The following is a 60,948-nucleotide window of genomic DNA, read 5'->3' on the forward strand; positions in this document are numbered from 1 at the left end:
AAAATCAGCTGATAGCCTTGTGGGGTTTCCCCTTTATGTAACCATTTCTTTTTCTTTCGAGGCTTTTAAAATTGTCTCTTTATCACTACTATTTTACCATTGTAGTTACTATGTATCTTAGTGCTGACCTCCTTGGGTTCCTTTTTTTTAGTGGCACACCATGCCTCCTAAATCTGGATTTCTGTTTCTTTCCCTAGATTCAAGAAGTGTTCGACTACCATTTCTTTAAATACATTTTCTGCCACCTTTTCTATCTCTTCTCCTTCTAGAATCCCCGTGATGTGAATGTTATCATGTTTGATGGTGTCTCTGAGTTCTGTAAAATCTATTTTCAGTTTGTATTATTTTTTTTCTCATGCCTGTTCAGCTTGATTGCTTCCTATTACCCTGTTCTTAGGCCACTGGTCCATTCTTCTGCTTCCTCTAGTCTATTCTTTATTCCATCTTATACATTGTTAATATAAGTTATTGAGTTCTTCATCTCTGATCGGTCTTTTTTAATGTTTCCTGTCTCTTTGTTAAGGGTCTCACTGAGGCCTTCCACTCTCTTCTTAAGTCCAGGGAGTATCTTTAGGACCATTACTTTAAATTCTCTATCAGGCATATTACATATCTCCTTTTTGTTTAACTCTCTTGCTGTGCTTTTTGTCCTGGCCTTTCATTTGGGACATATTCCTCCATCTCTTCATTTTGTCTAACTCTCTGTGTCTATTTCTATATGTTTGGAAAGTCGCCTATATTTCCTGCTCTTGAAAGTAGTGACCTTAAAAAAAAAAAAAAAAGAAAAGAAAAGAAAACAAAAGAAAAGAAAACAAAAGAAGAGAAAACAAAAGAAAAGAAAAGAAAAGAAAAGAAAACAAAAGAAAAGAAAAGAAAAGAAAAGAAAAGAAAAGAAAAGAAAGTAGTGACCTTATGAGGAAGAGGTCCTGTGGTACCCTCTGATCGTTTCTGTTCACCAGGACTTGCACTTCAGGAGTGTCTCCTATGTGTGTTTCATGCACCCTGCCGCTGTGGCTGAACTACTTTTGCCTTCAGCCCATTCATCTGCACTGGCTCTCATTGCCTGTTGTAGGCAAACTTTGGTCCCTGTGTTGTTAGTGGCCAGTCTGGGGCCACCTGGGGCTTCAGTTGAGTCAGACCAGGTGTTTACCAGAGATACGGTATCACTGAACTGCAGTGCATTTTCCTGGTGTTGTACCTTGAAAACCTTTCACTGACCTGCAGTCACACCAGATGTCTGCCCCCAGTCCACTGCTGCAGTCAGACTGGTGTGTGTGTGTGTGTGTATGTGTGTGTGTGCGTGTGTGTGTGGTTATCTTCCCCTTTCCCCAGGGTAGGAGTCACTTTGGGGTGATGCTGGCCCCTGTTTGGGCTGCTTGCACACTGCCAGGCTTATGGCACTGCTTTGGATGGGCTCCAGCCAATGGCCTATTAGAAGGGAACAGGGACTCTGGAGCCAGACCACCTTGATCCAGATCCCAGATGTGTGAATGTAGCAAGTTCCTTAACCTGTCTGAGCCTCTGTCTACTCACCTATAAAGAAGAAAATAATAGCATTTTCCTTTTGGAGGTAGAGTAAAATAGTACATAAAGATCTGGGAACAGTGCCAGGCTCACTGCAGGCACTGTGATTATTCTTATTAAACAGCACACACCAATGGCAGGCCAGTTGAGTGGTACCACCTACGAACTACCACCACTGTGTGACCTACTTAATTCAGGATCGAACCATCCCCTCCAATTCCAACTCCAAAACCCACTTCTTAAAACTCAATTAAATGAACAGGTGTAGATTTGGACTTCCTTCCTCTACTCCTTTGTTAGAAAGCTGATTAGAAGCGCCATGTTCATGGGCAGAGACAAGTGTGACAAAGGAGATGTGTTTCACTGGTTATTATTGGGTTCAAAGCCAACTTCTTCATCGGGTACCACCAAAACATCATTATTTGCAAATCATTTTTCCTGAGATCATTCAGTTTCTCCAGGGAAGGATCTCCCAGGCTCCTCTTTGGGGAATATAAGCCAGACTGCTTGTGTCTGGAAGAGCCAGTCAGGTGAGAGGTGCTGAGGGTCTCAGCATTCACCAAGCAGACTTCACTCAATCCTCCGGCTCTCTGTCTGGATCCACGGCCCCACCTTCTGCCCTGCCTGATATCTGAGTCTGCACCCTGTCTAGTTCAGTATCTCCAGAAAAGAAACCCCCTATGGGTTTGGAGGATGGGTAATCGCTTGACTAATTGCTCTGATGCCCCTGGTCTGGAGTGTGGCTTGACTGGAAGGACTCCCCGGTTGATTCTAATGCTCAGCCAAAGTTAGGAACCACTACCTTAAAGGATTTGCCTACCATCTTGCTGAACAATTATTTACTTACAATTTTCTTTAAATAAAATCAGATTTTAACTTAAGTTTTATTTTAAAAGGAGATGTCATTTCATTAGTGGAAACGGAAAGCAAGTCTACCCCTTGCCAAGGCAAGCCTTGACCTTATAAAAGAACAAAACAACCCTCTCCTCACTCCCTTCAGCCTCCTTAGTTTTCCTTTGTAACACTTGTCACCACCTGAAATATTGCATGTTTTATTCTGTCTTGGAATGCATCCTCCATGGGTGCATGGGCTCCATCGGCTTTGTCCGGTGTGGTAGTCTCACCTGTCACGTGGTAAATTCTCAATAACTACCGTCAAATACATGAGCAAGTAAAGGAATCCACAAATAAATAGAGGAACATAAAACAATGTTATTAAATTCTAACCAGATAGGACTACTTGCTGGATGCCTCTAAGCTTGAAGCCCGATTTCTCCTTTAATAAATTAGAAAGGTGCTAAAGACTTTTCCACTCCTAACAGACTTTCTCACTGACTATTCAAAAGACTAAAAAAGAATTAGACATACGTGTGTTTATTGCTGATCTCACTCTCTGGGAGATAGTGCCTCAAATCGTGCTGGCACGGCCCTAATACCCAAGAAGTACACCCTCCTACTTTTGCAAGCAACACAATATCTAGGAATGACACGTCTCTCACTCCTCTCAAGTGTATACAGATTGAGGGGAGCCAAACCATTTTCCATCCTTCCCAGTGGCAAACCTCTCTCCATTAAGGTTTAAAACCCCATTCACTCAGTCCACTCACCCCAACGTAGAAGTCACCAAGTGTTGGTTCAAGGTTTAGCCATCCATGCATGGCACGGTTTTGAAAGGTAGCTCTCTTGCCCTTATCTGGCCACATTGGTCCCTTCAGAGTTATCCACATGAGGAATTGGGGACCAACATATGGCTTGGGTAGGTAGGCATTTTTATTTAACACCCCTCCTTCATATACCACCTGAGTAGCTCATCCTATGGGGGAAGAGAGGACCATGGTAAAGCACTTAAAGATCTCTGGGGAATATTCTTCTCTACAAATGTCCCACTCCACTTGGACAAGCTGCCCTCCCAGTGCCCGGTAGCAGGGATCCTCTACTGAGGCAGATGAGTCGATCCACTCCATTTTGTTCCAGGCACCCCAGGTAGGTTCACCTTCCATAGTCCAAATGCACTGAACTAGAGCAGAACAGAGTCGCCGGAGCCAAACGCAGACGAGAGGCCCACGGAAGAGGGTAGGAAAGGCGGCGAGGCGGTGCGCGCTCCACGGACTGGCGGGAGGGAGCCGGGGCGGAGGGGTGGCTCGCCGGCCAAGCAGAGCCCCCGAGTCTGGCTTGCAAAAGCGGAGGGGCAGGGCGGACTGTGTTCCGACAGCAAGCGCGACTTAGCGTCTGGGAGGTCATAAGTTAACAGCTCTGCTCGGAAAGCGGGAAGGCTGGAGGACAAAGGGAGGGAGAGCTGCTGAGCCCCCTGACAACAGAGCTCAGTTTGGTGGGGAACAAAGGCGCTCGCCAGCGCCATCTCCCCCGCCCATCCCCCAGCCGAAATCCCAAAGGGAACCGGTTCCTGCCAGGGAACTTGCTCGCTCCGCGCAAACACCCAACTCTGCGCTTCGGCGGAGCCAAACCTCCGGCAGCGTATCTGACTCCCTCCCGCTGCCACAGGGCCCCTCCTGAAGTGGATCACCTAAGGAGAAGCGATCTAAGCCTGCCCCTCCTGCCCCCGAGCACCTTGCCTACCCACCCCAGCTAATAGGCCAGATCCCCAGCATCACAAGCCTGGCAGGGTGCAAGTAGCCCAGACGAGCCACACCACCCCACAGTGAATCCCACCCCTAGGAGAGGGGAAGAGAAGGCACACACCAGTCTGACTGTGGCCCCAGCGGTGGGCTGGGGGCAGACATCAGGTCTGACTGCGGCCCCGCCCACCAACTCCAGTTATACACCACAGCACAGGGGAAGTGCCCTGCAGGTCCTCACCACGCCAGGGACTATCCAAAATGACCAAGCGGAAGAACTCCCCTCAGAAGAATCTCCAGGAAATAACAACAGCTAATGAGCTGATCAAAAAGGATTTAAATAATATAACAGAAAGTGAATTTAGAATAATAGTCATAAAATTAATCGCTGGGCTTGAAAACAGTATACAGGACAGCAGAGAATCTCTTGCTACAGAGATCAAGGGACTAAGGAACAGTCACGAGGAGCTGAAAAACGCTTTAAACGAAATGCATAACAAAATGGAAACCACCACAGCTCGGCTTGAAGAGGCAGAGGAGAGAATAGGTGAACTAGAAGATAAAGTTATGGAAAAAGAGGAAGCTGAGAAAAAGAGAGATAAAAAAATCCAGGAGTATGAGGGGAAAATTAGAGAACTAAGTGATACACTAAAAAGAAATAATATACGCATAATTGGTATCCCAGAGGAGGAAGAGAGAGGGAAAGGTGCTGAAGGGGTACTTGAAGAAATAATAGCTGAGAACTTCCCTCAACTAGGGAAGGAAAAAGGCATTGAAATCCAAGAGGCACAGAGAACTCCCTTCAGACGTAACTTGAATCGATCTTCTGCACGACATATCATAGTGAAACTGGCAAAATACAAGGATAAAGAGAAAATTCTGAAAGCAGCAAGGGGCAAACGTGCCCTCACATATAAAGGGAGACCTATAAGACTCGTGACTGATCTCTCTTTTAAAACTTGGCAGGCCAGAAAGAATTGGCACGAGATTTTCAGGGTGCTAGACAGAAAAAATATGCAGCCGAGAATCCTTTATCCAGCAAGTCTGTCATTTAGAATAGAAGGAGAGATAAAGGTCTTCCCAAACAAACAAAAACTGAAGGAATTTGTCACCACTAAACCAGCCCTACAAGAGATCCTAAGGGGGACCCTGTGAGACAAAGTCCCAGAGACATCACTATAAGCATAAAACATACAGACATCACAATGACTCTAAACCCGTATCTTTCTATAATAACACTGAATGTAAATGGATTAAATGCACCAACCAAAAGACATAGAGTATCAGAATGGATAAAAAAACAAGACCCATCTATTTGCTGTCTACAAGAGACTCATTTTAGACCTGAGGACACCTTTAGATTGAGAGTGAGGGGATGGAGAACTATTTATCATGCGACTGGAAGCCAAAAGAAAGCTGGAGTAGCCATACTTATATCAGACAAACTAGACTTTAAATTAAAGGCTGTAACAAGAGATGAAGAAGGACATTATATAATAGTTACAGGGTCTGTCCATCAGGAAGAGCTAACAATTATAAATGTCTATGCGCCGAATACCGGAGCCCCCAAATATATAAAACAATTACTCATAAACATAAGCAACCTTATTGATAAGAATGTGGTAATTGCAGGGGACTTTAACACCCCACTTACAGAAATGGATAGATCATCTAGACACACGGTCAATAAAGAAACAAGGGCCCTGAATGAGACATTGGATCAGATGGACTTGACAGATATATTTAGAACTCTGCATCCCAAAGCAACAGAATACACTTTCTTCTCGAGTGCACATGGAACATTCTCCAAGATAGATCATATACTGGGTCACAAAACAGCCCTTCATAAGTTTACAAGAATTGAAATTATACCATGCTTACTTTCAGACCACAATGCTATGAAGCTTGAAATCAACCACAGAAAAAAGTCTGGAAAACCTCCAAAAGCATGGAGGTTAAAGAACACCCTACTAACGAATGAGTGGGTCAACCAGGCAATTAGAGAAGAAATTAAAAAATATATGGAAACAAACGAAAATGAAAATACAACAATCCAAACGCTTTGGGACGCAGTGAAGGCAGTCCTGAGAGGAAAATACATTGCAATCCAGGCCTATCTCAAGAAACAAGAAAAATCCCAAATACAAAATCTAACAGCACACCTAAAGGAACTAGAAGCAGAACAGCAAAGGCAGCCTAAACCCAGCAGAAGAAGAGAAATAATAAAGATCAGAGCAGAAATAAACAATATAGAATCTAAAAAAACTGTAGAGCAGATCAACGAAACCAAGAGTTGGTTTTTTGAAAAAATAAACAAAATTGACAAACCTCTAGCCAGGCTTCTCAAAAAGAAAAGGGAGATGACCCAAATAGATAAAATCATGAATGAAAATGGAATTATTACAACCAATCCCTCAGAGATACAAACAATTATCAGGGAATACTATGAAAAATTATATGCCAACAAATTGGACAACCTGGAAGAAATGGACAAATTCCTGAACACCCACACTCTTCCAAAACTCAATCAGGAGGAAATAGAAAGCTTGAACAGACCCATAACCAGCGAAGAAATTGAATCGGTTATCAAAAATCTCCCAACAAATAAGAGTCCAGGACCAGATGGCTTCCCAGGGGAGTTCTACCAGACGTTTAAAGCAGAGATAATACCTATCCTTCTCAAGCTATTCCAAGAAATAGAAAGGGAAGGAAAACTTCCAGACTCATTCTATGAAGCCAGTATTACTTTGATTCCTAAACCAGACAGAGACCCAGTAAAAAAAGAGAACTACAGGCCAATATCCCTGATGAATATGGATGCAAAAATTCTCAATAAGATACTAGCAAATCGAATTCAACGGCATATAAAAAGAATTATTCACCATGATCAAGTGGGATTCATTCCTGGGATGCAGGGCTGGTTCAACATTCGCAAATCAATCAACGTGATACATCACATTAACAAAAAAAGAGAGAAGAACCATATGATCCTGTCAATCGATGCAGAAAAGGCCTTCGACAAAATCCAGCACCCTTTCTTAATAAAAACCCTTGAGAAAGTCGGGATAGAAGGAACATACTTAAAGATCATAAAAGCCATTTATGAAAAGCCCACAGCTAACATCATCCTCAACGGGGAAAAACTGAGAGCTTTTTCCCTGAGATCAGGAACACGACAAGGATGCCCACTCTCACCGCTGCTGTTTAACATAGTGCTGGAAGTTCTAGCATCAGCAATCAGACAACAAAAGGAAATCAAAGGCATCAAAATTGGCAAAGATGAAGTCAAGCTTTCACTTTTTGCAGATGACATGATATTATACATGGAAAATCCGATAGACTCCACCAAAAGTCTGCTAGAACTGATACAGGAATTCAGCAAAGTTGCAGGATACAAAATCAATGTACAGAAATCAGTTGCATTCTTATACACTAACAATGAAGCAACAGAAAGACAAATAAAGAAACTGATCCCATTCACAATTGCACCAAGAAGCATAAAATACCTAGGAATAAATCTAACCAAAGATGTAAAGGATCTGTATGCTGAAAACTATAGAAAGCTTCTGAAGGAAATTGAAGAAGATTTAAAGAAATGGAAAGACATTCCCTGCTCATGGATTGGAAAAATAAATATTGTCAAAATGTCAATACTACCCAAAGCTATCTACACATTCAATGCAATCCCAATCAAAATTGCACCAGCATTCTTCTCGAAACTAGAACAAGCAATCCTAAAATTCATATGGAACCACAAAAGGCCCCGAATAGCCAAAGGAATTTTGAAGAAGACCAAAGCAGGAGGCATCACAATCCCAGACTTTAGCCTCTACTACAAAGCTATCATCATCAAGACAGCATGGTACTGGCACCAAAACAGACACATAGACCAATGGAATAGAATAGAAACCCCAGAACTAGACCCACAAACGTATGGCCAACTCATCTTTGACAAAGCAGGAAAGAACATCCAATGGAAAAAAGACAGTCTCTTTAACAAATGGTGCTGGGAGAACTGGACAGCAGCATGCAGAAGGTTGAAACTAGACTACTTTCTCACACCATTCACAAAAATAAACTCAAAATGGATAAAGGACCTAAATGTGAGACAGGAAACCATCAAAACCTTAGAGGAGAAAGCAGGAAAAGACCTCTCTGACCTCAGCCGTAGCAATCTCTTACTCGACACATCCCCAAAGGCAAGGGAATTAAAAGCAAAAGTGAATTACTGGGACCTTATGAAGATAAAAAGCTTCTGCACAGCAAAGGAAACAACCAACAAAACTAAAAGGCAACCAACGGAATGGGAAGAGATATTCGCAAATGACATATCGGACAAAGGGCTAGTATCCAAAATCTATAAAGAGCTCACCAAACTCCACACCCGAAAAACAAATAACCCAGTGAAGAAATGGGCAGAAAACATGAATAGACACTTCTCTAAAGAAGACATCCGGATGGCCAACAGGCACATGAAAAGATGTTCAGCGTCGCTCCTTATCAGGGAAATACAAATCAAAACCACACTCAGGTATCACCTCACGCCAGTCAGAGTGGCCAAAATGAACAAATCAGGAGACTATAGATGCTGGAGAGGATGTGGAGAAACGGGAACCCTCTTGCACTGTTGGTGGGAATGCAAATTGGTGCAGCCGCTCTGGAAAACAGTGTGGAGGTTCCTCAAAAAATTAAAAATAGACCTACCCTATGACCCAGCAATAGCACTGCTAGGAATTTATCCAAGGGATACAGGAGCACTGATGCATAGGGCCACTTGTACCCCAATGTTCATAGCAGCACTCTCAACAATAGCCAAATTATGGAAAGAGCCTAAATGTCCATCAACTGATGAATGGATAAAGAAATTGTGGTTTATATACACAATGGAATATTACGTGGCAATGAGAAAAAATGAAATATGGCCTTTTGTAGCAACGTGGATGGAACTGGAGAGTGTGATGCTAAGTGAAATAAGCCATACAGAGAAAGACAGATACCATATGGTTTCACTCTTATGTGGATCCTGAGAAACTTAACAGGAACCCATGGGGGAGGGGAAGGAAAAAAAAAAAAAGAGGTTAGAATGGGAGAGAGCCAAAGCATAAGAGACTGTTAAAAACTGAGAACAAACTGAGGGTTGATGGGGGGTGGGAGGGAGGGGAGGGTGGGTGATGGGTATTGAGGAGGGCACCTTTTGGGATGAGCACTGGGTGTTGTATGGAAACCAATTTGTCAATAAATTTCAGAAAAAATAAATAAATAAATAAAAAGTCCAACAATAGGGCAAAAACAAAAAAACAAAAAAACAAAAAAACAAACAAAAAAAAAACAAATGCACTGAACTGAACTAAAAGAGGCATGGAGAGAGATAGAGAGGGCAGGAGGAACCAAGAGGAATGGAGAAATGTTAAGTCCGCAAAGAAAACTCATTGTAGCTTTCCTATATTTTCTGAGACTGCATAAGATCCAAAATCAAAGGCTGAGAAACAGGAAAAGTAAAAGCAGCAAGATTAGCCAGTTTCCTACAACATTGTTAGTGAAGGCCACAATGGCACTGTTGGACGCTAAGTGGATTTTGGCACCGGAAAAAATTCAGTTAGCAAATAACTAGAAGTTCAGTTAGCAAAGAACAGGGGACACTCCTGTCCTGCTAAGTGCCAGGCATTGTTCCAAGGACTTCCCATATTTTTAAAATTCTTCTTCACTCCCAGATACTTCAGGGAGCGTTTCCTAAAAACGAGGGCATTCTCTCACATAACCAAAGGACAACTTCCAAAATCAAAAATTTAACGACATCATAATACTATAACCTAATCTCCAGATGTAAGTCTGATCTAGCTCGACAATTGTGTAGAGCAATCCAGGATCCCACATTGTATTTCGTTGTCATGTCTCTCTCGGCTCCTTTCATCTGGACTGTTCCGGAATCTTTCTCTTTCCTGACACTCCCCTTCTTGAAGAGTACAGGGAAGTTATGCTTTGGAAAAGCCCTAATTCGGGCTTGTCTGATGTTTCCTCATGATGAGACTTAGCTTATCTATTTTCTGTCAAGAGTCTCACGGAAGGGGGCCGCCTGGGTGGCTCAGTCGGTTAAGCGTCAGACTCCGGCTCAGGTCATGATCTCACACTCTGGGAGTTCGAGCCCCGCGTCGGGCTCTGTGCTGACAGCTCGGAGCCTGGAGCCTGCTTCGGATTCTGTGTCTCCCGCCCTCTCTGCCTCTCCCCTGCTCATGCTGTCACTCTTTCTTTCAAAAATAAATAAACATTAAAAAATTTTAAAAAAAAAAGAGTCTCACAGAAGGAATGCTCCCTCTTTCTCAGTGCCTCACATTGGGAGGCAGATGTCACTTGACTTTCTATGCTCTAAATCATTTACACCTCACAACAACCCAAGAAAGAGACCACCTTCTTCTCCTCCTCCTCCAACTCTTTCTTCTTCCTCCTTCTTCCCCTTCCTGTTCTTTCCTTCCCCTTCTTCTTCTTCTTCTTCTTCTTCTTCTTCTTCTTTTTCTTCTTCCCTTTCTGTTCCTTCTCCTCCTTCTTCTTTCCATTTTACAGAAGATGACACTGAGCTATATATAAATAAGTTAAGTAACCTCATTAAGAGGTTAAAAAAATAAAAGTGAATGTTGGGATTTGGATCCAGGCAATAAGGTTCCAGAGGTTATGGATTTTTTTTTTTGGATGTTTATTTATTTATTTTGAGAGAGAACAAGAGAGCCAGAATCCCAAGCAGGCTCCACAATCAGCCCAGAACCCAATGTGGGGCTCGATCCCACAAACCGCGAGCTCATGACCTGAGCTGAGGTCAGGAGTCAGACACTTAACCAACTGAGCCACCCAGGCGGCCCTGTAGGGTTTATGCTCTTAACCACTATTTTATGTTGCCTCTCAAAAGTGCCGCTATAAGGCCATTTTCTCTCTGAAATGGAATGGATCTAGACGACACCATTTTCACTATGTTAAAATGAAGTCCCCTACTTACATGCGAAGTACGTGCTTTGCACGCGTTATCCTACTTAACCCTCACAATAACCCTTCGATGAGGCCCTGTCATCACGTCTACTTTAGGGCCAATGACCAGGCCACATAAACACCGAAGGGAAGAACAGGGTCCAGCTCAGGTCTGGCTGACCTCACAACCTAGATACCTAAGCACTGTGTGCTCTTGGCTTCTAGCACACATTTCTACTGCCTTGCATCCAGGAAGAGGATAGCTCTTTGCTTTTCATAATCACTCGTTACACAGTCCTAGGAGTTTCCTAATGCTGGCCTCTGGCCTTCACAATATATTGAAATCAACTGATCTTCTCTCACAGAGGAGCCTATGTAGGCCCAGCTGGGGGACTGGCCTGCTGAGCCAGGTTACAGAAACCATCTGGGGCTGGAAGATCCACTGGTGTCCCAGAGAGAGAGCACTGGAGGTCCAGTTTGCCATCAAGGTGACAAGGAAAACCGGAAACCTCAGACAGAAGGTCAAGTCAACATGAGCAGGAGTCAGGCAGAAAAGAGAGTAGAGAAAAGCCCAATGGCAGGACAGAACGAAGAGGTCCACAAACTGCCACAACGGGCTGAAGAGGTGCAGCCTAACCTGACCTCTCGCTAATTGGTTTCCTAGGTTTGTCTGTCCAGCTGGAAGGTACAGGGGTAGAAGCAAAAGAAATCCACCGAAAGTGATCATAAAAAACAGAGTCAAAGGGGGTGCCCGTGGCTCAGTCGGTTAAGCGTCTGACCTCGACGCAAGTCATGATCTCACAGTTTGTGGGTTCAAGCCCCGTGCCGGGCTCTGTGCTGACAGCTCAGAGCCTGGAGCCCGCTTCAGATTCTGTGTCTCCCTCACCCCCTGCCCCTTTCCCGCTCACACTCTATCTCTCAAAAATAAAGGGATGTTAAAAACAACAACAACAGAAAACAGAATTGTAGAACAAAGAACCATCTTCCTCCTATGCAAAGTAAAAGAACCTGCTTCTGATTCTCCCTTAAAAGACACATTGTCCTCCAGCGGTTTGTATCACTTCCCGGAGAACACACTTGTCCCACAAGTAGGGAATGTCAAGTCCTCCCATCCAAACTCTTTTCCTCTTAGGATCACAGCATCCATCTCATCACTTCACCCGGTTTCATCGGAAACATTTGCTCCTGCAAATAAAGACTGAGGTCATGACTGACAAGAGAAAATGCTAGGTCTTTCTCATCTGGGTTCCTGGAGTCCCAGATTCAGTCCTATTCATTAGTGACCTTCTCAAAGGAATGTGATGCGGAGTTGACTTTTGAGCACAGAGCATGAATGTTTAATGACAATGATCCGTTTTTAAACACTGAGAATATTTTAAAAATAGTAGAAGTTACAAGTATACTCTGCTTTAAGGGAAATAATAAAGTTTAAATCTGAACCTATAAAACAATGAAGTCGGTACGTAAATACATCAGCATATGAGTGTTCTTCTAACCTCAGAAGGATTCATTGGGCATTTCCATTAGTGAACGCCCTGAGAGCATTTAAAATAAGATTTGATCTACAAGCAACTATTCAGGACAATGGATATTGAATAAAAGAAGAAAAACTATAGCTGCAAGAAAAATGTTTAATGATGTGCTTACTAACATCACTGATTTCACAGAAGTCTTTAAAACTCGGGTAATGATATTAACCAACAAAACTATCATACAATGCCCACGAACTGAGCATTACTTCTTTTAAGACACATGCGTGAAAAAGTGTTTCGTTTCCAAGTTAGCGGCAGCACTGGCATTTTTAGAGCTTCTACTCTTACGAAATCCCATGCTATTTCACAAGGATATTATTTTTATCAGAAAGGAAAATGCAAAAAAATTGGACGACTAATGTAAAGACAAAAACATGTTGCTGATTTTGCTACATTTCACTCTGATCTGTTCTTGAACTTGAATTCATGGTAAAGGTAAGCTTGAAACTACCTGGGGCACAGGCCGTGGTGGTGCTTTGGGATCAAGTGTCCGAGGAGGTCCTACATCAGGAAGAAAATTCCGCCCTGAGTGCTTGGGATTGCTCTCACGCCCTTGCTTATAACACCCTCTTGGAAAAGCAAATGGCCTTCTGGCTCGTGAACCAGACCTTCTTCAGGCAAACACTGGGCTCTGCCTGTCATATCAGACAGGTATGTGCGGACAGTGAGAGCAAAGGGGGGTGTTGCAGGAACCACAGAGCAAGACACAGGCTGACGAGCTTTAAAATAATTAGGCTTTTAGGGGCGCCTGGGTCGCTCAGTCGGTTAAGCGTCCAACTCTTGGTTTCGGCTCAGGACACGGTCTCACGGTTTTGTGAGTTCAAGCCCCGCGCTGGGCTCTGTGCCGACATGAACGAAGCTTGCTTGGGATTCTCTGTCTCTCTCCCTCTCTCTGCCCCTCCCCCATTCATACGCTCTCTGTCTCTTCTCGGGATAAAGCTTAAAAAAATTTTGTTTTAATTTAAATCAGTAGGCTTTTCTACTGATACGCATTAGGCAAGTATATTACTAGGACGTCACGACCATGATTCCATGGATATTGCTGCTGAAGATGAGGTTAAAGAAGGTACTTAAAGAACAGAGTTATTTAATTAATTGTATCTTGGACTTTAGGTACATAGACCGCCAAATCGTAGACGTTTATATGGAGGCTTTAACTGGGTTCAGTCACGTATACTGTGCAGGCGTTGTCAACACCACCTACTGTCGGAAGGCTGTGTCCTCAGAGCAGCCTCTGGGAGTGGGAAAAACCAGCAGAACCCACATTTCAAGGCCAGGGGAGGGGATGAGGGGTCTCCGAGTGCCCAGGTCCAGCTCACGGATCGACGGGTCGTCTCATCTCCTCGATGACCTCCCCAACTCTCCACCCCTTGTCGTGAGCAGCTCTTACAATTCATACGCGCCCCTCTTCTGCAGTGGCACTGAGCGGTCAGCCAGGTGGCTGACCTTGGCTCATTTGTCGTCCGCCTGGCTGCAGGAGGCACATCCCACAGCAACGATACAGGCGCGTGTGAGGGAAAACCCAGATCAAGGCAAGGATTCCCAAAATCGGTGACAACTTTTTCGACTAAGAGCCCCAGGGTCCGAACCACTGATTTATCAAGTCTCCTAAGCTTGGCGCTCACTTGAGTCCCCATGTGATTTAATAAAGACGATACGGTAGCCGACTCATCAGGTACGAACACACAACTTTCTGTCTGGATAATGACACCAGTGCCTCCTTGTAGTAATGGCTAAGGCCATTCTACTTTGGAGGACAGCTTTCTCATCAGGGACATTTCAGTGTTCAGTAAGGACAGGCTTTGTTGAGTCTTGCCAGGTAAACTTAATAAGGACTTTGATATAAGCTGTGACATTTTCCAAGCCAGTGGAGGGAACAGAGACACTGTCAAACGATCATACCAGTGAAAGACAGAATATGCCCATCTGCCCTTGAGGAGAGGGAGGTTGGCCGATTTGGAAAGGTGCCCTGGCTGCACATACTAGACGTGTTGGCCAGGGGAGACAGCGCACGAGGCGATGCCCTGGGGACAGGACGCCCCCTTCCTCCCCTCTCTTGATGGCGGGTGCTCCATTTTGCGCACGGTGCATTTTCACAGGTCCGGCTCCCTTCAGGACAACGGGATCCCAATGGAGATTGAGTACTCCACCCCACCACCACCCAGGGGTGCAAACTCATTCACCATCCCTAACTCACCGTCCCAGTAGCACATCCCAATGCAAATTTCAGTAGATGACTCCTTTCCAGGTGCGCTGGGCTTGGTGTTCTCAGCATCAGAGCGGCTCGATCTCGGGGAGAGTCAGGCAATGGCTGTCTGACTTCCCCGCCTCCACCGTGTCGGACGCCTTTCTTGTGTCAGATGCCTCGGCAGAGGTCCCTAGCCTGGCATGTGGGACAATAGGCCCTATTGGTTGGTCATGTGAATGTATTTCAGCCCGGGACAATACTTTAGTCCACTCGGCCAAGGTGGTTTTACCTGATAACAGTTTCATCTGCTACTCTAATATTCCATTTGTTCTTTCTACCTCCTCTGCTGTTTGTGGGTTAGGGGGAGAGTTAGAATCTCCATTCAGCGTCACGTTTTATTGCCCAGTCTGCCCACCATAACCCTTAACAGGTGCTCCCTGACCACCATCTATTCAACGAGGGTACTTGTACAGAGTACTCAATTTCTCTGGTCCCCTGACAGTGGCAGCTTGGTTTGCATGGCAACAGGGAAAGTTGGAGGCAGGCCAGATGTAGTTGTCCCTACAAACCAAGGCATATTTAGAACCCTCATTCAGAGGGAAGGGACCACCATAATCAATTTGCCAATCCCTCCCTGGCTGGGAACTCCGGCGCGTGGCCCCAGATTCTTTTGGTATTTGCCCTGGGCGTTATTCAGAACATACGGAACATGCTGTTCCTGCATTAACCAAGTCACTATCCTTCAAAAGCAATCCGGCATCCTTGGCCAAACGCCACTTTACTTGGGCACTGTGGTGGCCATTCTTTTCTCTGCACCCAATCTGCTGCACCGACTAGGGCTCCGACGCTTGCCAGGTCATCAGCTTCCTAATTGCCCTGAGTGTCAGTGCCTCATGAGCTGGGACATGAAAAACAGCGAGGGCTGCCTTAGGCTCTTACAGATGTACCAAACGTCTTTCCAGGGCTCATGAGTAATCACCAGGCTGACATGCTCTGAGCTCAGCCTACTGGCTGCTGTGAGAGAGGCTTCACCCGGAGGAACACCGCATCCACTGCTCTGCGGGAGGACATTGGGCTTCTGCCTCCTTCCAGAGCTGGAACCAAAATCCTAGGGCCCCCCCCCACCACTTTGTTGTCTCTGCCACAGTGTCTGACCATCCCTCCTGGGGTCACTAACACATCTAACTCTAACTTGAGGGATGCCCAGAGCGTCAATGTGTTTCATCAGGCTTTTTTGCTGTTTCTGTTTGTTTTTGCCTTCTCAAAGGTGGCTTATAGGTCTGATCCCCAGTCCCATATATGTCCTTTCTTTGCCAGGTGGCAGGAGGGACGGAGGCACTGTGCCAGGTGGGGAATGAGAGTTCTCTGACACCCCAAATTCCTACAAAAGCATGTACCTCTTTCACATTCTCAGGGGCTGGATAAGCTTGCACCTGATCAATCACAGCTTTGGGGACAAGGGGGGGTCTTCCCCGACCAGATGACTCTCAGCACCTTACGGTGGTACCCAGGCCTGGATTTGTCTGTGGGTTCCCTGCTCATTCTCTGCCTCACAGGCGCTCCAGTAAAGCCTCTGTCCTGCAACACAGGCAAGTCTTTATATGTTAACATTGTGTCAGCAATGTAATGAGCCCATTTCACTGACGTGGGGAAAGAGAACAGGGACAGGTGTCCAGCTACCATCCCATGACATATCTGGGGGCCAGGCAGGTAGCCTTCAGGAAGCACTTGAAAGGCTCACTGTTGTCGCTCCCACGTGAAGGCACATTATCTTAGTTATCAGAAACTGTCAAAGCCTTTTCCATGAATTTCCTTGAAGACGAAGCACTTTTGCAAGAACGCTTTTTGCCAAAGCATCAGAGTAAAACAATCGTCTGCAATGCAAAAGACTTCAAAATGGCCATGGTGAAAGGTCTGATGAGAGTCGGTTCAGTCGGCTAAGCGTCTGACTTCAGCTCAGGTCATGATCTGTGGGTTCGACTCCACGTCGGGCTCTGTGCTGACAGCTCGGAGCCTGGAGCCTGCTTTGGATTCTGTCTCTTTCTGTCTGCCCTTCCCCCACTCACGCTCTGTTTCTCTCCCTCTCTCAGAAATAAACAAACATTAAAAAAAATTTTTTTTTTAATTTTCCTTTGTTTTAGGGGTCAGAAGGCACAGGGGATTTCCTCTGTTTTCCTGTCACTCACCATGACATCCTCTTCCTCATTTCCATCACTTTCTCAGAGATTCCAACCCTCAGTGTCCTCACCCGGCTCTGTCATAAGCGCCCGGACCTGAACCCGTGACACCTTGCGCCCTCCTAGCTTTGAAGAAAGGCACACCGGGGTGTCTAATTTAGGATCCTGCTTTCCCACCCCAAAACCAACAGAGTTGCAGGCACTTGTACATCCTTCTCTAACCGGAGCCCTTCTTCTAACTTCCTGACTCGAGCTTCAGCCGCTAGCCAGGGGCCGGTTGAACTGCCCGCAGTAGAGACCAGCCCACCGCACAGCCACGCGTTTCTCTTCCTCGTCCCAGTGTGCTCTGCGCAGTGCCTCCGACAAGTGCATTAGACCAGCTGGGGTTTTCGGGGCACCCCTGTACTCATTTGGCAGTCCACAAGCACCTGACACACAGGCCACTCCTCCCCACACAGAGGTCCCTGGCCAACTCCGGATTCCCCCCTAAGAGCCTTTTCCCAAGGCCCGTTTCTCTGGTCTCCTTGGCTGGCTCTCCAATTGGTTCATAGCCCTTCTGGGAGTTTCCCTGGTAAAACCTGAAACCAGCCCCCCACCCCCACCCCCTGCCCTCAGAGAGCAGGGAGAGACCAAAGAAAGAGGCAGGCCACTCCAGGTTGTAGATGGCGGCTTTAAGGAGCAAGGGAACTTACATATGAGGCTTGTCCTGGGCACCAGAAAGGCAAGTGGATCCCTGTACCACCCACCACAACTTAAAAGTTTAGATAGAGACCTTAACTAGGTTGGGTCACATTTCCCAGGCAGGTGTTCTCAACACCACATCGCCATCTCAAGGTTTTGTCCTTGGAGCACCTCTGGGAATGGGAAAGGCAAGTGGACCCCACATTCCAAGGACAGGTGCAGGGGTGAGGAGCCTCTGAGCGTCCAGGTCCCAGTCACGGGTCAAGTCACAGTCACATCTTTTCCATGACCTTCCCCAACACTGGTTTATATACGGCCCACTCTAGTCAGTTTGGGAGAGGGGGATTTTTTTTTTTTTACTGGTTTTGGGTTTTGTTTTTACGATTCAACAGTTTTTAGTTTTATACACAGTCTTGCACAACCATCACCAAAATCACTTTTAGAATGGTTTCATCCCTCCCTGCCCCCACAAGGAGCACTGTCCCCATCAGCAGACGCTCTCTATTTCCTCCTCCCCAACATCTCCAGCCCGAGGCAACCACTAACCCACTTTCTCTCTCTGCAGTGGTGCCCATTCTGGACATTCCCTATAAATGGAACCAGAAAACATGTAATCTTTTGTGACTTGCCTCTTCCGCTTAACATTTTCAAGATGCGTCCGTGTGGTGACAGGTGTTAGTACTTCTTTTTATTACTGAATGACGTTCCATTTGACAGATTTAACCCATTTCGTGTAGCCATTCATCAGCTGATAGTCATTTGGGTTGTTTCCACCTCTGTTATGAATAATGCTGCTGTGAACATCCAAGCCCAAGTTTGCATGTGGACATATGTTCTCCTTACTCTGGGGTTTATACGGAGGCGTGGACCGCGGAGCCATTTGGTGATTCCTTGCTTAAACGTTGGAGGGACGGCCACACTCTTCCACGGCAGCTACGCTATGTTACATTCCCACCAACAGATGCGAGGGTTCTGACGTCTCCACGCCCTCACCAGCACTTGTTGGTCAGGCTGACACAAAATGAACCATCAGAGTCTCCTCGCGGTAAACCTGGAGGGGTGTGGGTAGGGCTGCCTTCCACCCCGAGGGATGGACGGAACAACGTCCCCGGGGCCAACGATGTAGTTTCCGCGTCGTCTTCACATCTGGGCTGCCTTCACAGCGGTTTTGCTCAAATGAGGCAGTCGAGGCAACACGTTTAGGGCATTCCTCAAAAACCTTCAATATTTTGTGCTAGTGACTTCCCCAAAAGCTGATTTTTTTTCCCCAATCTATGAGTAATTCACACCATTAAGCCACCAAAATTAAGGCACAGAATGTCCAAGTGCTTATTTCCACCCCAACTCCAATGTGGAGTTATGAAATCAGTTGAATGTATGATTAAAACCAAGAGAGGGGAGCCTGGGTGGCTCAGTCGGTTAAGCGTCCGACTCTTGGTTTTGGCTCAGGTCCTGACCTCTGGCTTTGTGAGTTCGAGCCCCGCCTTGGGCCTGCTGCTTGGGATTCTCTCTCTCCCCCTCTCTCTCTTCCCCTCACCACAGAGGAAAAGGTAACTATGTGAAGGAATGGATGCGTTCATTAACTTGATTGAGGCAACCATTTCACAATGTACATGGTGTATAGATCATCACATTGTACACTTACAACACACACACTTTTATTCGTCAATTATACGTCAGTAAGGCTGGAAACAGAAAGAAAAGCAAAACCTTCTTTGGGCATTGCAGATGTGAACGACACATGGTCCAGAGTAGAAGCTCCTCGGAAAACAGATGACAGGTTGCCTGGGCTGTGGGGACAGGGTGAGGCCTGGATTACCAAGGGCACAAGGAAAATCCTGGAGTTATTAGAGTGAGATGATATGGTTCCCCAGACTTAGGCTAAAACTCATCAAATTGCACATTTAAATACGTACGGCTCATACTGCATCACTTAGACCTCAATAAACGTATACGGTCTCAGAGGGGAAAAAAACCAGACTTAAAAATCTCACAGATCTCTTTTCAAACAAGACGGGTCACCTGCCCTTGAGGTACTTCCCCAATCTTGACACGCTGGCGACAGCCTGCTTGAAGTGAGTGCTATCTGAGGACAGCCCAAAGTACCACACAAACCATCCGGTTGGCTCATGTTCTGATCAGCAATTTAAAACATTTGGAACGCATAAGCCTAGTGCCTCATCAAAACGTCCTCGGTTAGCCATAATTTCTCACAGTGTTCTCAATTATTTTCTAGTCAAGATTCGATATAAGAAATGGCGATGTGAAATACATGTGAATATTCTTTTTTGCAACCATAAGAAAATGAAACAAGAGACAAAGGAAAGAAGAAGGAAACCTGTGGTAGACAGAATAATGGTCCCGCAAAGACGTCTCCGCGTCCTAAACCCTAGAACCAGTGAATACGGCACCTGACATAGCAGAAGAGGAAATTAAGATTGCAAGTGGCATTAAGATTGTTAATCAGCTGACCTTAAAACAGGGAGACGATTTGGATTATCCAGTAATCCAATTACCACCGGGGAAACCCAATGTAATCCCAAGAGCCCTTAAAAGCCGAGGAGGGGGGACAGAGGGTGATGTGACAGCATGATGCATTGCTCTTGCCTTTGAAGACAGAACGTGGCCGCGAGCCAAGGAATGTGGCACCCTCTGAACCTCCCGGCTCTTCCCTAGGGCTGCCAGAAGGAACAGAACTGGGTCGACACCTTGATTTTGCCCGGGGTAAGACCCACTCAGACTTCTGACCTCCAGAACTGGAAGATCACAGGCTTGTGTTTTCAGCCACTAAAGTTGTGGTAATTTATTACAACAGCAATAGAAAACGCCTACAAAGTCCTCCGGGGGAGGGTAAAATAGCACTGGCTTCATTGATTCACATTCTCTTAACAAATACTGCAAACTTCCGACCGGCGAAGAATTGTGTTGGCAACAGGGTGCACACACACGTGAAATGAAATGTGTGCCTGGTGCCCTTGAACGTGTAGCAGACAAAAAGGGCAGATCCTGGAGAGAGAGCGGTGAGGGAGGGACCCGCAATGGGACAAAGAATTAGGGATTTTCAGTCCTCTTTGGCCAAGAACCCTGCAAGACCTGCTCGACTCTTCCATCCACAAACTGCCATATTTTGCGGCCCAGACTTGGGCGAGGGCTTTGTTCCTCGCTTCTCCGCTCTCTCGGTGAAAGGGAAGGTACTTCTCTCACGGGCGTGTTGGGTCAGGCTTCCAACCCTTTCCTCCGGTTATAAATGTGCAGAGCATTCGCGAGCCTCAGCCAAAGCTATAAACTTCAACCGGCCACAAGAGTGTGCACGTGAGGTGAACTGCAATTTCTTCCTGCCAAACCAGAATTAGCCGGTATAGGAATGAACGAGCGTGGAGATTTGAAATTGCACCGATTGGAAGAAAGCCCGGGTTAGGTTCGGGCACCTCCAAACGTACCCTTTTTAAAGCCACACGGACTGAGGCCTGGAGCTCGGAGCTCCGCGACACGCGCACCTGGCCTGGCAGCAAGCGGCGGAGGAGCCCGGGCGCCGGGCGCCGAGCGCACGGAGCCGGCCGGAGAGCCGAGCCGCAGCCCCCGGCATCTCCATCCAGGATGCTGGGCGACATTGCAACAAATCTCTACGCCCAGCCGCTCAGGGGGCTCCGAGGAAAACTGCAAGTTCGGGGATCCGGGCCGGGAGCCGAGTGAGGCCGCAGCCCCGCGGGCTGCGGGCGGTGAGTGTCCCGAGGCCGCGCCGCACCGGGGGCACCCTGGACTGCGGGGGACCGCTGCACCCCGGGGACCTCGGCGAGGCGCGGCGCAGGCCCGGGGCCGGGCCGGGAAGGCTGCCGGGGGGGTCGCGGGCAGGGCTGCTCCGAGGCGCGGGGTCGCGAGCTGCGGGCGAGGCCACCGCGGGGCGGGCGGGGGGCCGCGGACCCCGGCGGAGCGCGGGGACGCGCGCCCCGCTCCCCACGGCGGCCAGGGCCCCGCGCGCGTCCGGCAGGGCGCACGGGGCCCCCTGCACTCCGGCCCGGCCCCTCTCCCGCCTCCTCGAGGCCACCGTGGGACTCGAACCGGGCAGTGGCGGAGCGGAGAGGGGGACCGGGGGCTGCGGCCGGGGGACGTTCGGGGTTGCCTCCCCGCGCGGGCGGCCGGGACTGCGCTCGGCCCGCTTCCCCGCGGAGCTGGCGGGTTCCGAGCCCGCCGCTGGACGCGGCTGCGCGGGATGGGGGTCTCGGGGCGCGGGGGGCGCGGGGCGAACGAGGAGCCCCGAGCGGGGCGCGCAGGTGCTAGTCCCCCTCCGTGGGGAGGAAAGGGGGCTGGGGGAGACGGGGCGAGGGGCCCGGCGGGTCATCACCGGGCCAAACGCCACCGAGGCCATTGGCGATGTTGAAGGAGCTGAACCCTGCTTACCAATTAACCCTTTTTCTTTCCGCGGAAAAGTTGATTCGGGTTAATTAGCAAGGGTGAGCGAGGATTATTGTCAAGGATTAGAGAGATTCCTTTTCGCCTTGTCTGACGTGTGTGTGTGTGTGTGTGTGTGTGTGTGTGTGTGTGGCAGAGAGAGACAGAGACAGATGGTGGGGTGGATAAAACAGGTTTTGGAAACCCGCAGTCCTGGCTCCACAACCTGCTAGTTTGATCTCTAAGCTTCATACTCCCCGCCCCGCCCCCCCCCCCCCCCCCCCCCGCCATCGACAAATAGGCTCAGTTTCCTCATCTGTGAAATGGGGACATTGATGCCAACCGGACAGGATCGGTGTGGAGAAGCCACCCAGCACATCCCCTGGCCCATAAAAGGCATTTATATGTTTGGTTCTCCCCAGGACAGCGCGAACCCACGCTGAAAGTTTCCATTTCTTCTGCGCCGCCCTCTCTGCACTCGCCCAGCTCCCCAACCGTCTCAGCCCCAAACCTCTTCAGCCTGTTGGGCTCAAGTGCGCCCCCTAAAGGCCCAAGAGTTACTGTGCACACCAGGTCTAGAGGGCGAAGAATCCCTAGAGCCCAATTGGAGGGGCACGCACCATCATGCTCTGTCCACCTTTCTGGAAGGTTGTAATTCCGTTTTAACGGGGCGCTGTCCCCTTTGCTTGTCGCTTATACAGAACTCACTGAATGCTAACATCATCAAAGAAGCCAAATTAAAAGCGAAAGACTTGCTTATAAAACTTACTCCCATAACAGAGCTGTAGAAAATTGAATTGTTTTAATCTCTGATACAGTCCAGCTGGCTGTAAATTGTTTTCACCTCAACTTGTGAACACACGTATATGTAGCTGGCCTCCATTTTCATAGCCTTCCCTACGTTTATGATTAATTCTTCACCATTTGTGAACTCACATTGGGGGCAAATGGAAGGTTGACTATTGGTCCCATAATCTTCCCACTGCCTTCCTTCACCTTCTTGGGTTCAAGGCCCTCATGTTGTATGCTGACCTTCCAACAGGCCAGCCTAGAATGGGTTCCATCTTTCATGTTGATCCTTAGAGGAAGCCCCACACTCTATGCCTCCGTTTACCCCAGTGTGCCCCATGCATGTTGTTTTATGCATGTGTCAGGATGTGGACAAGGTGGGAGAGCTTGAAGGCCATGTGGTGTAGAAAGACGGGGAGCCTGGGAGACAGGGTGGTCCAGAACCTTCCCCAGTTCATTCTCTCTCTCTCTCTCTCTCTCTCTCTCTCTCACTGGCTGTAGACTAGGATTATAATACTCAAATGGTTATTTTGTATCTTATAATGATATAAACGCTTAAAGCAAACTTGGGGGTGGAGGGAAATAGAAATATGTTTTTCTGTTGTCTTTTGTTTTAGTTAACGTGGTCCGACAGTAGGTTAACTGTGATTAGTCAAAGCAGGAATTACTAACCAAGAGATCAGGATATGAAACTCAGATGACTCTGTTGCCTGGTAATATCCTTAGGGCCCTCCTGAGGACTGAATAGGACTTCGTTTTAGCCCCTCACCCCCCACCAGTGCTCTCCGTTTGACACTAACACCACATGCACCCTTACGCCTCTTGAATAAAACTTGGCAATTAAATGCTACTCAGTGTCATTTATTTATGAACAAATAAACTGGAAATGTTGAGAGCAGCTCAATGGCAAATGCATCTCTTAACCCATAAAATTAATAATTCAGTAAGACTCTAAAGTTCTTACCGTTGCTTAGGAAAATGCTTGCTGTTTCAAGTCATGGGGTGAAAAACTACAACTCTTGTTGTATCATTATTTCAAGCTTTTTCGTAGATGTAAACGGACTTTCGGGAAATGCCAGCTTGTTTTGTCTTCCTGGACAGGGCTGAGCACTATCCCCCAGATTGAAAACGAGGGTGTCAGTCCTCATCTAGGCCAGTCGCACCCCTTGTCAGGCCACCTGATTCTTCTCTTTCTGGCCCCCTGAGATCCTGCATACAGGTAGCGGGGACAGAGGGAAGACAGCCACCCAACACCCCTTCTGATACCTTTGTAGGTTTATCCGCTGGGCCTTCTGCCAGGGCGGCTCTCTTCTGGTCCCTGAGCTTTGGGAAGCAAGGACTGCCTCATCACTTACCATCCTCTCGCTGCAGGGAGAGGAGGGTAGTGGCAGACTAGGCTCCCCAGGGGAAGTGGCTCCTGAATCATCTGCTTCTCTTTTACAGTCAGCCACTAATCTACAGCTGATCCCAGATAATGTCTATCATGGTTAGAAGATAGAGAGAGGGACTTTTATTTTGTTACCATAAAGTTAATATGTGTTTATTGTGATTTTTTTTTTAACCAACGAGATAAACTAAAAGGAGGAAAATTACTTTAAGACCATCAGCCAAAGAGCAACCTCCCTCCACATTTTTCTCTCACCATATCAAGGTTTGGCTCTTATAATTTAGTTGAATCTTGGAGGAACAGTGGAGGAACAGGAGGTTCGAAGGAGAGAAGTGGGTCCTTAAAAGTCAGATGAAGAGAAGGTCATGTCCTGAAGGTGGAGAGACTGTGCCAAGGTCAGGGCGGTGCTTTCTCAGGGCTGGAGCGCACAGGTCAAAGGTGAGGAGAGGGGAGCAGGGACCAGGGGACCGGGTGGCAGAAATCACATAGCAAGATAGCATTTTATCCCTCCCAGCTGTCTGCAAAACGGGGAGAAGGAAAAGGACCCAGGCAGAGAGGAATAATGTGGGCAGGAAGTGTTGTGGTTGAGAATTGGATGGGTGAGACCTGGGATCACTTAAAAGATAAAAATAATAATGAGAACGGGATGTGAGGGAAAAGGAAAGTCCAGATGAGCCCCAGGACAGATCCATTGGAAGCTGTTCTTCCACTGGCGTCCTTGGTTTCCCAACACCCACTTCTTGGCAAAAAATTCTTAGCCAGAACCAAAGCCCCAGTCTGGCGAGCAGCCAGCTTTTCCTATAAAGGTCCAGAGAGTAAGTATTTTAAGTTTCATGGACCATAGAGCCTTTAAAAAAGGTAAAAACAGCTCTTAGCTCTGGGGTGTAGAGAAGGAGACTGTGGGCACTGTGTGGTCCACCACAACCTACTTCTCCGTCCCCGCCACCCTGTCCACACCAGGACACTGCTGAGAGAGCCCCACAATTGAAGGGATTCCTTGTGTATTTAGGATTATCGTTCGTTCCTCCTTCGTCCGGTACAGCAGAACAGTTAGTAATATCCATGTGGTGTGGTTCATAATGATCATTATTTCCTTATTTTTTCTTCTGTTTTAAAACAATTCATTGAGGGGCACGCGGCTGGCTCAGTAGGTAGAGCAAAGAGCGACTCTTTTTATCTTGGGTCGTGAGTTTGAACCCCACGTTGGGTGTAGAGATTACCTAAATAAATAAATCCTTAAAAAAATAATAAAATAGGGGCGCCTGGGCGGCTCAGTCGGTGAAGCGCCCGACTTCGGCTCAGGTCATGGTCTTGCGGTTTGTGAGTTCAAGCCCCGTGTCGGGCTCTGTGCTCACAGCTCGGAGCCTGGAGCCTGCTTCCGGTTCTGTGTCTCCCTCTCTCTCTGCCCCTCCCCTGTTCACATTCTGTCTCTTAATAATAAATAAACATTAAAAAAAAATTTTTTTTAAATAGTAAATAAAATAATAAAATAATCAGTTGAAAATGAATCGATGTCTGTTTTTTTATTTTTTTAATTAATTAATTATTTATTTATTTAATTTACATCCAAGTTAGTTAGCACATAGTGCAACAATGATTTCAGGAGTAGATTCCTTAGTGCCCCTGGCCCATTTGGCCCATCCCCCCTCCCACAACCCCTCCAGCAACCCTGTTTGTTCTCTTACGTTTTGTCCCCCTCCGTTTTTCTATTTTTACTTCTCTTCCCTTATGTTCATCTGTTTTGTATCTTAAAGTCCTCATATGAGTGAAGTCATAGGATATTTGTCTTTCTCTGACTGACTAATTTCACTTAGCATAATACCCTCCAGTTCCATCCACGTAGTTGCAAATGGCAAGATTTCATTCTTTTTGATTGCCGAGTAATACTCCACTGTATCTATATACCACATCTTCTTTATCCATTCATCCATCGATGGACACTTGGGCTCTTTCCATGCTGTTTGGCTGTTGTCGATAGTGCTGCTATAAACATTGGGATGCATGTGTCCCTTCAAAACAGCACACTTGTATCCCTTGGATAAATGCCTAGTAGTGCAATTGCTGGGTCATAGGGTAGTTCTAGTTTTATTTTTTTGAGGAACCCCCATCCTGCTTTCCAGAGTGGCTGCACCAGCTTGCATTCCCACCAGCAGTGCAAAAGAGATCTTCTTTCTCCGCATCCTTGCCAACATCCGTCGTTGCCTGAACTGTTCATGTTAGCCATTCTGACAGGTGTGAGGTGGTATCTCATTGTGGTTTTGATTTGTGTTTCCCTGATGTTGAGCATTTTTTCATGTGTTGGTTGGCCATCTGGATGTCTTCTTTGGAGAAGTGTCTATTCATGTCTTTTGCCCCTTTCTTCACTGGATTATTTGTTTTTTGGGTGTTGAGTTTGATAAATTCTTTGTAGATTTTGGATACTAACCCTTTATCTGATATGTCATTTGCAAATATCTTCTCCCATTCCTTTGGTTGCCTTTTAGTTTTGCTGATTGTTTCCTTCACTGTGCAGAAGATTTTTATTTTGATGAGGTCTCAGTAGTTCATTTTTGCTTTTGTTTCCCTTGCCTCCGGAGACGTGTTGAGTAAGAAGTTCCTGTGGCCAAGATCGAAGAGGTTTTTGCCTTTCTTCTCGAGCATTTTGACAGCTTCCTGTCTTACATTGAGGTCTTTCATCCATTTTGAGTTTATTTTTGTGTATGGTGTAAGACAGTGGTTCAGGTTCATTTTTCTTCGTGCTGCCATCCAGTTTTCCCAGCACCACTTGCTGAAGAGACTGTCTTTATTCCACTGGATATTCTTCCCTGCTTTGTCAAAGGTTAGTTGTGGACCCATACATTTGTGGGTCCGTTTCTGGGTCCTCTGTTCTGTTCTATTGATCTGAGTGTCTGCTTTTGTGCCAGTACCATACTGTCTTGATGATTACAGCTTTGTAATATATCTTGAAGTCCGGAATTGTGATGCCTCCAGCTTTGGTTTTCTTTTTCAAGATTGCTTTGGCTATTCGGGGTCTTTTCTGGTTCCATACAAATTTTAGGATTGTTTGTTCTAGCTCTGTGAAGAATGCTGGTGTTGTTTTGATAGGGATTGCATTGAATATATAGATTGCTTTGGGTAGTATCGACATTTTAACAATATTTGTTCTTCCTATCCAGGAGCATGGTCTTCTTCAATTTCTTTCATAAGCTGTCTATAGGTTTCAGTGTGTAGATTCTTCAACTCTTTGGTTAGGTTTATTCCTAGGTATTTTATGGGTTTTGGTGCAATTGTAAATGGGATAGATTCCTTGAATCTCTTTCTGTCGCTTTATTATTGGTGTATAGGAATGCAACCGATTTCTGTGCATTGATTTTATATCCTGCGACTTTGCTGAATTCCTGGATCAGTTCTAGCAGTTTTTTGGTGGAATCTTTTGGGTTTTCCATATAGAGTATCATGTCATCTGTGAAGAGCGGAAGTTTTACTTCCTCCTGGCCCATGTCGATGCCTTTTATTCCTTTGTGTGGTCTGATCGCTGAGGCTAAGACTTACAATACCATGTTGAATAACAGTGACGAGAGTGGACCTCCCTGTTGTGTTCCCGACCTTAGAGGGAAAGCTCTCCGTTTTTCCCCATTGAGGATGATATTAGCGTTGGGTCGTTCATATATGGCTTTTATGATCTCGAGGTATGCTCCTTCTATCCCTGCTTTCTTGAGGGTTTTTATCAAGAAAGGATGCTGGTTTTGGTCAAATGTTTTCTCTGCAGTTGAGAGGATCATGTGGTTCTTGTCCTTTCTCTGCATTGATTGAGAGGATCATGTGGTTCTTGTCCTTTCTTTTATTGATGTGATGAATCACATTGATTGTTATGCAGATATTGAACCAGCCCTGCATCCCAGGTATAAATCCCAGTTGGTTGTGGTGAATAATATTTTTAATGTATTGTTGGATTCGGTTGGCTAGTATCTAGTTGAGGATTTTTGCATCCATGTTCATCAGGGAAATTGGTCTGTAGTTCTCCTTTTTAGTGGGGTCTTTGTCTGGTTTTGGAATCAAGGTAATGCTGGCTTCATAGAATGAGTTTGGAAGTTTTCCTTCTATTTCTGTTTTTTTGGAACAGCATCAAAAAAATAGGTGTTAACTCTTCTTTAAATGTTCCAGGGGTAGAATTCCCCTGGAAGGCTATCCAGCCCTAGACTCCTGTTTTGGAGGAGATTTTTGATTACTAATTCTATTTCTTTGCTGGGAATCAATGTCTATTTTAAAGACATCATTTAAATTGAGTAAGACATTTCATGTATTGCCTGCAAATTTCACTTTCCAAAACGAAGGTTTTCATCTTGCACTCATGCATTTGCTATTTTACATTTGAAACAACATAAAATCTCCCAAGTAGGCATATAGAGTGACAGGAGTGAAGAACTCAAGTTCCGTTCCTCATCTCTACGATAACCGTGCTGTCAGTTCATCTCGACCGTCCTGCTGAAGGTGGTGACATGTGGCATCACAGCAGCTTCAGACCTTCTCTGGGCCACAGAGAGATCCAACAATTCTGAACTCATAGGCACTTACTCTCAAAGCAGATGTGCGTAACTGGGGCCACCTGCGTGTCAGGGCCAACCGTATAACCAGGGATCCTCTGAAATAGCTCCCTTGGATGATACAGTGCCTACGAAAGGATAAGTAACAGCACCATGCTGATTTGAAGCTTACAGACAGAAAATTCAAATGTAATTGTTTGAAACTTTGACCAGCAAAAGATCTTTGAGGAGAGGAGTATTTTATCAGTGATGTCGTCTGGATTTGCAGGCACATAGCGATCATAAGAAGCAGACCAACTTTTAGTGGTTTGTTGTTTTAAAGTTCTCCCCTCAGGACGCTCAGCGATGCTCTAATTGCCAGCTTCCGGGGCGGTGCTTCCAGCGCTCTGTCCCTGGTGCTGCACTCCCGTGACTCTGCAGCGATGCCCTGCAGGGCTCAGCTCCCCCTTCCGGACTCCCTGACAGTCATTGCCACTTGTGGCAGGCAACCGTGTCTCTTCCATTTTCCTAAACATTGATGCGCCTTCATAACCACCATCCTCTTCATTGTCAGCCGGTGACCTAACTTCCTACTTCACCCAAGAATTAGACCATCAGGTGTTACTTCTCATACCACTACTGGGCATGTCATCTGCATATACCCTCTGCTTCTTCTGGTCTCAGGGGACGGACTGCTCCTCCTGGTCAAGACCAATTCTCCCGTTCCACCAGCTCCACGATTACTGTCTCTGTGTGTCCTTCTTCTACTCTTTATCCTCAGTTCTCATACATGCCCTCAATGATCATCCTAAAAAATAAAGATGAAACCAGAGTCCTCACCAGACCCGGCATCACAGCCCCCCTCCAGTTCCATCCAACCCCCAGGTCTCTCCTCCAAACATCTTGAGATGTATCTATGCAGAGCATGAGTCATCATGCCCGTTTCCTGTACAAACTCAGCGCTCAGCTTTCTAGTTTCCCAGGGAATGCTGGAATAGGGGTAGGCGGAATGGGTAAAAACATGTGTCTTGTGTATAAGACCTGGGAATCACTGTTATTAGAAAGCTATATCTCCCATTGTAGAAATAATAAATTGGCCTTCTAGTTTACCAGTCTCTCCTGAGTTGGGTTCACATGAGTTGGTCTTCTGAGGCTAGTCCACTCTGGCTGTACCGAACACATGGAACACTTAGACACACAAAATGAGAACCAGATGCTTTGCCAAGGGCCCTACCCAGGCAAAACTACCCCGAAAGCCTGTTTAAGGCCAGATGTCTTCCTTCTGTGACATCTTTGTTGTCACTTGTCAGTCCCCATCTCAATAGTGGACACAAGGCATGGGCTTTAAGGTCAGGAATAGCTGAGTTTGATTCCTAGGTTCCTGCGTAGCCAGACTTACTGGCCATGAGAACTTGGGAAAGGCATTTCACTTCTCTGAGTCTATTTCCATTTCTTTAAAAAGTGGGTAATAACACTGATATAAAGATGCAACAGGTTTCACAAAAGTGCTCGGCAGTAAAGAAGTAAGGAGTGCTCCCAAATCTGCACAATGACAAATCGAATCTGAAGGTCTGATAGGATGAGGCCACTTTGGTTACAAAAGGGGAGGTAGAGCTGTCCAAGGAAGATAAAGATACTTTTGGGTTGATGTACAAGGAAATTATTTGTCATGTGTATTTCAGAAAATCTTGGAAAATGTATACAAGTCATGAAGATATTGGGTATGATTTTGAAGACGACCCCAAAGATAAGAAGACGCTTAAGCCCCACCCAAACATTGACAGTGGGTGGGCTTGGATGGTGGTTCTTTCCTCTTTCTTCGTGCACATCCTCATCATGGGCTCCCAGATGGCCCTGGGAGTCCTCAACGTGGAGTGGCTTGAAGAATTCCACCAGAGCCGTGGCCTGACTGCGTGGGTCAGCTCCCTCAGCATGGGCATCACCTTGATTGTGGGTACGTTCGTGTGCGAACTCTTATAAAACTGAATAATTATAAATTGACAGTTTTCCACTGTAAATATGTTTTTATACTGTTGAAACATTAGATACTAGATGTTAATGATGGCACTATTTTTTTTTTTTTTTTTTACGGTGGCAAAATATATATAACATCAAATTTACCGTTTTTAACCACCTTTAGGTAGGGGCACCTGGGTGGCTCAGTTGGTTAAGCGTCCAACTGTTGATCTCAGCTCAGGTCATGACCTCTCGGTTCGTGAGATTGAGCCCCACATCAGGCTCCGCGTGGATAGAGAGGCGCCTGCTTGGGATTCTCTAGCTCCCTCTCTCTCTGCCTCCCACCCCTCCTTTCAAAATAAATAAATAAACTTTAAAAAATGTCGTTTAGCCACTTTTGGGTATACGGTTCATTGCCATTGAGTACATTCATCAACACCATCCATCTCCAGAATCTTTTCATCATCCGAAACTGAAACTCTGTACCCGTGAACCAGTAACTCCCCAGTCCCACCACCACTCTGTTTTCTGTCTCTATGACATGTAAGTTGAATCATACAGTATTTGTCATTTTGTCTGATATTACTATTTGAATATTATAAAAAGTTGGAGTGTCTTAAAAACTGATCATTTAAAAAATTTTGCTTCATTCAGGGCGCCTAGATGGCTCAGTCAGTTAAGCGTCCAATTTAGGCTCAGGTCATGATCTCACAACTGGTGAGTTCGAGCCCCGCATCGGGCTCTGGGCCGACAACTCAGAGCCTGGATCCTGCTTCAGATTCTGTCTCTGTCTTTCTCTGCCCCTCCCCCACTCATGCACTGTCTCGCTCTCTAATACAAATAAACATTGAAAAATTTTGCCCTGAACTCTGTTTTCTTGACTGCTGTAATTCATTATACATCATTACAGATGTAATGATACTTAACTACTTTAATTCTTTAATACTTAACGAATATTTGTAAAAGAAAAAAAATGTAGAGAAAACACCATAAAAGTCAAGCAACAATCTTATTTCAGAGTTCCACTTATTTAATTTGAGATATCAATCCTATGCTGTTGAAAAATCTACTAAGCTCCTTTTAGAAAGGTTTCTGATCTAGCTAACAGGAAGGAATAATAATATATTTTCTAGTTAAACCTGAACGCACACCAATCTGTGAAAGCAATCCGTAGGCAGTTGGAGATACCAAGCTAGACAATTATCATAAATGTAACATGTTATTATGGCCCATGGGTTTCCTTTTGGGAACTAAACAATTTTTACTGTCAACTAATAATAAGCATCTCTTATCAACCAGGTGCTTCCCCTTGCCTTATCTCTTGAAAGTAAAAGCCACACTTTTACATCAGATTTCTCTTTAGTTTCAAGTATTCACAATATATTTTATACTAGAAACATAAGTGGCCTCAAATCTTTTTCTGGTTCTGTGAGAGTTTGGGTAGGACAGGCATCTGTGTGTTTGATGGAAGCCTCCCTTTTCAGTGATCTCCACGTTGGTAATTAATCGCTTGAATCCGACTCAAAGATTTGTTGATCTTGGCTGGCATTCAGACAGTGTTATTGGATAATACAAACAACATTAATAATCATGGTAGTGCTAAGAATGGAAAACAAGGACAAAGTGTTATTCCTCAAGATGTGTGTGGAGCAGGCATGTTTATCAAAGGGAATTAATACTAATCTTGCTTTAAAATTACATCAGGGCACCATTATGTGTGTGAGGGAATTACGGACACATCGTCTAGCCTGCAACATTAAGGAACTGACTCCTTCAACCCTGCACTGGCCTTATTAAAACAAGGACTGCCATCCGAAAAATGGAGGATGGTTTGCTTCAGTGTAGGGAATACGCTACGTTTGTGTTGGATGTGATTCAGCCTTTTCAGTAGGTCACAGAAGGAAAACTGTGCTTCTAGCACACTTAACATCCATTTTTCTTACTTTTTTTTTTTAAGTTTTAAAAAAAATTTTTTTTTCAACGTTTATTTATTTTTTGGGGACAGAGAGAGACAGAGCATGAACGGGAGAGGGGCAGAGAGAGAGGGAGACACAGAATCAGAAACAGGCTCCAGACTCCGAGCCATCAGCCCAGAGCCTGATGCGGGGCTCGAACTCACGGACCGCGAGATCGTGACCTGGCTGAAGTCGGACGCTTAACCGACTGCGCCACCCAGGCGCCCCCGTTTTTCTTACTTTTTAAAAACTAAATCTTTAAGGGCTGCCTGGCCAGCTCAGTCCGTGGAACATGCAACTTTTGAGCTTGGGGTTGTGAGTTCGAGCCCCATGCTGGGTGTAAATGACTACTTAAAAATAAATAAAATCTTTACAATAAACAAATCTTTGAGGGGTAGAACAAAACACTTACAGATTCAATCTAGGAAGCGCATATCTACCGCAAAAAAGAAGACTCCGCAAAAAGCCAGCATACGAAATGTCCCATTTCCAATCATCCAATAAGGTTGTCTTAGATACGATTTTGTGTTTCACAAGTTCTACAAAAGTAAGCAATGGAAGCCAGTCTTGAAATTATTGGAAATGATTTTGAATAGGACCCTCACAATAAGAACACCTAACTCAGAGCCATGGTGAGGTGTGATTGTCCTCTTTTATTGGGAGGTAGTTCAGAATTCTGTTGGAACGTCCGTGAATTCCAGACAGCGTAATTTCAGTGCGTAGACTAACCTTTCTACAGGAAGGATGGGTGCCTGCCAGATAAATATCTTTTGCCTTGGAAATCATAACCCAGAAACATTCATAGTTATACAAATAAAAGGTCTGTTATCTTATCATCGTCTTAAACTGCCATTCATCATCTCAAGCTGCCTGATACAGGGTGGCTACAGATATATAGGGATTTTTCCAAGCCAGAAACCCAAAAGAACATCTCTCCTTTATGTAGCATTTATTACATGCCAAATGCACCTTATGTATATGATCTTGTTTGATCCCACAACAACGCTAGAGCCAGACCGTTGTCTCTCTCTGACATAGGAAGAACACGCAATGCTCACAGACTTTAAGCAACTAACTGAAGGTCGAACAGCCGACAAGTGTGAGGCAGGCTTCAAAGCTGGTCCACTGGACTCCAAAATCGTGTCTTCCACACCACACTGTCTGCCATTATGTGAAAGGAGAACTGAAAATGGTTTTGAAGTGAATAAATATAAATTGTTTTCACTTTCTAACCATTAGAAGCATATTGGGTTTTCTCTTTTAAATTAGAAAAAACAAATCCATGGGACGCCTGGGTGGCTCAGTCGGTTGAGCTTCGAACTCTTGACTTCAGTCTCATGGTTCGTGGGTTCGAGCCCCGCGTCAGGCTCTGCACTATTAGTGCTTGGGATTCTCTCTTTCTGTCTCTCTCTCTCTCTCACTTTGTCCCTCCCCTGCTTGCTCGCTCTAAATAAATAGATAGATAGATAGATACCCAGGAATTACGTTACAGAGTTGAAAGCCATCTCTCTCTTGGGCAGTAGCTTGCACATGGGAAATTCAATAATTTCATTCTTGTTTCCTTCTTTGCCAGCACAGACTTTGCCAGTTTCCTGCCGAAGGTCCCAATTTTTAACAAAATGTAATCGCCTCAGTCGTATCTAGAGCAGCCTTAGTGATAGTCCTTGGAATAATTCTTGGTGGAAGCCATGTTGTTAGGGGAATCTACTGGCTGCAAAAGGTTACTTACTTGCTAAGTAGATTTGGAGCAGCAGTTGTCAATCCTGACTGCACATCGGATCCCCCTGGAGAGCTTTAAAATCCCTGCCACTCACGCTGCACCTAGACCATTAAATCATAACCTCTTGGGAGGGGACCCAAACATCAGGTCTTTTTTAAAGCCCTTAAGTGACGCCAATGCTCAGCCAAGGTGGGGTGTCATTGATTTAGAGGCTCTGGACACTCTATTGCAGGGAGGGGTTACCCCAAGAGGCCAGGAGTTCAACGAACTACCTACTTTCATCCATGATTATATGCCAAGGTCACCTCAGATTGTTTCTCTCCTCACCTGAGCTTTTTCCAACCTATGAGATGCAGAGATGGGCAAGTAATTGTGACTTCCTCATCGTGTTCCCCGCAGCTTTATTACGTGGGAAATGGGCCAAAATCAGATTCCTTCTGAAGAGGAGAGTCTGATAATGTGTAGAATCTCATTCCCAGAACACTGAATTTCTCCACAACAATGGGAATCATAGCCAGACGACCCACCAGCTCCTTTGCCCCTTGTCCTTAGACCACGTAGGGAGTTCTTTTCATTGGGGTGAAACGGTAATTTGAGCTTGGAGATTCCAACTGGCCATCAGCAATCATTAGACAATGGAAAGGAATCATGGGGCACCCGGGTGGCTCAGTGGGTAAAGTGGTCCGACTTCAGCTCAGGTCAAGATCTCCCAGTCTGTGAGTTCGAGCTTTATGTCAGGCTCTGTGCTGACAGCTCAGAGCCTGGATTCTGCTTTGGATTCTGTGTCTCCCTCTCTCTCTCTCCCCCTCCCCTGCTCGCACTCTGTCTCTCTCTCTCCCTCTCTCTGTCTCTCTCTCAAAAATAAAGATTTAAAAAATTTTTGTTTTAAATGGAACGGAATCAGAAAGCTTGGGTCTGACTTCCTTTTTTTTTTTTTTGACTTATCTGTGTTTTGTAACCATGGAGGAATCACAACATTGCTTGGGCTGACTTTGCTGAACTCCGGCACAAGAGAGACGAACTGAAGAGGCAGACACGGTTACCAACTTACTGTCCTTATCAGTAAAGCAATTAATCCTATCTTTTTGATATAGAACATTCCTTCAGACAGGACTGCCTGCTCTTACTTGGGAATTCCCCTGCCCTCTTTTTCCCCAAATGCTTTCTCAATGCCGTGTTCCATAAACATGCAGTATCACAGAAAAACTTGTTTCTGGAACCTTCTGTTACATGCAAAATATGATCATGCTCCTGAACTCCTGAACATGCTTTAAAATTATTTTCTTTTAAATGTTTATTTATTTAAGAGAGAGAGAGAGAGAGCGCGCGCGCACGAGGGGGGGGGAGGGGCAGAGAGAGAGGGAGACAGAATCTGAAGCAGGCTCCAGGATCCAAGCTGTCAGCACAGAGCCCAACATGGGGCTTGAACTCATGAACCACGAGATCATGACCTGAGCCGAAGTCACTTAACCAGCTGAGCCACCCAGGCGCCCTCTGAACATACTTTTAAGCTTAAAAGGCCTATTAACAGCAGACCGGTGAATCGTGCATTTTTTCTCTTTTTTATCCACTTATCTGAGATTTGAGTGCTGAAGTGACTGTGAGTTTAGAAAAATAAAAATATTTGTGAAGAAATCAAAGACACAGCTTCAACTTATGGCTTCTGAATTTCAGAATTATTGCCCCCAATAATTCCCTCAGATGTTTATGTCAGTGTGTTTAGTTTATATATTATATATATCATGTGGTTATTTTATATAAAATATATGTACTACATTAAGTTTATTCTAAGAGGCTTATCTACTGGATTATTTCCTGTATTGTGCCAGAGTTAATTAAATTAATAAATCATTACCTTCATAATTTTTAGGATTAGGCCCGCTCACAATCATTAGGCAAAAAAAATTCATTAGCAAACTATGCATCCAAATATGTACATGAATATAGTTAGAGGTTTAAAGGAAAATTTTATTTTGGTTTGGACTAAAAGGGGAAGCTCCTTAGAGTTCAACAAATTTTTTTTTTAATTTTTTTCAATGTTTATTTATTTTTGAGAGACAGAGCCTAAACAGGGGAGGGGCAGAGAGAGAGGAAGACACAGAATCCGAAGCAGGCTCCAGGCTCCGAGCTGTCAGCACAGAGCCCGACACAGAACTTGAACCCACCAGCTGTGAGCTCATGACCTGAGCTGAAGTCGGACGCTTAATCGACTGAGCCACCCAGGAGCCCCAAGTTTAACCACTTTTTAACCTGAAATATTTCCACTGGAATATAGGTTTCCATAACTGTAAAAAGTAATAATGATCAAAAGTAAGATGATGTTTAAAATGTGCCATCTTGGGGCGCCTGGGTGGCGCAGTCGGTTAAGCGTCCGACTTCAGCCAGGTCACGATCTCGCGGTCCGTGAGTTCGAGCCCCGCGTCAGGCTCTGGGCTGATGGCTCGGAGCCTGGGGCCTGTTTCTGATTCTGTGTCTCCCTCTCTCTGCCCCTCCCCTGTTCATGCTCTGTCTCTCTCTGTCCCAAAATAAATAAAAAACGTTGAAAAAAAAATTAAAAAAAAAAAATGTGCCATCTTACCAAATATTGAATGTAACCTCACACCGTAGAGCTAAAATACAGATTGCTTTTTGGATAAGGAATCACTGATCACAAGGCAAGCATTAAGCTTCTGTGACATCAGCAGTTACCACGACATCAGCAGTTACCACAAAATCAGGAAGAAAACACAGGGGGTCGACAAAAACTAGAGCGTCATAAGAAAGTAAGCAGTAAGGATGTGTCGCTCGATACAGTATTGCTGTGAGCGTGGCGTCGGCTGTGCACGGAAGCGTCTTCCTGAATCTTCTGCACGGTGTCATAAATGCATAGCCTGCTGGGGCCAGTCTGGGACTGACTGAGAGTCGGCGGGGGCTGAAGTACACTATGAAGCGATGAGTTCTTTTCAATGTGGTTTGCATCTGGGTGTCCTCACGAACACAAGCTCTCAGCTGTTGGCTGGAAGCGTGGGAGAACTGGGAACCCCTTCCTGTACCCCCCTTAGGTCTGGAGTCAAAAACTCACATAACAGCTAATATAAATGAGGGCAGGAGGCCAAGCACAGGACTAACGGGAAGGGTGGTGACAGTGGCAAAGTCAAGTGTTGACACAGCTATGGAGCAGCTCCAGCTGTCTTGGCTGTGTGGGAAGCTACTGGACTCTGTGTTGCCGTTGGATTTGTTGTGAATGCTCTTAATTTTTAAATGTTGACAACTGATCCAAAACATCTTTTAAACTATGTTCTGGATTTTTTTTTATTTTTTTTTTAACGTTTATTTTTGAGACAGAGAGAGACAGAGCATGAATGGGGGAGGGTCAGAGAGAGGGAGACACAGAATCTGAAACAGGCTCCAGGCTCTGAGCTGTCAGCACAGAGCCCGACGCGGGGCTCGAACTCACGGACCGCGAGATCGTGACCTGAGCCGAAGTCGTTCGTTCAACTGACTGAGCCACCCAGGCGCCCCTGGATTTTTTTTTAAGTTTATTTTATTTTTTTATTTTGAGAGAGAGAGAGAGCAAGCAGGGGAGGGGCAGAGAGAGAGAGGGAGACGGGATCTCAGGCAGACTGTCGGCACAGAGTCCGATGACTTGGGCCTGAACTCCTGACCTGAGCCAAAATCAAGAGTCAGACGCTTAACAGACTGAGCCACCCAGGCATCCCTAAACTATGTTCTGGATTTTAAAAATGCATCCACGGGCTGAATAAGCCCATAGACCACTAGTTTAGGACCTTACCTCTGTTGTGGGCCAGAGAATGAACTTATTTATTTATTTCAGGTCTGTCTTCCTTCAAAACCTAGAACCTTGGTTTCATGCACCACTGCGGTTACTGACACCCACTTTGCATATGCAAAGCCTTTTGCATATAAAGCAATGGGGGAGTTGGTTCTTTGTATTTAACAGCCCTAGTAATGTTGTAGTCTTTGTCTTCAAGTGAGGATTGATTAAGAGAGCACGAATATAAAACACCGTCGGTCAATTCCGTTTTCAATGTTCCACGACAGGACCTTTCATCGGCTTGTTTATTAACACCTGTGGGTGTCGCCGGACCGCAATAATTGGAGGGCTGGTGAACTCCCTCGGCTGGGTATTGAGTGCCTATGCAGCAAACGTGCATTATCTCTTTATCACCTTTGGAGTGACAGCTGGTAAGCACAGTGATCTTTTTTAAACTCGATTTTAAATTTATCTGTTGGGCATTTTGGCAATGAATAGTTACGGAGAGAAGAGACCCATTGAAATATTGTGTCCTTCTGTCTCCTCCCCGCCCCCCCACCCCACCGTATACGCCAGGAAACACTTTTTAATATAAGATATTAAATATGCCTTGAGTGTGGAAAAACAACCTAATGAGCGCACTTGGCCTTCCTATTAGAATCTCATTAAATTTCCCATGATTGGTTCTAAGTTGCCAGTCTTCTTTCTTATGAGGAATAGGAAAGGGAAGGTGATAATACAATTCAAAATAATTCACATAGGTGAACAGACCAAATATGGAGAGAATTGATAACATACTCTCACTTAATAACTGCAGAATGGAGCATGAATCATCGGATAATTATTTTCTCCTTCCGCCCCTTTCAAATGAGTGAAATTAGCAACAAAATCCACAGATATGTAGAGACTCTGAGAAGCAAGTCCAGAGCAGAGAGTGTCACTGCCCAGTGAATAGGTAAGAATTGGCCACTAGGCAACGTGGTTTGCATATCCGTTCTGCAAAACACATTCCCGGCCGTAATTTCCTTTATCAACAGGTAGCAGAACTCGCAACAGATGAGTAGTTTCTTGTACAATTCTATTGCAATGAACCAGAGCTAGCCTGACTTTTCCTTTTTGAGTACAGAGCTTCAATCCCGATAAATGACACCTTGATGACAGTGTTGGAAGAAGAGTTACACATCAGAGTTTGGAAGTTTTGCGCTTTTTTTTCCCCCCACTTATTATCTGTGTGACTTTGGGCAAATCACTTAACCTGCTTACGCCTCAGTTTACTTATCCGCTAAATGGGATAAGGAAGAGTGATGGGTTTACAGGATTATCGAAATGATTGAGATAATCTGTAGAAAGCACTTGGCACAGCATTTGCCACAAAATAGAGTCCTCAGTAGGTGTTAGCTAATGTGTAATTGTATAGAATGCAACATCTTTATTATAGTATAAGCGGAAGTGCCTGCTTTATGATAGCAGGAGACCTGAACACAAAAACCTACCCTCCAAATAAGTCGGCAGGCTGGTTCTCTGTCAGTTACATCAATCCGCATAAAGCATTTCTGTGTCCTTCCAAGCATAGTTTGAAAACCACTGATCTGAAGGACTTGGTAACAGCTCTGAAAGAACAACTTAAGATGTTTTCCCTGAGAAGTTTAGCAACTTTCCCCCAAACGGTCCAATGAATAGAGCCAGCACTGGGATTCTGATACTAGAGGTGAGGAAATAAACACTCCTGCTGAGATCAAGGAGCCACACTGGGGTCTCCGGGCAGACATATGGGGCCCCTGTAACTTGATGTGCTGGTATTTGGTTATCCAGACTAGGACTTGATCCTAAAAACTGAGACTTGAGTTCTCATCGTTCAGAGATTTCTAGGATTAGGTTCTTTGTGTAAATGAACTTTATTTCTTGCAGTTAATTGCTTTTTGACCTTCGAATAATATTGTTTCCACATTCATTCATTTCCTTCTTCATTCACTTACATATTCAACAAATATTTCTGGGTCTAAAGAAGTAGAAGGAAAATCAGGAGGCTAATGAAAGGAGGTGTATCTTGAGCACTCTATGGCTCCCACTTTTTATACAGGAAACACCCAAAGAAAGTCCCTGAAAATAAATGTATCCACCTCATCCACAAATACATATCTAACTATACTTAACTAGAAAATCCTGCTAAATCAGTTAGCTTATATATATATATATATATACACACACGCGCGCAAAACCCTGGGCTGTCATTACAATTTATGTTTGCTATCCTTCTTCATTCCAAAAAGTATTTGAGACAGATTTCTTTGTATCTCTCTCTTTTTCTGAACACCTAAACAATTAAAACCATGTGGGAATATCCTATTAGGCAGAAAAATAATGTCTGTCCGAGCAACCTTATTCAGCAGGGGGAGTCTGGACACATGTCTTCAGTTTACCAGTGCTCCATTTTCTTAGGTCTGTCTCCTGAAGACACGTTTTCCCCCATGCACGCTGACCCAGGACCACAGGATTTTCTTTCCCCTTCTGGGCCTCTTTCCTCTACCCTGTTGGTAGGGCTGTAGCCCCTCCTCTGAACTCAAGTGTGGTAGAGAGTTGTTCCAGGGCCCTGCCCAGGTCTGAACGTTAGCAGGGCCTTGCTTGACCCTTGGGCTCGAGCCACATATCCCTGTCCTGGGTAAGGCCTGTCCTATAAGCTTATGGAATACCCCTGCCCATTACCGATGGCAAAGCCACCTTAGGAAAGGGGAGGATGCTGTTAACGGCATGGATAACATAACAGGGAAATAGATATTTGCAACGTTGGGCCTGGAGGTTTTTTTCCCTCACACATGAGATTGTCTAGTAGGTACACCGAGTTAGAATTAGGGCTTATGCTTAGGTACTTCGGTTCTCTTCCTATTAATCATTTGATTCTGCTGGTGTTTAGAAATCCATAACCACATTAAATTTAGGATGCTAGCTATTGTCAGAAACAAATCCATTTAAAAAGAAAATTAAACTTGCTTTGTGCTCTCAGCAAACTCCAGACTATGACAAATTTCACAGGACAAATGACCCAGTTCTCTCAACAAATAAATTTCAAGGAAAAACCAGAGAAATTTCAAGAGGCTTAAAATTCATGCCAACAAATAGCACTGTGTGGGCCTTATTTGGACCCTGGTTAGATAAACAAGTTTTTAAAGAAAATGTAGTCATTTCTGAGACAATTAGAAATTCAAACCCTTTCTGGATATGTCATGACAGCAAGAAATTCTTCATTTTGGGGCTGCCTGGGTGGCTCAGTCTGTTGAGCGTCTGACTTTGGCTCAGGTCATGGTCTCACGGCTCATGAGTTTGAGCCCCTCTGTGCTGACAGCTCGGAGCCTGGAGCCTGCTTCCGATTCTGTGTCTCCCTCTCTCTCTGCCCCTCCCCCACTTGCATTGTCTCTTTCTCAAAAATAAACATGAAAAAAAGAAAAAAAGAAAAAAAGAAATTCTTCATTTTTTTTCAGATTAAGCTGGTTAAAGAATTCTTCTATTTAGAGATTTATTCTAAAATATTTGCACACAAAATGATATATGCAGGATTTGCTTTACAGTCAGGGGGAGGAGGAATTGTGTTTATGGACTATTGGATATTTTTCTCTGCCTCTTTGAATGTTAGGATATGACAGATTCTGGGTGTTTTGTTTGTGGACTTAAACATCATAAAGATTAATCTAGAGTTTAGTTCAAAATTAAGGATAGCCATTTTCTTCCTGCTCATTTCTCACATAATGCAAATTATTATTATTACCCTCATGGAGGCTTGCAAGGGGGCTTGGGGACATGTTCCTGCTTCTGCTGGGAATCAGTTGGAAGCTAGCTTAATTGTTCTTTTTTTTTTTTTTAAGTTTATTTATTTATTTTTGAGAGAGAGAGAGAGAGAGAGAGAGAGAGAGAGAGCATGAGCAGGGGAAGGGCAGAGAGAGAGTCCCAAGCTCTCCCCCATGAACTGTGAGATCAGGACCTGAGCCAAGATCAAGACGCTCAACCGACTGAGCCACCCACTCGCCCCAGCTTGATTGTTTTTAAAACAAGGGTGTCCACCTGAAGCCCGTTGAAGATCATTGCCTTCTGACAGTTGCTATAAATATCACTGCTCTCAGGTAAATAAAGGGGGCAGGTGGCTTCTTGAGGCTGGTTTTAGAAACTCAGGCTGAAGCAGGGGTGCCTGGGTGGCTCAGTCAGTTGAGCATCTGACCCTTGATTTGGGCTCAGGTCGTGATCCCGGGGTCGTGGGATTGAGCCCCACGTCAAGCCCTGCTCCGAGCTGGGAGGCCGCTTGAGAATCTCCCTCTCTCTCTGCCCCTCCCCGTCTCACTCTCTCTCTTTCTCCCTCAAAAAAAAAAAGGGGGGGGGGGGAGGCAACACCACAGCTAATTTCCAGGTTATTGTGAAACCCAAATCAAATAAAGCCTATAAAGCAACTGGCCCACTGTTGGCTCTCAGTTAATGGTAGTTCGTATTGTATTTGCGTACATGACTGCTCTGGTCTTCTTTTAAGTTCAGGTAATTCTGAAACTATTAGACGATGCTGAACTAAGGAGGCTTCAGCTCTGGGGAGCGACATCGGCCAAAGTCTCTTTCGTACTATCATGCCGCCGTTCTCCTGTCAGGACGTCTTAAGCATTATGGCGCATTAGCCCCATCTATGGCGCCCCATGGTCATTGAAGTGGCTTTTAGGGTTTTCACTGTACCTATAAGTTAAGAATGCAAACCACGACCTCCTGGCCAGCATTTTGTTTCATTTCATTTCATTTTTTAAAATCAAATTCGGGGCGCCTGGGTGGCGCAGTCGGTTAGGCGTCCGACTTCAGCCAGGTCACGATCTCGCGGTCCGTGAGTTCGAGCCTCGCGTCGGGCTCTGGGCTGATGGCTCGGAGCCTGGAGCCTGTTTCCGATTCTGTGTCTCCCTCTCTCTCTGCCCCTCCCCCGTTCATGTTCTGCCTCTCTCTGTCCCAAAAATAAATAAAACGTTGAAAAAAAAATTTAAAAAAAAATAAAATTAAATTTAAAAAAAATCAAATCAAATTCACTTTTTAGAGCCGTTTTAGGTTTGTAGCAAGAGCAAGTAGAAAGCCCAGCTCTCTTGTCCCCCCGCCCCCAACACACACAGTCTCCCCCACCAGCACTTTAATTTGGTCAATGGAAACACAAACTGTTGCAGTTTTCTGAGAAAGATAGCAGTAAAAATCAGAGATACAAGTAAGTATTCTGTGGTTCTCACGTCCAGTAGCTGGGTGTATTTATGGGTACATTCCTTTTATTCTTCCTATACATTTGTGAACACATGGACCCATTTCTGAGACTTCTCCAAATTGCCTGGAATTGCTCTGTGGCCGCTGGTACGTAAATACTTTCCCGGGTACTTAGTACAATTAGCGCTGACAGCAGGGCCCTTGGCATCCATTTATTTGTTCAGTCACCCATCTTTTCATGCCTGCATCCGTTCGGATCTTCTGATGTGAGCATGCTGGCTTACTTCATTATTGGAGTAAGCTATGCTGCAAAGCCTCATAGGGAAATGAGGGACTAGAAACTTCCACGGATGACCCGCTCCGGGCTTACCCACTGAGCTTCTTTGTTACGAACATTATTCTTTCTTTGTGTAAAAAAAATAGCATAGAGGGGCGCCCGGGTGCCTCAGTCGGTTAAGCGCCCGACTTCGGCTCAGGTCATGATCTCACAGTTTGTGAGTTCGAGCCCCGTGTCGGGCTCTGTGCTGACAGCTCGGAGCCTGGAGCCTGCTTCGGATTCTGTGTCTCCCTCTCTCTCTGCCCCTCCCCTGCTCACACTCTGTCTCTGTCTCTCTCAAAAATAAATACACATTAAAAAAAAAGAAAAAAGTTAAAACCGAATAGTATAGAGACTATGATAATGAAATGCTGCAAGGTCTGGAGACGGTCACTTACGTGGCGCTGTGTGCTTTTTCTCCCCGTCCAACCCGCGCAGGCTTTGGAAGTGGGATGGCCTACCTGCCGGCTGTGGTCATGGTGGGAAGGTACTTTCAGAAGAGACGCGCCCTTGCCCAGGGCCTCAGCACCACCGGGACGGGGTTTGGCACCTTCCTCATGACGGTTTTGCTCAAGTACCTGTGCGCGGAGTACGGTTGGCGGAACGCGATGTTCATCCAAGGCGCTGTGTCCTTGAACTTGTGTGTTTGCGGGGCGCTTATGAGGCCCCTCTCTCCTGGGAAGGAGCTCAACGACGACCGTGGAGGGAAGGATCCACAGGTGGTCCCGGCTCAGTCCCCTGGATCCAAGTCAAGCGGACAGTTGGACGGAGCAAAAGAGAAGGGTGGCGGGCCCAGGAATGAGGAGACCCTCGGGGACCTCCCCGCCCAGGCGGGCCAAGAGAAGGCAGGGCACGGCCAGAACATGGGCGCCTTTCGGGTCCTGAAGACGGCGAGCCAGCTGACCAGGAGAGTCAAGAAGGGCTTCCGAGCCTGGTACTCGGGCTATTTTGGAGCAGCCTCGCTCTTCACTAATCGGATGTTTGTCGCCTTCATTTTCTGGGCTCTGTTTGCCTACAGCAGCTTTGTCGTCCCCTTCATCCACCTCCCAGAAATAGTCAATTTGTATAATTTATCCGAGCAAAACGATGTTTTCCCTCTGACCTCAATTATAGCAATAGTGCATATCTTTGCAAAAGTGATCCTGGGCGTTGTGGCCGACTTACCTTGCATCAGCGTTTGGAACGTCTTCCTGATGGCCAACTTCACCCTCGTCCTCAGTATTTTCATCCTGCCGCTGGTGCACACGTACGCCGGCCTGGCGGTCATCTGCGCCCTGATAGGGTTTTCCAGTGGTTATTTCTCCCTGATGCCCGTAGTGACTGAAGACTTGGTTGGGATCGAGCACCTGGCCAACGCCTACGGCATCATCATCTGTGCCAATGGCATTTCCGCGCTGCTCGGGCCACCGTTTGCAGGTAAACCATGAGAGGTTTTCAGAGCTTCGAGCACATGTAGAGAGCTGGGTGTGTTCTCATTTGCGCTTTGAAGTCCAAGAAAGAAGTTCCCGTTTGTGCACGTGCGTCTTTTTCTTCCCGTTCTGGGCCCCCCAGCTTCTCATTTGTAAACGTTAGCAAGGTAACGGTCCTTCTTTCAGGTAGAATGAGATGAACTTCCCATCTGTATCCGCAAGTTAAGCAGCCGGGCTAGTAAAGTAAGTGGGCAGTGGAATCGCACAGAAGCCCTACCCCATCTGGAGGAGGCAGCCTCCGCCCACCTCCAGCAGATCTCGGTCACCAAGAAATTTGGAAAATTGTTGCCAGATCCTCTATCGTTAGTGTTGTTGCTGCTGCTGCTGTTTCCAAAGGAAAACTAGGAATTGAGCTCTTAGGTGACGTTTCCAGATTTGTCTTAATTAAATTTAAAAAAAATTTTTTTTGAGAGAGAGAGAGAGCATGAGCAGGGGAGAGGTGGAGAGAGAGAGAGAGAGAGAGAGAGAGAGAGAGAGAATCCCAAGCAGGCTCCGTGCCCAGTGTGGAGCCCGACGCCAGGTTCCATCTCACAACCGTGAGACCATGACCTGAGTCGAAATCGAGAGTTGGACGCTTAACCAATGGAGCCACCCAGACACCCCTATGTTATTTTAATTGAAGTATCGTTGACACACAACATTATATTAGTTTCGGGTGTATAACATAGTGGTTCCACAATTATGTACATTATGGACTGCTCATCATGGTAAGCGTCATTATCATGACATTTCCAGATGTTTAAGACACTGCGCGTAGGTCCCATGGGACACACCAAGGAGCTGGGTCTAGCCCGGTAGCAGTTTCTTGTCGCTGCTCTGATAACTGCCACGGACTTACGGGCTTAAAACATTACACACTTATTACCTTATAGCTGTAGGGGTCAGAAGGCTAAATTGGATCCCAGCGGGCTACAGGCAAGGTGGCCGCAGAACCGCCTTCTTTCTGGAAGATGCGTGGAGGCACCCATTTTTTTCCCCGTGGCAGCTTCTGGAGACTGCCTGCAGTTGTGGTTCTTAGCCCCTTCCTGCACCTTCTAAGCAGCTTCTCATCTTCCTCTGATTCTGACTCTCCTGCTCCCTTCCTTCACTTGGGTTACATCGGCTCTGCTGCACAGTCCAGGATAATCCCCGTCGCGAGATCCTTAACTCAATCCCATCTGCCAAGTCTCTTTTGCCACGTAAGGTAACATTCACAGGTTCCAGGGACTAGGACGGGAGCAGCTGGGGAGACTTGGGGCATTCTGCCCGCCAGAGGCCCAGAGGCCACCAGTTGACAACATCCAGGGCCAGCTCTCTCCCACGCGTTCACCTGCGTTCAGTGAGGAACTTGCTTCCCGCAGTAGGCGTACCAGAAATCACGGGTACTCAGGAGTCCTAGGGCAGCCGGGATCTCTCTGAACCTGTTGTTTGTGGAAAACATATCAGCAGGTAGACTCAGCCCCCAAGAGGCCAGGTACTGGGCGAAGGTGACGAAGTCAACTCTGTCCAAAGATTGGAGGCAGGAGCCCACATAGTGTGGCAGGGGCTGGGGCCAGACATCAACACATAGGTGCCACCTAGAGGTGGCTGACAGGGCTGCGAGGTCACGGCCGGTAGCTGTCATCAAAGCTGCCCGAGCTTTTGTGCAGTGATTTCAAGTGACTTGGTAGAGCCTCACCCGTTCGGGTGCCCCCACCCCCTGCTTGCCTGGCCCCTCCTGGCCCTTTATTCTCATATCCTCTGCAGGAATACCTCTACCAAAGAACCCCATGGCTGCAGGACAAAGCCCTCCCCGCCCTTTCCTTCCTAGTCTCTCTAGGGATCATACAGTCATATCCTATCCTCCGACCCCACTGGCAGAAGGCTTGTGTCAACACATTCATTTTTAAGTCCCCCACAGAATGTGAAATTCAAGAAATCATGGGTTTTTGCCTATACAGCTGATAGCACTGGCTGGTAAAGGTTTAGACCCAAGACTCAGTTTAGGAAACCTACCGGCTACACGGGGGGCTGCTCCCGTTCTCTGTCCATACACAGACATGCGGGTGCAGCATTTCTAGGTGACAGTGATTAACAGGCAGTGTAGCAAACCAAACTGGTAGCTGGAAAGCTAGAACTTGCTCAGGGATCTCATGCAGAATTTCCTCTCAGGGATGCAGTTGGCTGTAAGAGAGCACCCCACCAATGGTAGCTTAAACAGAGATTTAGTTGTGTCCCATAATCAGAAATCAGAGATACTGGATGGTATAGGGACAGCGTCTCCAAGATCCTTCTGGCCTTTTCCTTATGCTAATTGCCTCATGGCCGCACAATGACAGCTGCAGCTCCAGCCCCTACATCTTCATTTATAATAAGGAGGAGGATGGGAAGAAAGGCTCAGTTTCAGCCGACTTCCATTTCCATCTGACCGGCCAGAACTGTGTCACACAGCCAGTCCAAGCTTCGAGGGAACTGTATTTTGCTTTCTAGCCTCTGTAGTAGAGGAAGGAAAGGAGAAAAGAATTGAGATTGGGGGTTGGATCAGGCAACCAATGATACTTCCTAGAGATGTTAAACCGAAATATCCATTAAAGGGATGGGGATATTATCAGTGGCTCACCCACTCTCTTGTTGAAAGTTCTTCAGATGTATTGTATTTGGAAACGGAATCTGTCGTTGACGGTTCTTTTCATGATCCAGGTGTACTTTCTGCTTCTTTTTTTTCATTATTTAAACAATTTTTTTTTTTTTTTACATTTATTTATTTTTGAGAGACAGAGCGCAAGCGGGGTAGGGGCAGAGAGAGAGGGAGACACAGAATCCGAAACAGGCTCCAGGCTCCGAGCTGTCAGCCCAGAGCCCGACATGGGGCTCGAACCCACGAACCGTGAGATCATGGCCCGAGCCAAAGCCGGACGCTTAGCCGACTGAGCCACCCCGGTGCCCCACATATTTTCTGCTTCTAATGGTCAGTCTGGGGTTATTTTTATACTGATCCGCCAGATTTCAATAGCAGCACCACAACACAGCTGTGACGTGTGGCACGTGCAATTCATGATCAACGTTAACTAAAGCACCAAAGTTGGCCAGCATACTTTCTTTATCCCATTCTCATGGTCACGTCCTTCTCACTGATTTGCATTCTAGGGCACTTTTTGGAGTGGAAGAGAAAGAAATTAGAACCAGAGCAGGGAGTTTTACCCAACCCTCAAATCATCACGTGTTATCTCTGCCTGCTTCAAGGTTCCCACCATGGATGGTAGAAACCACTGCATTAATGGTTAAGAATCATCTATGAATGGATGTCAAAGGCTGCCCTGGGGACTGTAAAATCAATGTTCTGCTGTGCGTCTCTAGGCCACCAACTGAAGGGGATTTTCTTTCTTCGTCTTGCACCAAACTCATGCACTAAGGAATGCTGACAACATCATTGGCTAATTGCACCGTGTTTATTTAATCCATTGACTTTCCAGGCCAAGGAGCCAACATCACAATGGGATGGAAGCCTAGTCTTTTGTGTATCACAGTTCAGAAGCGACTGGCAATATGAGTAACCAAATTACCACATGAAATTCTTGCTAGAAATTCAAGGTGGGCTAGAAATTATTACTTAGCTGGGTTTGCTACAGGAAAGATGATTGTTCACATTACTTTTTTCTCTTTTAATGGGTTCAGAAATGAATATGTTTCCCATTTGCCAAAGTGATTTCTACTGGCATTAAAAAATCTGGTACCATTTAGTAGCAGGTTAGACGATCACACAGTTCCATTTAGGAGAAGAATATACAATAAGATACTGAACAGACATTTCAGCCCTGGCATTTAGCAACATGAACTTTTTGATCTAATTCATTTCTAGCGTTGTTGGGCATTCAGTTCATCTCTTTGAAAGATGTAATAATAGTAGATACTTTTCTAGAAGTTTCCAATGTAAAATATAGCAAAACGTGGCCACCAGATTTCACTAAGAATCTGCACACACATACTTCCTCTGTTTGCCTAAAATATAGCAATTAACAGTGTTTTTCATCAAAAGCTGGGAACACCTATTTAATAAATAAGAAAAACATCTACCATTCCTCATTTGACAGACTCCAGTGAACAGTGAATGCAATTTAATAGGGAACCAGATTTTACTTGGAAGCTGTTGATTTGAATTGGTTGAATCAAGGTTGCCGAAGATGCCAGTCTCCAAACCGAGGAACCGAGATCAGACCTGTAGGGAGAGGTGGTGAAGGATGAATGAGGTGGGCAGCTTGTCAGAAACATCGTTTCTCTGAAGGGTTACGTCCCTGCGTGTTGAGGATCAAGGCACGTGGCAAAGCCCTGTCTCTCCTGACCTGCTTTGCATCTGATGCAGGGATGGCCTAAATTCAAAGTGGAAGAAAGGTTAAAACCAGCGCCAAAGAGAAACCGCAGGAACCAGGGTCATTTAAAAATAAATCCTAAAGGTTGGGGCTCCCAGGTCGCTCAGTGGGTTAAGTGTCCAACTCTTGATTTCAGCTCAGGCCGTGATCTTACAGTTCGTGGGTTCGAGCCCCTGCATCGGGCTTTGCGCTGACAGTGTGGAGCCTGCTTGGGATTCTCTCTCTCTCCCTCTTTCTCTCTGCCCCTCCGCTGCTTGCATGCATGTGCATGCGCTGGCTCTCTCTCTCTCTCTCTCTCAAAAGATAATTAAATAAATAAATAAGAAGCTATAAAAACTTGAGTGTGGCTTGTGCTCATGGTTAAGCTTGGGGCTACAGGGGAGGGAGGGGCCACATCACAGAGCCCTGGGAACTTATTTCAACCCCTTCAAACAAAAAAGTAAAGGAAATAAATGGTCTGATCTGCATACAAATTGATTTTCCAATCAGTTAAGATCTTGTCCTGTTTCTGAGACCCATGTTCAGCAGCAGGGATGGGTCACCTCGTTCCAGCTGTCAGGCATTGGTCATTCTTTCTACCCTGTCACTCGGTCATATGAGAAGCACAGATTTACCCATTGAAATGACATGGTCACCATTCGTAGGGGATGAGTGGACTATGGGAACCTCATTTATGTTTTACCGATTGTTTTTAACTGTAGCTTGTAGATGGTCCTGTCACATAATCCGTTTGTAGGGACAGGGCACCGCGTCATCTGCAGGCAGGCCCTTCATAGGTCACAGTGGTGCACAGGTGTCAGGCGGTAACACAGAGCCAAGTTGGGTGCAGTCTCGTTCGCCTGTCCGTGTCAGAGTCCCTTCTGATTCCGTCGGAAGTCACGTCTGTCTCTGGGGTATATGTTCAATCTTCCCTTGTTCCTCTTGTCTTGGATCAGAAATTAAGAAAACCTGAGAGCATTTTACTAAGCTACATCTCAAGAGCCCGGTATTTTCTTCTTTCGTGTGTTTCTATCAAAGAACAAACTCAAAAAAGTTGGTTAACTTGTAAAGTATATCGGGAGCCCACCGCTTTTGAGCGGTTACAATATGTCAATGTTTCATGCTGTCAAGTGTTTGCTTTTCCTTATGACTACCTTGACTCACCCGGTCGCATTAATTATGCAGGAGATACAATGAATGAAGAGATAAAGACAAGAGCCAGGAAGTCAGAAGCACTGCTTGACATATTGAACAGTTGCTTTTGTGTAGCTATTTGTGGGTGGGAGGTTTAGTTGCGTTTATGCGTTCATTTGCCAGATAGTTTTGAAAAGATAGCTTTCAAAGGTGGTCACGAAGTACTCCCTTTCATCATTAAATCATTTCTATCTTCCTTATGTCTTTGCTAATGTACGTGTGCATCTGAAAAAGAAGTGAATGTTCAAAATTTACATTTTTACCATAAATGAAATTCTTGTGGATAGTTTAATCCTCTTAGCTTGCATGGTTTGCATGTCATGGGACCATGAAATGTGACTAATTCTTAGATTTAATCACTGGGGTGTAACTGTGTTTCATAGTTTCTGAGACCTTTTTTTTTTTTCTTCCACATTTTAACATTTCTGAAATTGGAATACATTTTACAAAGCCCTGGGACACTGGGTCGTATTTCAACCGACAAGGATATTTCTTTCTTATTGCTACATAAGATAATGATGCATCATGCAATTCATGGTGTCTTAGAATCCATGAACTATAATAGCATTTTACAGCCTAGTATGATGAGTGTATGAAAGCTTTAGATTATAATATTAAAGTATGATTTCTTGAAAACTGAAAATCTAGTCAGCATTGAAGGCTATCTCCTGGGCAATTTCAAGTTATATATATATATATATATATATATATGTATAAATATGTATATATATAATATAACATATAGTTATATAATATATATATTAACGTTTTATAGCTGTAAGTATGAATTTATAAAACATGGAAACTTGTATTCTTTATAGAATAGATGTTTACTCTCAAACACTCCACAGTGAATGAAGGTTCAAATGTCTCAGCCTTTTTTGGTATACACCAGAAACTCCTTCAGAAGGGTTTTGAAAGTTTGAGAGGGGCGCCTGGGTGGCGCAGTCGGTTAAGCGTCCGACTTCAGCCAGGTCACGATCTCGCGGTCCGTGAGTTCGAGCCCCGCGTCGGGCTCTGGGCTGATGGCTCAGAGCCTGGAGCCTGTTTCCGATTCTGTGTCTCCCTCTCTCTCTGCCCCTCCCCCGTTCATGCTCTGTCTCTCTCTGTCCCAAAAATAAACGTTGAAAGTTTGAGAAAAGATTGGTGGTTATATTTGTGAGAAAAAGAAAATCATTGGGTTCGCTTTTCAACTGCTGGCTTTGTGCCAGCCTGAGAGACCCTGAGAGCTGCACATCACATCCTCCCAGTGGCTCCCAGTCAGCCAGCCACTGTTTCCAGGCCTTGAGTACTTTGTAAGGTGCCCTAGCAGCTCAGAGAAAAATGCCTGCCGTTCCCAGGCACCGAGAACTCCGGCTTGTGTAGCCTGGGCTTAAAAATAGCTAAATGAAGGGCGCCTGGGTGACTCAGTCGGTTAAGTGTCCGATTTCTGCTTGGGTCATGATTTCACGGCTTGTGGGTTCGAGCCCCACGTCGGGCTCTGTGCTGACAGCTCAGAGCCTGGAACCTGCTTCAGATTCTGTGTCTCCCTCTTTCTCTGCCCCTCCCCTGTTCATGCTCTGTCTCTCTCTCTCTCTCTCTCAAAAATAAACATTCAAAAAAAAAAAAAAACCTTTAAAAAATGGCTAAATGAAATGTTTGGGGTATTACATGACCTATAACTAAATCCTTATAGAAATATTTACAGGAGCAGTAATTGTGTTCTTGACTTTCATCAGCTATGTTACACTGAATATATTCTTTTTTTGGTTTTGCAGGTTGGATCTATGACATCACAGAAAAATACGATTTTTCCTTCTATATATGTGGCTTACTCTACATGGTAGGAATACTCTTTTTACTCATTCAACCGTGTATTCAAATTATCGAACAATCCAGAAAGAAATACATGGATGGCTCCCATGTTTAGTGTCATGTTATGTTTCCCGTAAGATTTCTTTGTGGTACCCACGCCTACCTCACATGATTGCTGTGAGGAGCCTGTGACATTGTGGGGAAGGGCTTTGGATGGTAACGGGCACCGTCATTTGTAAATGCCATGGTCGTGACTTCGTTCGAAAGCAGCACTGCCTTTCCGTTTGGGGAGAAGCAATACTGGGAGGTATTAAAGCCTGCATATGTCTTAGAGAAGACAATGTCCTCCGAAGACACCCTACTAAATAGTCGGTAGAAATGCCCTTACAAAAACTATTCTCTCTCATCATCCCCTGGGACTAAGGTTTTAGCTACAGCTTTTGAAACAAACACGGGGAATAAAATCTTTTCAACTCAACTACTCTTTGTAAGGTGGAAATTAACCGAATGCTTTTGGAAAGCTTACAGAGGACTGGGTTTCAAGCACAAGAGTATAACTAGGTTTCAGAACTTGTTACAGGGAGCTGTTGATCTACTAGTGAAAAGCAGGCTCTAATTTCAAAAGTAATACCTTTAGTACAATCAGAGAAACACAGTTTATATTTTTATGAAAGAATCCTGCAGCTGGGGAGTACGGTTTCTAAATCTTCCTCTAAGAAAATCATCTGCCGTCAATCCTGACTCAATATCTAGCTATAAACTGAACCTTAAGACAAAACGTAGATAAATAATAATGATTTCCTTAGTGAGAGGTCGTATTTGTCACACGAACATTGAATCAAGGGCTATGATTCAAGCACTTTTATTCATATCATTGGCCTCTTCGTTTTGGGAGCATGATCTGGGGTTTATAAAAAAATTTTTTTCTGGATTTCTCCCACCCAATAAATCAAGCAGAGAGTAATTGCTGGCCGGTATCTAAAGCTGGCAGTTAATCATTTTTAAAGTGTGTTACTAATCCAGAATGTGAGACTATCAAATTGTGAGGTTCATAAACAGAATTCCCTTAGTCTAGATGTCTGTGCACCTGACAATGGAGTAGTGCTAACCAGTAGCCCTGCTCCAGAGTCTCTTGTTAGGGAGACAGTTCATTTGCCTGAGCTCGTCGAGGTTCCAAAAATAGTTCTCTTGACTGATTTCGTGCGCAAAAGATAACTGTGGTCCATGACATCAAATAATGCTCTTCCTTTATCTGAGACGTTTATTTTTCTAAGCCAGAACAGTTTTCGGACTACAGAATGTTCTTCCCAGATTTTGAAATTTCTGGCCGCCTCACTTGTTTACACATATTTTAGAACCGTGTAAATTTCTACTTACAATTTGCTCCTCACACACGTAAAAATCCTTTAATATCATTGCCCAATGTCTTGGGTCAAATTTATCTAAAGTGAGCACAGACCATTCTGTTATCCTTGGTAATTAGAAGCAGGGACAGTACTAACATTTGGAATCACACAATGTTACCCCAAGCTTCGTTTTAGCCAATAGTTTCAGGTTTTTCCTCCACCAAACGCTTCAGAGCTGTCGACAAGGGATTACGGGGACAAATTTCCTTTTTGTTTTGTCTCCATTATTTCCTGTTCCGATGTCTCGTGGGAGGAGTTGTGTGATTAAAGGGACCACCAAAATCACAATAATAATAAAAGGCAGCTAATGGAAAGGAGAAACAAAAGCATAGTTAGTATGCACACTCAATATTACCTCTAATGACTCAAGAATCGCCTGTAAATTGTTATAGACAATAAATTGCATGCATACTTCATTTGGTTCAACACAACGACCCATTTGTTATCATTACAGCTTTGGCTGCTGTTTAAGAATCCAGCTGTCTATTTTGATAAAGGTATTCTTAAATCCTGAGGCAATGCTCTCTCTATATGTATTTACTGTAATATCAGATAACTAGATTGAGGAAAAAAACAAAACATGTGTTTTAAAACTGACTACAAGCCTTCCATTACTTTCATGTTCAGACAACACCAAATGAACAAGAGGCGGTGTTCAGTATTTTGAATGGTGCTATAGACCATGCATTTTGCTGTTCACACTGCTGGCTGTGCATCACAAACATGAACTTTTTATCCAGTTCCCCGGCTTTCGTTACGCCCAAGTTAGACCCGCTGAGGTGCAGTTCATACAGCTGTTCGTTGACTTTCTGCATTTGTGGAAGGGTGATTTCTACCAGATCAGAAGCTCCTATTTTACAAAAACAGTAAAACCTGCTTGCAGCGTTCATGTGGACAACAGAATAAAAGAGAATGCTATGAAGAATTACAGCAAGCATATTAACACTTCCTGTTTAAACGATGTTATTATTCACAGTTGGCAATATTATAAATGGTTCATTGTATATTTATACCACGTGCTTTATAGTGTTCCCCTCCACACACACATATCCAAGCGACTTTTCTTTACATAAGATGAAATAAATTTTGTCCTCTTTAAAGACGGTCATTGTGTTTTTATGTAAAATCTCTATTGTCTTGGCTTTAGCGGGGTAAAGTCCTAAAATGTAACCGATGATCATCTGTTTGGTTCCTTCCCCTGGAACAGTTTTTTCTCTAGATGTGGTCATAGAACCACCTGGAGAGAATCACGTAAGGTGGTCGTTAGAAATGCCAAGCCCATGGGGTGCCTGGGTGGCTCAGTCGGTTGAGCGTCTGACTTCGGCTCAGGTCATGATCTCGCGGTCTGTGAGTTCGAGCCCCGCGTCGGGCTCTGTGCTGACAGCTCAGAGCCTGGAGCCTGCTTCTGAATCTGTGTCTCCCTCTCTCTCTCTGCCCCTCCCTCGCTTATGCTCCCTCTCTCTGCAAAGAATAAATAAAACATTAAAAAAAAGAAAGAAATGCCAAGCACAGCTATTAAATCTGAAATGTATATGCCTTTTAATCTAGCAATTGCATTTCTAAAAACTTTTCCTACAAATGAACAAAGACTTTTGAGTTGTTGTTTGTTATAGAAAAGACTGGAAACAATTTGAATGTCCATCAATAGGGAACTGTAAAATAAAGTGTGGTATTTATGCAACTATTTTTTTTAAAAAGCCCCATCTGTAAAATTAGAAAACCTTATGCAAGATATATTGCTAACGGAAAAAGACGAGATAAAATATGTTTAATGTGCTCCCAATTATGTTTTTGTTAATACCAAATAAACATTATTCATATGGCTTGTATAGGTATATATTTCTGGAAGGAAATGTAAGAAAACACCAACAGAGGTCAGCTCTGAGGAGGGAGGTTTGGGAACCGGTATGGGTATGACTTTGTTCCTCATGCACATAATGCTGTCTCAATTTAAAACTTGTATCCAAAATTATTTTTATTTATTTTATTTTAGAGAGCAAGCAAGAGAGAGAGAGCGTGGGGAGATGTGCAGAGGGAGAGAGAGACAGAGAATCTTAAGCTTCACACTCAGTCCCATGAATCTGGGATCATGACCTGAGCCCAGATAAAGAGTTGGATGCTTAACTGACTGAGCACCCGGGGGGGGGGCACTCAAAATTATTTCAAATGCAGATTCCTGGATTTTCTTTGAATCTAATGAATTAGAATCTTGTGGGATGAGGCCAATAAACCTACCTTTTATTTATTTTTTATAATGTATTTATTTATTTTCATGTTTATTTCTTTTGAGAGAGAAAGAGAGTAGCAGCAGAGGGGCAAAAAGAAAGAGAGAAAAAGAATCCCAAGTAGGGCTCCATGCTGTCAGCGAAGAGCCCGATGTGGGACTCAAACTCTCCAATCATGGGATCATGACCTGAGCCGAAGTCGGACAGTTAACCAACAGCCACGCAAGCCCCCAAAACCTGCCTCTTAGATAAGCTTACCAGCTGATTATTATGCACGCTGAAATTGGAGACCCACTCTCACAGTATTTAAGATCAAAACCCTCTAGGGGCACCTGGGTGGCTCGGTCGGTTAAGCATCCGACTTTGGCTCAGGCCATGATCTCACGGTCCATGAGCTCAAGCCCCGCATTGGGCTCCGTGCTGACAGCTCAGAGCCTGGAGCCTGTTTCAGATTCTGTGACTCCCTCTCCCTCTGCCCCTCCCCCTGTTCATGCTCTGTTTCTCTGTCTCAAAAATAAACGTTTAAAAAAAAATTTTTTTTAATTAAAAAAAGATCAAAACCTTCTAATCAATTTCATCCACTTGTCCTGACTCTCGCATTGATTATTTCCTTTTATACAACATTCTGGTCAATCACTATCTTTGGAGCACTCATACTGTGTAATATTTTAATTCTACTAAGTCTTTCTGTTTCCATGGTTCTCTTCCAATCAAGAAATGTAAACTAGGCTTTTATAAGAACACGACAGGCCGATGTAAACCTCCTGCCCTTGAGTGGCTTGTGTGTAGATGGAAGTTGCTGTTGCAAAGCACTGAATGTCCCAGTGTTATCACAAAGCTGGGGGAAATTGGATTCATGACCCGTTTAAATGAAACTGTAACTGATAATAAAGATACAGAGGTTCAATAAAGCTAAGTGTATCTACTTGGTCAAGTGAAAGATACAGACTACAAGTGCCGGACTTAATCCTCAAACTCTTGGGTCTCAGGGCCCCCTGGCACTCCTAAAAACAAATCAACACCCAAAGATCCTTTGGGGGGGGGGGTTGGGATGTCTTGCTGATATTTACCATGTTAGAAATGAAAAGTGAGACATTTTTGAAAATATGCCTATATTACTTCATTTTGGAATAACAATAAGAAGCCTACTATGTTAATGTAAATAACACATTTTTATGGAAAGTGACCATATTTTCCCCTCTAAATTTTTTTAGTAGGAATAGTGGCATTGTAATGGCGTCTGGGTGGCTTGGTTGAGCATCTGACTTCAGCTCAAGTCGTGATCTCACGGTTCGTGGGTTGGAGCCCTGCATCAGGCTTGCTGATGTCAGTGTGGAGCCCGCTTCGGATTCTCTGTGCCCCTCTCCCCCTGTCCCTCCCCCACTCACACTCTCCTAAAAATAAAAAAGAATAGTGGCATTCTTTTACATTTTTGTGAATCTCTTTAATATCTGGCTTCATAGAAGACAGCTGGATTCTCATATTTGCTTCTGCATTTGATCTGTCGTGATATGTGGTTTTCATTGACATACATACATGAAGAAAGTTCAGCCTTCTCCCAATATGTAGTTGGGAAGGGGAGGAGTATTTAATAGTCTCTTCAGATAATTGTAGATTCTTTTTGAATACCGTGCCAAAACTCAACAAGTGGTATTTCTTTTTTTTTTTTTTTCAACGTTTTTATTTATTTTTGGGACAGAGAGAGACAGAGCATGAACGGGGGAGGGGCGGAGAGAGAGGGAGACACAGAATCGGAAACAGGCTCCAGGCTCTGAGCCATCAGCCCAGAGTCTGACGCGGGACTCGAACTCCCGGACCGCGAGATCGTGACCTGGCTGAAGTCGGACGCTTAACCGACTGCGCCACCCAGGCGCCCCAATGTGGTATTTCTTGGTTAGTTGCAACGTGGAATCTGACCTGGTGTCACCAACTTTTTGCACCATCTTTACATTAGAAGCCGTTGACCTGCCTTGCATGTTGGATGGATCTTTTGCCCACTTACAATTTTGTAACATAATGCTTTCGTCATTCGGAAAATATTGGTCCGCCAGGAGAGTTATGGCTCTCCCGAATGTTTTTATATCTCACACAATATGTTTAAAACTCACATGATCATTGTGTCATCCCATTTATATGAAATATCCAGAATAGGCAAAAATCTATAAAGACAGAAAGCATATTAATGGTTGCCTGAGGCTGGAAGGAAAGGGGTGTGTGGAGGGAGTGCCAGTGGGCACGGCTAATAGGGTATCTTTTCAGTGTGATGAAAACGTTCTGGAATTAGCTGATTGTTGCATAATTTTGCAAATATATAAAAACCACTGAATTATACACTTTAACAGGGTAAGTTTTATGGTAGGTAAATTCTATCTCAATTGGCAAGTGGACAAGCTCATGGAGGTTGATATAAATTATCCGAAATTCTAATTTCCTTTCGAAAGCTTCAATATCATCATTGGCAACAAATACTGCACTTATTTTCCTTGAAGGGACAGCCTCACTTTTCAATAATGTGTCTGCCAAATGTAAACACTGTATTTCATGGAAAAGGCAGTAAGTTCAGCTTGCAGCTTAGGTACAGACGTGCTTTTCCCCAAGACAACCACTGGACTTTGATTTCCAGCAGCTGTTCTTTGTGTATACCTTCCCATTTTGTCACACAGAATATTAAAAAGATGAGGGGCGCCTGGGTGGCGCAGTCGGTTAAGCGTCCGACTTCGGCCAGGTCACGATCTCGCGATCCGTGAGTTCGAGCCCCGCGTCAGGCTCTGGGCTGATGGCTCAGAGCCTGGAGCCTGTTTCCGATTCTGTGTCTCCCTCTCTCTCTGCCCCTCCCCCGTTCATGCTCTGTCTCTCTCTGTCCCAAAAAAATAAATAAATAAATAAATAAACGTTGAAAAAAAAATTTAAAAAGATGTGGACTCAAGGTAAGGACTTAATAAATAACAGATAATAATTTTTACTACTTCATCAAAGATATCCGTAAGTGAATCTGCCCATTATTCGACTGCAAGCACCTGGCAGTGGGAAATACAGTGGCTTCCAGCACATTCTGTCGTCACTCCTTTGACTTGTGCTAAGGCACTGGCCGCTGACCCACCATCGCTTTTGCACAGTCAGTGCAAGCATCAACACAGTTGCTCCAGGATCAGCCACGAGAGTGAATAAAGCTGTTCAATATTTTGAATGTTGTAGCACCATCTGAGTTTGTTTACAAGAATTCACATCAAAGAACATCTCGGGGGCCCCTGGGTGGCTCAGTTGGTTGAATGTCCAATTCTTGATTTTGGGCTCAGGTCGTGACCCCAGGGTCATGGGATCGAGCCCTGTGTCGGGTTCCATGCTGAGTGTGGAGCCTGCTTGGGATTCTTTCTATATACCTCTGCCCCTCTCCCTTGCTTTCAGGCTCTCTCTAAAATAAAATAAAATAAAATAAAATAAAATAAAATAAAGGAAAAGAAGAGAAAAGAAAAGAAAAGAAAAGAAAAGAAAGAAAAAAAGAAGACCTTGAACTAGTTGGTGTTGATACTGGATGAATACAAGCAAAATGGTGAGTCCGGCCACTTCTATTCATTTGTCCACGTGTAAGACAAAAGTCCAATTCTGCACAGAAGATACTAACTCAGCCTTCATGTGTGCAACTAAATCTCTAATTTGACAAGCTACCGTATCATTAGAAAGTGGCATTGCTGTGGTTCCTTTTGCTGACTCTCCATCCAGAAGGCATCCAGCAGCGTCAGCTGCATGGGGCGTCTGTGCTGTCTCCAGACGGCTCAGCACAGTCACTTCCCCGCGCGGGGCTTCAATGGCTTTTGCGTTTCGCGTCTGAAAGGCTGTAATGATCAATTTTTGGCTTTTAATGAACTCATCACATCTACATTTAAAATATTCAGTTCGCTTTTCTTTAAACTCTACGTTATTATTCTCAAAATGGTGCTGCAACTTTAAGAGGCCCCGAAAAGGTAAAATTTTAACATCATAAAGCCAAGGAAAAAGATAAATCTTGAGAAATATTTTGTTTCGTATTTACACTCTTTTTAAACAGATTTCAGTATTTCATCTTTTTCAGCATCTTTAGGTTTGGATGGTGCAGCTGTGGGCTAAGAAAGCAAGCTTTCTAATCTCCCTTTTTTAAAGCTAATGATCCAGCCTTGAATATAATAAAAGTATAAGTAAATTTAAAAATCTTAGAATAAAATGCTATTAAATTCTAAAATCATGAGTTTTACAAAAGTTTAAAACTTATAAACCGTTTGGAAGGATATTTTTATTTTTTTTTTTAATTTTTTTTTCAACGTTTATTTATTTTGGGGACAGAGAGAGACAGAGCATGAACGGGGGAGGGGCAGAGAGAGAGGGAGACACAGAATCGGAAACAGGCTCCAGGCTCTGAGCCATCAGCCCAGAGCCCCACGCGGGGCTCGAACTCCCGGACCGCGAGATCGTGACCTGGCTGAAGTCGAACGCTTAACCGACTGTGCCACCCAGGCGCCCCTGGAAGGATATTTTTAAATTACATTGTAAAATAAAACAACAAAGCATACCTACCTCTTGCTGTGTTTCCACGTAGGAGAACTTCAGGATATCAAAATGATTTATTCGATAATAATGAGATTACCTAAATTACAAGAGGTACCACAAAATTTGCTAGCAAGAGCACAGGAGAAGTCCTGAGAACAAACTGAGGCAGCCTCTGACAACTGAACCTGTTTATATCCTAAATCTACTGCCTAAGAAGATTCTAGAAAACACAAAAATCTACATGCATACATTCCACTAGCCCTCAGAGCACTAACATCATGACAGGTTAAGTAGCCTCTGAAAAATTCCACTGTTCACTTGTGAAGGAATGAGTGGAAAAGTCAAATAATGTCTTAAGATCATCGTGAAAATATATTTGATCTCACAGACTGCCAAAAGGGTAGGAGGGACCCCCCCAAGGGTCCCAGCA

General features: G+C 44.9%; 1 protein-coding gene across 1 annotated transcript; it reads left to right on the forward strand.

Annotated features, from left to right (window-relative positions):
• The first annotated feature begins 20,924 nt into the window (after nucleotides 1-20,924).
• Nucleotides 20,925-54,877, forward strand: SLC16A14 (solute carrier family 16 member 14). The gene is made up of 5 exons (XM_047872915.1): nucleotides 20,925-21,351; nucleotides 30,382-30,653; nucleotides 38,372-38,515; nucleotides 44,044-45,021; nucleotides 52,330-54,877. The coding sequence occupies exons 2-5, from the start codon at nucleotides 30,395-30,397 to the stop codon at nucleotides 52,479-52,481; spliced, it is 1,533 nt and encodes a 510-aa protein (XP_047728871.1). The 5' UTR covers nucleotides 20,925-21,351; nucleotides 30,382-30,394; the 3' UTR covers nucleotides 52,482-54,877.
• Nucleotides 54,878-60,948: the final 6,071 nt, after the last annotated feature.

This window comes from Prionailurus viverrinus, chromosome C1 (assembly GCF_022837055.1).
Source record: "Prionailurus viverrinus isolate Anna chromosome C1, UM_Priviv_1.0, whole genome shotgun sequence".
In the NCBI taxonomy this organism is placed as follows: Eukaryota; Metazoa; Chordata; class Mammalia; order Carnivora; family Felidae; genus Prionailurus; species Prionailurus viverrinus.

What these genes read in the sequence shown, in the direction of transcription:
- SLC16A14 (XM_047872915.1), top strand. Translation starts at nt 30,395, where the DNA reads ATGTATACAAGTCATGAAGATATTGGGTATGATTTTGAAGACGACCCC. An exon ending in GGGCATCACCTTGATTGTGG is followed by an intron (nt 30,654 to 38,371) that starts GTACGTTCGTGT and finishes GTTCCACGACAG; the next exon opens with GACCTTTCATCGGCTTGTTT. An exon ending in GCTCGGGCCACCGTTTGCAG is followed by an intron (nt 45,022 to 52,329) that starts GTAAACCATGAG and finishes TTGGTTTTGCAG; the next exon opens with GTTGGATCTATGACATCACA.